The sequence below is a fragment of the Salvelinus sp. IW2-2015 genome, linkage group LG4q.1:29 (genome assembly GCF_002910315.2).
Source record: "Salvelinus sp. IW2-2015 linkage group LG4q.1:29, ASM291031v2, whole genome shotgun sequence".
Lineage (NCBI taxonomy): Eukaryota > Metazoa > Chordata > Actinopteri > Salmoniformes > Salmonidae > Salvelinus > Salvelinus sp. IW2-2015.
Window position 1 is genome coordinate 66,570,701 of NC_036842.1, and position 72,089 is coordinate 66,642,789.

General features: G+C 39.4%; 1 long non-coding RNA gene and 1 pseudogene across 1 annotated transcript; one reads left to right on the forward strand and one right to left on the reverse strand.

Annotated features, from left to right (window-relative positions):
- Nucleotides 1-32,480: 32,480 nt before the first annotated feature.
- LOC111962400 (COUP transcription factor 2-like) lies at nt 32,481-39,938 on the reverse strand (annotated as a pseudogene).
- Nucleotides 39,939-41,487: 1,549 nt separating this feature from the next.
- Nucleotides 41,488-47,375, forward strand: LOC139027577 (uncharacterized). The gene is made up of 2 exons (XR_011479702.1): nt 41,488-41,797; nt 47,108-47,375. It is a non-coding gene; the product is annotated as an uncharacterized lncRNA (long non-coding RNA).
- The last annotated feature ends 24,714 nt before the right edge of the window (nt 47,376-72,089 follow it).

The following is a 72,089-nucleotide window of genomic DNA, read 5'->3' on the forward strand; positions in this document are numbered from 1 at the left end:
CTGGGACAACAAATAAGACGGCCAATCCTAGCAGAGGATGTGAGGGGTGAAGGTTATATAAAATGAGAGATTAGCTGCTCATCACAATATTGGTGGGTTATAAACCGCCTGCAATGAAAGCAAATCCTGGCTCTGGGTCGATAAGGGTTTGACTGCATTTCGAATTAATTTTCCTCAGTTTAGAGAACCACTCCTATCTCACTATTGATCACACTGTTAATCCATAACCAAGCTCATCCCTTCCCCATGGAACAAGCAGGAAAATAAAATAGATCATTGGGTAGGAACTCTTGACTTTAAAAATAAGTGGGACAGAGTTAGGAGTGATTAGAGCTCATTGTTTAAGAATATACTCCCATACCATTGCTACTGTGAGTCAGTCAGTCATTTGCACATTTTGACCTTGATTTACCATGGCAGACCAGAAAATCCTGTGGATTTTCAGAGTAGGTTTGTTTGTGCTTGTTTGTGTAGTGGTATTCTATTCATCCACTTAAACATTTCAACTCTGTAACTGTATGAGTGCTTGGTGTTTTTATGTGTGTGAGTGCACCAACACACTATCACAGCTTATTGTGAAATAGACACCAATTACTTATTCGAAATTCGTGACAGGCACACGAAAAAGTCCACTTTTTCATGTGCGTTACACGATTTTCATCACAACACATTTTGTGTGTATCTGACGATTTTCTTTCTTCATAACACATTCCTGTACATTACAGAAATTCCAATTTGTTGTGGCTAACGTTAGCTAGGCTAGCTAGGTGGCTGACATTAGCTAGGCTAGGTGTTAAGGTGAGGGGTTAAGGTTAAGGTTTAGGGGTTAGAGTTAATGGTTAAGGTTAGGGTTAGGGTAGGGGTTAGCTAACATGCTAAATGGTTACAAAGTAGCTAAAAAGTAGTAAGTAGTTGAAAAGTTGCTAATTAGCTAAAATGCTAAAGTTGTCCGTGATGAGATTCAAACACACAACCTTTGGGTTGCTAGACGTTCATGTTATACACCCAACCATTTCCCCCAACCAACCTCCCTGCTATTATTTCTGTTTTAAGTGACCTGATTGTAATTCACTTTATATGAAAGTGTGTACTGCACACAAAAATATAATTCAGAATAATTTGTGATACTGGGTTGGAGTGCACGTGTGAGGTGAGAATCCATTGAACGGTATGATTTTCCCGAATGACAGCAACAGCTCCTCACCTCTCTCTGTCTTTTCTGTTTTTATTTTCCAACTGAGTCACCTCTGTGGATGAAATTTAGCCCTGACCTTTCACCTCTGGGGTTCAACATTTGTCTCCAGTCCAATGACCACAAACAACTCCTGGATTGCTGTAAATGTCAGTGCAGTGGTGTCTCCGCCCTCTCCCATATGAACCATAGGGCTGCGCTCAACCTGCACAAATGGAAGGCTTTCATGACACCCRTTTTTTCAGGACTGTCTGATTTCTTGTCAATTGTCCTGTTGCTCCTATTTAAAATACATTATTAAATCAAGCACTAACATAAGAAATTACAGCATTAGGTTTTCCATATATTTTTATTGAAGACATTTTAAATAGTGCTGGACTAACAACTTCTGGTTCAGAGATATTTTTCTTTACATTTACCAAAATTGGACCTAGTGAGTATCTCTCTCAACTCGAAGCATTTCCATCTCACATTATGTATGTCAGTGAGCTCCTGATGAATGTAGGAGTGATCCCTGAGAATTACCCATCTAAACAGTGCACCTGATAATGGTTTTAAAAGATGCATCTATTATGGGATAGTATTTCATTTTCAGAAGAAATTGGTCCTAATGAGGGTTGCTCTGCAAGCCCCCTTCTCCTCCCCTCTCCCTGTCCTCCCTGGGTCTCCCGGGGTTGCTGTCTCTGCGTTAAGACTCCATTGTTGCCTACTGGCGGATAATGTCCTTATTAATTGTACCTCTTTGTAAGGTGTCAGCTGCAGCCTCAGATTGAGATGGATGGTTCCTCTGGAGTCTGCTCCCTGGCACTCCACAGCCACCCTATCTTTAGACAGCGCACAGGTGCATGGTTTCTCAGCCAACGTTCCCACAGCACTCACATAATAAAAGTGTGACAAAAATATGGAAAATAAATGTTCATGCTAAATAGATAGAGAAAAGAACATACAAGTCATTTATAAGACTACATGCCTACATTTTAGACAATGTTCTGTGTCATCCAGCTACAGTTGATGAGTCAGACAATGAACTAGCTAGCACCACGAGTAGTTGTTAGTTATTTAACTATTATAGTGTTTAATAATAAATCTTTGGATTGCACAAATTGATGGATTGCACAAATTGTGTTCACTCTTTCTGTTGCCTTTTTCACACATGACAAAGGGTCAGTGACATTTCCGATACCAATAGAAGGCAAAGGAAAGAATGGATGGAGTATGAGGACTTGTATAGCAAATTTGTCCTTTATTACCAGGGCAAAAAAAGTATATATATTTACTTGTTGCTTTTAAGATGGTAGTAAAAACTGGTATTAATGAAATATATTTGTATTGATTATTTTAGTTTGTTGAGAAAATACCAGTTAATTAAGTGGGTTGAAGCCTCCGTGAGATCAGCGGCATTAACATCAAATCCTTTCCCCCTCATTAAAGGAAACAGAGTCAATTTAATTAATGCATATTAATCCCCGCCGATGCTCATTTTAGCGTTAAAAAAAACATAGCATGGCTGGTTGGACTTCAAAATCGTTCATTTCAAACATGCAAGTTTGAGCGTTGCCTGAATTTGTCGGCGCCACACACAGGGGCCTCAATGTGAAACATTTGGTCAGCCTTTTGGATGATCGTCTGCTGAGCTAATTAAACAGGGGGCTCAATCAGAGCTTCTACTCCTCAGACGTCACCAGTGATACAGGAAGCTAAGGGATTCTGATTCACCTGTGGAGGGCGAGTTAAGAGGAAGGGTGGGTGGCAAAATAACTCTCGCTGACGAAATGTGCCACACAATGTTGGTTAACACCTTCTATGTACGAAGGCAATGTTTATTTAACAATAAAGAAACTTTTTTATTTCATTCCATTGTCATCCAAGAGCTGAATCTCCTCTCTAGCTCAGTTTGCTCCTCAATTCATGCACCTTCGTTGGAAGTGAGTTAGCGGCAGTGATCTCTTCCTTATGAAGCCAATGTGAGCGTTATGAGCATTGTAATAGTAAAACATAGTGCCATCATTAAGGCTTCATTATAACTCACAGCTATCTTTCCTGACTACTCTTTCAAATGTATGATGTCAAACAGTTTGCCTTGTTAATCTTATTCTCTTGCTTGGAATGAGGTGTAAGGTTGTGTCAGGGCTATTCTGCTTGCCCTGGTCTGTGTTTCATGAATGGGACCCTTTTTGGATAGCCAAACCCAACACATTATTTTCTCTGGTGACATATGGAAGCAAACAGACCTTCTAGATGGCAAACAAGACCAGGGCTATCTTTAAAGAGCAGTGATATGCACGAACTAGGCTAAAGGGCAAATTTTGATACTCTCTTGTATCGTTATCTTGCTGATATCAAGTCTGTGAATGATCAACAAAACATTGACGTCAAGTGAAAATGAAAAGGTAGCTACCTAAAGCGTGCTTTGAAAGGATATCTGCCCTCACTGCCCTTTTCTTAATTCCTTTTCAGTTTATTTGATTATTAATTGTTGAAAGTAGTTAAAGCACTTGCTTGATTTGGAATTTTTAACAATGGATGAATGTGCACCTGATGAGGTAAAAAGAAATAACCACAATACTGAAATATTTTGCAACTTTGAAATAGTCATTGTACATCTCTACAAATACACACGCCTCCAACACAATCATCAAGTTTGCAGACGACACAACCATAGTAGGCCCGATCAATACGGAAGTGGTCAGATGACGCGGATACTAAACTACAGGACTATTTTGCTATCACAGACTGTAATATGTTCCGGGATTCATTCAATGCCATTGCAGAGTACACCACCTCATTCATCGGCTTCATCAATAAGTGCATCGATAACGTCGTCCACACAGTGACTGTACGTACATATCCCAACCAGAAGCCATGGATTACAGACAACATCCGCATCGAGCTAAAGGCTAGAGCTGCCGCTTTCAAGGAGCGGGAGACTAATCTGTACGCTTATAAGAAATCCCGCTATGGCCTCAGTCGAACCATCAAACAAGCAACGCGTCAATACAGGATTAAGATTGAATCGTACTACACCGGCTCTGACGCTCGTCGGATGTGGCAGGGCTTGAAAACAATTACGGATTACAAAGGGAAACCCAGACGCGAGCTCCTCAGTGACATGAGCCTACCAGACAAGCTTTATGCCTTGTTATGTTCGTTTCGAGGCAAGCAATACTGAAGCATGCACGAGAGCACCAGCTGTTCTGGATGACTGTGTGATAACGCTCTCGGTAGCCGATGTGAACAAAACCTTTAAACAGGTCAACATTCACAAAGCCGCTGGGCCAGACGGATTACCAAGACGTGTACTCAAAGCATGCGCGGACCAACTGTCAAGTGACTTCACTGACATGTTCAACCTCTCCCTGACTGAGTCTGTAATACCTACATGTTTCAAGCAGATCACCATAGTCCCTGTGGCCTAGGAAGCGAAGATAACCTGCCAAAATGATTACCACCCCGCGGCACTCACATTGGTAGCCATGAAGTGCTTTGAAAGGCTGGTCATGGCTCACATCAACAGCATCCTCCCGGACACCCTAGACCCTCTCCAATTCGCATACCGCCCCAACAAATTCACAGATGACGATCTCAATTGCACTCCACACTGCCCTTTCTCACCTGGACAAAAGGAACACCTATGTGAGAATGCTGTTCATTGACCACAGCTCAGCGTTCAACACCATAGTGCCCACGAAGCTCATCACTAAGCCAAAGACTCTGGGACTAAACACTTCCCTCTGCAACTGGATCCTGGACATCCTGACGGGCTGCCCCCAGGTGGTAAGAGTAGACAACAACACGTCTGCCACACTGATCCTCAACACTGGGGCCCCTCAGGAGTGTGTACTTTGTCCCCTCCTGTATTCCAGTTCACTCACTACTGCGTGGCCAAACACAACTCCAACACCATCATTTTAAGTTTGCTGACGACACAACAGTGGTAGGCCTGATCACTGACAACGATGAGACAGCCTATAGGGAGGAGGTCAGAGAACTGGCAGTGTGATGCCAGGACAACATCCTTTTTTAAATAACATTTTTAAATTTCACCTTTATTTAACCAGGTAGGCCAGTTGAGAACAAGTTCTCATGTACAACTGCGACCTGGCCAAGGGAAAGCAAAGCAGTGCGACACAAACAACACAGAGTTACACATGGGATAAACAAACGTACAGTCAACAACACAATATAAAAATCTATATACGGAGTGTGCAAATGTAGTAAGATTAGGTAGGTAAGGCAATAAATATGCAATAGTGGCAAAATAATTACAATTTAGCAATTAAACACTGGAATGATAGATGTGCAGAAGATGAATGTGTGAGTAGAGATACTGGGGTGCAAAGGAGCAACAACAAAAAATAACAATATGGGGATGAGGTAGTTGGGTGGGCTATTTACAGATGGGCTGTGTACAGGTGCATTGATCAGTAAGCTGCTCTGACAGTTGATGCTTAAAGGTAGTGAGGGAGATATAAGACTCCAGCTTCAGTGATTTTTGCAATTCGTCCCAGTCATTGGCAGCAGAGAACTGGAAGGAAAGGTGGCCAAGGGAGGAGTTGGCTTTGGGGATGACCAGTGAGATATACCTGCTGGAGCGCATACTACTGGTGGGTGCTGCTATGGTGACCAGTGAGCTGAGGTAAGACGGGGCTTTACGTAGCAAAGACTTATAGATGACCTGGAGCCAGGGGTTTGGCGACGAATATGAAGCGAGGGCCAGCCAACTTGAGCATACAGGTCACAGTGGTGAGTAGAATATGGGGCTTTGGTGACAAAACGGATGGCACTGTGATAGACTACATCCAATTTGCTGAGTAAAGTGTTGGAGGCTATTTTGTAAATTACATCGCCAAAGTCGAGGATCGGTAGGATGGTCAGTTTTACGAGGGTATGTTTACCGCTTGAGTGAAGGATGCTTTGTTGCGAAATAGGAAGCCGATTCTAGATCTAATTTGGGATTGGAGATGCTTAATGCGAGTCTGGAAGGAGAGTTTACAGTCTAACCAGTCACCTAGGTATTTGTAGTTGTCCACATATTCTAAGTCAGAACCGTTCAGAGTAGTGATGCTGGACGGGCGTGCAGGTGCGGGCAGCGATCGGTTGAAGAGCATGCATTTAGGTATACTTGCATTTAAGAGCAATTGGAGGCCACGGAAGGAGTGTTGTATGGCATTGAAGCTTGTCTGGAGGTTTGTTAACACGGTGTCCAAAGAAAGGCCAGAAGTATACAGCACCTCTCTCTCAATGTGAGCAAGACATAGGAGCTGATCGTGGACTACAGGAAAAGACGGGCGGAACAGGCCCCCATTAACATTGATAGAGCTGTAGTGGATCGGGTCGAGAGTTTCAAGTTCCTTGGTGTCCACATCACCAATGAACTATCATGGTCCAAACATACCAAGACAGTTGTGAAGAGGGCATGACAAAACCTTTTCCCCCTCAGGAGGCTGAAAAGATTGGCATGGGTCCCCAGATCCTCAAAAGGTTCTACAGCTGCACCATCGAGAGCATCCTGACTGGTTGCATTACCGCCTGGTATGGCAACTGCTCGGCATCTGACCGTAAGCCGCTACAGAGGGTGGTGCGAACGGCCCAGTACATCACTGGGGCCAAGCTTCCTGCCATCCAGGACCTATACAATAGGCGGTGTCAGAGGAAAGCCCATAAAATTGTCAGAGACTCCAGTCACCCAAGTTATAGACTGTTTTCTCTGCTACCGCACGGCAAGCGGTATCGGAGCACCAAGTTTAGGACCAAAGGCTCCTCAACAGCTTCTACCCCCAAGCCATAAGACTGCTGAACAATTAATAAAATTGCCACCGGACAATTTACATTGACACCCCCCCTCCCTCCAGTCACTTCACCCCCACCTACATGTACAAATAACTTCAACTAACCTGTACCCCCACACACTGACTCGGTACCGGTGCCCCCTGTATATAGCTTAGTTATTGTTATTCTTATTGTTTTACTTTTCATTATTACTTTTTATTTTAGTCTACTTGGTAAATATTTTCTTAACTCTTCTTGAACTGCACTGTTGGTTAAGGGCTTGTAAGTAAGCATTTCACGGTAAAAGTCAACACTTGTTGTGTTCGGTGCATGTGACAAATAAAGTTTGATTTGATTTAATTACCAACAATGACGAGACAGCCTACAGGGAGGAGGTGAGGGCCCTGGTGGAGTGGTGCCAGGAAAATAACCTCTTCAACAAAACAAAGGAGCTGATCGTGGACTTCAGGAGACAGCAGAGGGAGCACGCCCCTATCCACATTGATGGGACCGCAGTGGAGAAGGTGGAAAGCTTCAAGTTCCTCGCGGTACACATCCCTGTCACGATCGTCGTACGAGAGAGACCAAGGCGCAGCGTGGTATGCGTACATTCTCTTTAATGAATGAACACAGAACAAAACAACAAAATCAACGAACGAAACGTGAAGCTATACAAATAGTGCAAACAGGCAACTAAACATAGACAAGATCCCACAAACACAAAAGGGAAATGGCTACCTACAAATGATCCCCAATCAGAGACAACGATAAACATCTGCCTCTGATTGGGAACCATATCAGGCCACCATAGACATACAAATTCACCTAGATAACCCACCCAAGTCACCATCACGCCCCAACCAACACAGAGAAAAACAGCTTACTATGTTCAGGGCGTGACAATCACTGACGATCTGAAATGGTCCACCCACACAGACAGTGTGGTGAAGAAGTCACAACAGCGCCTCTTTAACCTCAGGAGGCTGAAGAAATTTGGCTTGGTCCCTAAGACCCTCACAAACTTTTACAGATGCACAATTGAGACCATCCTGTCGGGCTGTATCACCACCTGGTATGGCAAACTGCACCGCCCGCAACCGCAGGGCTCTCCAGAGGGTGGTGCGGTTTGCCCAACACATCACCGGGAGCACATTGCCTGCCCTCCAGGACATCTACAGCACCCGATGTCACAGAAAGGCCAAAAAGATCATCAAGAGCATCAACCACCCGAGCCACAGCATGTTCATCCCGCTATCATCCAGAAGGCGCGGTCAGTACAGGTGCATCAAAGCTGGGACCGAGAGACTGAAAAACAGCTTCTATCTCAAGGCCATCAGACTGTTAAATAGCCATCACTAGCCGGCTACCACCCGGTTACTCAACCCTGCACCTTAGAGGCTGCTGCCCTATATACATAGACATGGAAGCACTGGTCACTTTAACAATGGAACACTAGTCCCTTTAATAATCTTTACATAATGCTTTACTCGTTTCATATATACTGTATTCTATTCTACTGTATTTTAGTCAATGCAATTCCGACATTGCTCATTCTAATATTTATATATTTCTTAATTCCATTATTTTACTTTTAGATTTGTGCGTATTGTTGTAAATTGTCAGATATTACTGCACTGTTGGAGGAACAGTGCAACAAAAGCATTTCGCTACACCTGCAATAACATCTGCTAAATATGTGTATGTGACCAATACAATTTGATTTGATTTTGATTTGATACTGTTAGGATCCTGACTAAAAAACAAGAAGTCAGCCCACATCCTCGATATCCTCCCATAACTGCCGTAGCACCTGATGTAGCATTATGTAGCAAGGTGATGGAAAAGGTGTTTTACTAACTAACTAGTCATATTTTGATAGATTACTATTGACCAGTTGGTACTGAGAGATATTCATGAATATACCAATGCCTTTGAAGCCTGGATTGTGCAATTGTTGATGTCAGTCGGGGCTCGCTCTGGCAAAATGTATCCCAAATAAAACATATGTATTCTGCATCAAACAAAACATAAAATCATGCAACAACATCAGTGTTATTTCCCCTGTGAAAGACACATAGGTTTTATTGATCACATGTCTTACAATGTCTGCCACATACTCTCTCTTCTGGTGCTTTTATGTTTATTACTATGAAATAAATATAGGCCTACACAGGTGTGCCCCTCATCAGCAATTTTCCTCACTCCTGCACTTGGTACCTGGTCATTGCAAAAAGAAAAAGCATATTGCTCAAAGACATCTTTCTGCTATCATACCCATCAAAGATACTCAGTTTGATGCATATTCCATGAGTGAATTTATCAGTGTGTAATGCACTCTGCTTTTTAAGTGCTTTTGCTAGCATATTTGGTGGAATAAACATACATGGTGAACTGCACTGATAGGATGTAGAGAAGTGGAGGAGCCTTAGTGCAGGAAGAGGAAATCCCTCCCTTTAAGAAAGGCGCTGCACTTTTTGTGATGTGTCAATTGTTTTTTCCCTCTTGAAGTGTAGATGGAATGTTTGAATTCCAGTATTACTGTAGAGCCTGCTGAGTTAAATTATGGTCCATGGGCCATGAGGTGGGAGTAATCAATAAGAATACACAGGGCAGTGTGTAATGTGTCTGCTCCTAGCAGCAGGGACACTGTCCCCCCTGCTCTGTCCCCCAGCAGGTTAGATAAATATGATACTGAAACAGGGCACACTGGATTATATGATATCAATGCAGAATCAGGAAAGTGCTATTACACTCCCTTGCCTACTGTGAGCACTATTGACAAGGTTGGCTTTGAACATGATGATGGTGTATTAGACCCTGACTCTCTCTCTCTTGCTCTCTTTCTCTCTCTCTCTCTCTCGCTCTCTAATGTGATATGTGGGCAATGTGGGAACCATACTGAAGAAGTGAGTATAAAAACCGAGAACCAATAATGGAGAAACAGCTTTAGTAGGCATACAGTAGAAAATGACTATTTTCATATCAAAGTATACATGGATCAGGGTTTATAAACTTCAGAATGACAACTTTAGGATTTTTGATTGAACTTTAGGTACCTAAAATATTATCTGGGGAAGACATATATTCCCACTGTAGACCTATTGTTTTCACTTTGATAATTTGCTATAGGAATGATTGTGTTTAATTGAGATTTACAGATATTCTTACAAAATGTCACCACGGAAGATGAGCTTTTAACTGACAGGACTTTGTGATCAGCTATTTGGATTTCAAGAATGACATAGATTGTGCTCTGACACGTACATCTTGATAAATGGATGACCCAGTGAAAAGACTCAATTAGCCAGTTTACTGATCATGCTTGGCAACTTCCAAGCTGGCCATACAGTAACCTCATATCACTGAGCCACTCTCGTTATTGATTACCTCACTTTCTTAGCCACTGAAAGGGTTCAAACATGACATGTGTGAAGGGCTATTATCAGTGACCACTTCAGATAACCTGATACAACCCGATACAACCTTTTCAGGAGGTTGTAACCTCCATGCCCCCTCTGGCCATCATTATTTAACATCTCTCTCCCTCTCTCTCTCTCCTTCTCCCTCCCCACTCTCTCTGTCGTTGTCATTCCTGTCTTATTTAAGTGTAAATGAAATGCAGATCAGGCAGAAACTTCTTACCTTTGATGTTTGTGAGCTGCTCCACAGCTCTAACCTGTGTAGTCACCTACAGGTCTCTCTGGGGGCTTGTTGGACAGAAAGGAGTCTGACTAGATAGGGTTAGCAGTGTCTTGTTTGTGTAATGTTGGGACTTTAGATACAAATAACCCCTGAACCTCAGCTGCAGAGCTCAAACAGTGTTGCGGGTTGTGTGGACTGATGTAACAAAGCGCACTGGAGACCAGAGAAGGCCCTGATGGCCCGAGGCCTGCCATATCTACACTGTGTGACACCATCACATCACCTTGCCTTTATCACACTGCATGAGTATATTATCTTCTTTTTTTCTGTTTTCAAAGCTTGTTTCGCTTAATGGTGAAAGTGATTAATTTGTTATTTGATATTTTCAGTATATAGCACTATCATGTAATGGCTGTAAAATAATGTAAAAAACATGATTTATAAATTGTTATACTGCATATACCCCTTCTATTTATTTTAAGTTAAGAATGGCCTGTACAAAGTCTCTCAATGCAGGTATTAGTAAAAGTGAGTGAGTGGTATTTTCGCTCTTTCCACAAAAGATTAATCAGAACCCTATTTGCATAAGGTCAGAGCCTAGCTCCTGATGGAAGTTTTGCAGCATCCCTGTCTCTTAGCAACACTCTTGCTCTCTTGGTCTCTGTGTTAAATTGACTGGTCCATTGCTTTCTTCCTTTTCACCAAGAAGCTTACAATAAAATACCACCTCCGACCTGCGTCTATCACACAAAGCCACACCCCTCTCTTTTCCCAATACGCCAATATTCTATTATTCTATGATCTATACTCTAAGTAGTAAATGAGTGCCTTATCTGTTTGTGTTTACTTTAGTTTTAATTTAGAAAACGTGATACGTTTTCAGGAGGTAGTCCACGAGCATTAGCATTAACGTAAGGAAAATGAAGCTGCACAAATGTTGGCAAGATAAGAAGCAAATTGGAGGCCCCTGCTAAACAATAGGTCCAGTGGAGGGCTGATAATGTGGAAAGAGATGAAGGAAGAGAATGGGGGCCTGGGTCGCCCTCTCCATCCATTTAGTGGCGCTGGGGATACACTTAAAAAGGAGAGGGATTTGGTATGTTCAGAAAATGAGTTGCCCTGTCTGCCTCCATGTCTGGAATTGGTGACAGGATCCAGATGCTGGAAAGCGGTGTTAATAGAGGGTCAAATTTGGCACAATAGTATCCATCACTGCTTTCAGAGCTCCCTCTGTCATCCAAGCCATCTCTCCCTGCTCTATCCAGCAAAATTGTAGAGATGATTCAATTACTGTCTTTTTGGCAAGGCAGTCATACACAATAATTACTATTCCACTGGTGATCAAGAGGTTTTATCACCTTGACCACCTTAGTAGCCATCCTCTTTTAAATTGGATACATTGATTACTTTTCTAGAAAGGTAAACTGATATCAATCTGTTAATATATCTTAACATAATGAAATAGGTAAGATCATGATGCTTGTTGAAAATATCATCATCATACTGTATATAGTGTAGTACAGTAGTGTCTGCTGAATTAACATGAAACAACGTTTTGTCAGCCAGAGTATATTCATATGGAGTTGTTACAGGATCACACAATCATTAATTACACAGGCAAAGTACCATTACAGAGGCCTCTGAGGTTTATGTTTTACCAAACAGAGACGCACTCACGCTCTGGATGTAGATACAAGACCATGATAGGCTACTCCCATGATGACTACCTATTTATTGGAATTAAAACGTGACGTTATCAAAACAATCCTTTGAAATGCATGACATACAAGCTTTATTCTCACTCTAATAATACATTATAAAATGTAATTGAGTTATTTTATTGCAGTTATTGTAATTTTTTATTACAGTGATTCAGTTTATAGGAAAAATCTCCATAATATTATGTATCGTTCTTGTAGGCTATTGGTCACCACATGCTTTAATTTTCAGTCAATTGAAATTCATTTTACAGTAATATGTAGATTAATCAATCACAAAGTAAGAAAAACTACAAGCATCGAAACAAGCACAATGATGGAAATATCAAAATAATACGTAGCGCCCTGCCTGCTTCAAAAACGAAAGAATAACAACAGAAGGCATTATCAGTGGGCTATATCATACACGTTTCTGTCTATATGTCTTTATAACAGGGGTATTGCACAAAACTACCCAAAAGAAAATGCATCCCCATTTCACAACAAACATGAATAGAAAACGTATAGTAGATTGGCCTACTGGAAAGACAAATTAACAAAAGTGGTTAGAAATTAATCTAAAGCGTATGCTATCTTCCTGTGCTCTGTATTTGACATTATTGATCATTTCTAGATATGGCATGTAGCTTGCCATCGTTGTACAGCTGCAGGTATCTAAAAAGCATGTCTTTAACAAGCATAGCATTGAATGACTTTGACTATGTGTTAGTACCCATTCTATATATTTTCTCCAGTTGCTCTGTCTGTTGGATTTTTCTCCGAAAATTGTTACGCGGCACTCGTGCATGATGACCAACGATAACTAGGCTCGAATTTCCTTTCATCCTAGAAATTCCGACGACACCTAAATTTTAATCTCTGGGGATCTACATGCTATTCGTTGAAATAGCTAATCTTCTGTCATACACTATACCTTTGTATCTCAAATAAAGTTTACACTATCTAAGGTAGATATTACTATATTATTATTGTAATTATTATTGTTGTTGTTGTTATTATTGTTATTATTGAAATGAATTATTATTTTGTTGTTATTATTTAATAATGTATTCATGAATATGTGTTTGTTATAACCCAATGTGAATCTGTTTCAAACAATGGTTATGTTCTGCATAGTATAACCAACATAATATTCGAAAATGTGTGAACTACGCAGGGTTATAAGCATGAACTGTGTGTTTATTAACATTGTTGCGGGTTTATATGAAAGGCTGCGCAGTTGAGAGTAAAAAGAAAGCGAAGGTGTTCCACTCTCCGTCCCTTGTACTTAAAGGTGGTTAAAGGGTCCCCGAACATCTGTTACACACAGTATTACACCTGTGAAGTTTTCTACTGTGGAGACTGCAGGAGAGAAAGCACTCTTCTCTTGGCGGAAAGCAGCCTGAAGTCAGAACAGTGACCCCTTCAAATTTTAATTAACTGCAAGCAGATGCACCGGAGACAAAGGTTCAATAAAGGACAAATTGAGAATCATGAAGGAAAGGAGAGAGGGAGGTAAAGAGGTGGGAAAACATCGACTGAGTCACTCTGATCGGTTTGCCCTTTAAACAAAGACCAATGTCTTCATGAACCCCAAAATAGTGAAATTGGGCAACAACATTTTAAAAAAATTAATAAATCACTGCGTTGGACTATTATATTTAAAGAATAATGTAAATTTATTTATAATTGTATTCTCATCAACAGAGGCTTAGCTTAATTCTAGTAGTTAAGTAGGCCTAGAAAAATAACCCTGCATGTCAAGGCAAAAAGCCCAAACGCAATGTGGAATTATTCTAAATAGAGATGTGCTATAGCCTATGGTATTTAACACGAAATGGTCACACATTTTTCGGAAGTGGACTAGTAAACTATACCCATAGCGATCTTAGTGAATGTGCACCGTTTGGGATTTATCCCCAATTGCCTCATTGTTTGTGTAATACGTGTCGTGTACCATTGACACCACCCGTTTGGAGAGAATGGAGTTGTCAGGCGAGATCCACCTGCCTCAAGAAACAGGAAGCAGATGACCTGTCTAATTGGCTGTTACGTCGAGATAGACTGAGAAATTCTCACTACATCTGTGATGAAAAATGCATTAATGCATCCATCAACCTTTACAGTAAATACATATAGAAATGTGCAGGACAATATCACTATGTTTGTTACTGTGCTAATGATAATGAAAATAACGGAATAAAATCGATGCAGCATTAACCTTCATATTTGACAGACGTGTTTCCCTTATCGAAGGGCATCTAAAGGGTAGAAGGGGCCAAACAAAACGGCTAATTGGTGCTCGGTAATAGCGGATTAATTGACCCTCACATGATCCTTGGTCCCACTCGAAATAAACCAACACAACTGCCTTGGGTTAGAGACCTTTTGTATATCCTATCGATTTATGCGTCATAATCGCATGTGCATGTGAGCGAGCGAGGTGCAGATAGATGTGAGAGAGGACCTGCCATTTCTCTCCACCAGTTGGGCCTACAGGCATCATCATGACCACTCAACGAATAGGCCTCAATTCTAAAACATTCTATCGGGATATCTCGATATGGATCGATATCAGGAGCAAGCAAGTAGATGGCGTGTTGGCTCGGCTCGGGTTGAGTTTGTCAATGCGCTACTTGCGACGTTTATACCAATCTACCCCACTAGATAGTAATGATGGAAAACCCACCGTCTTAAAGCGCTGATTACATCAGAGAATCCCGTCTCTACCTGTCATGAAATCTCCAGTCCTCTTCGGTCTGCTTCCTAAATATCTAGGGCATTTCTATTCCACTTGTAATATCCCCGTGCACCCTGTGTCCCTCCTCAGACTGCCATAACCTGTAAAAAATTGATTTTTTTCTGCAAAGAGTTGAAAGTCCAAAGGGCATCAGATCTATTTCAAACTGTCAGAAGATGAGAACGCGGGACAACCTTTAGTCTGCCCTCGTCTCCGTTGACCCTTTCTTCCCCAGGCCATCAATTTGTCTTTCCATCTTTACTTTTATAATCTTTATAGGATTTATATGTTTTTTTTTTAAACGCCTGAGAGCTGTTTACGACCTGATACTATGCAAATGTATTATTCTATCTTCTGAAATCAAAATGTTGATGCCATTATATTAATGGAATCAGAGTAGGCTTAGTCTATAATGTGTGATGAATGTGTGTCTGTGTGTGCCAGTGTGTTTCTGGTTCATGGCTCTCCTCCTCTTGACATGCTATGGCCCCATCCCGCAGAGATGTGGAGTGCAAGTGCGGGAGACTCCTCCCTGCAAATCCGTGGAGATGATGTCATCAGCCAGTGCTAACAATCGTCTGTCTTTGATATACTTCATATTTTGAGAGGGAAAAAATTCTAAGACCCCCTTCGCTCTGAATTTCATTCTTTCTTTCTTTTCTATAATATAAAAATTGAGTCATAATGAATATACCTTTATTGCAGCTTGAAATGATTGTGATAGTTGTTGTTTTGTTTTAAAATGTAGGAAGCTCACTGAACATAAACAATGGTCCAGTGAGGAGGGAGGTGTCTAAAAGCTGGCACTAATGTTGTGCACCCCCTCACAGTGTTGAAAACATCCGCTCTATGAGGAGGGTTCCCACCCATACCCTGTGACCCCCGTGATTCCTCCTAGACAGTCAACCACTGAGACAGATTCTGTATCTCACACAACAATGCCCTGATGCTTTTCTGCCTTGTTCATGTACTGCCCTTTTAACAAACTTAGTGCATCTCTTCCTCTGGTTAAATCTGGGGCATAATGCCTCATGTGGAGAAGCCTCTCATGACCATGCCTGACTGTTTCTTCTTCTTTAGCAGCAGAGATTATATCAAACTGCCAACAGTGACACAATTCCCAAATGAATTGCTTTACAGTATAACATTTCATCTGAATCGGTCGCAATGTTAAACCCAAATATTGTCCATTGTTGGTAAAGAGGGTCAAGAAACTTGTGAGCGCTGTAGTTCAGGTTATATCCCCTAATCAAGTATTCATGAAGCAGCAATGGAAGCAAGGTATACGTTTACATTACATTGGTTTCTCAGCCTGCCTCAGTCCCCCTGTGTAATGTTCTGTTTCCCCCACTGGCAGACAGGCCATCACTCCTAGTGTGTACTTCCAGCAATGATATCAAAAAGGTTTTTTGGTCAAGCTAAAGAGAGGTCACTCTAATAATACCCAAGGTCAGTGGTGGGAGTCAGTGAGTCTCCCAGTCATTTTTCATTTGTTCACAGAGTTAATGACAGTTGCAGGGGGACGAGAACTTGGAGTCAGCGGCCATGTGATGTCACTAACACATGCCAGGGGATTAGAAGGGCAGGCAGGGGACAAGTACTGTGGATTATAAACAGTGGAAAGCTCTTTAGTTTCAGATGAGTTTGTTATGGCTGCATGGAAATGCATGAGTTACGCACAATATATACTTTTTTATTGTTAATGCAATCTATATATATATGCATATCATTCTCAAAAAGATTTTTGAGAAGACAACAACTATGCAGCTTGAATATAGTCTGGGGACTTATTTGCATGTAAATCAACTAGTTTCCCTTCCTCAATCTTATCCAAAAAACTTACATTACAACTAATACATTTCACATTATGTCTGACCAAAACATAATTAAATGCCCATTTAAAACCAAGCAGTGATTCAGGAATTGTACTACTTCCTCCCCCAATAGTAGTACATCTCTGCATTACCCTAGAAGGAATTAGTCCAATCCAATCACCTAAAGCGATCAGAAATGCAATTGTAACTCACTGTGCAGTCTGTAACATATGCATAGGGCTAACCTGGGCCACATTAACAGCTCGATGGATTGATTTCCTGCTGCAACGTGAAAGCAACATTTATATAAATGTATTTATATAAGTGTAGCTTTTGCTTGTGTATATTTAAGGCATTGCCATCTGACTTAAACAGTAATATGTCACACCTGCACACACGCTGACAACATCCCATCATGTTACACTTGCACAAAATGTTCCATAAGTCATGTTTACTCCATTCTGGAAGGTTCAAATGTTAGGACATTTATTGACCAGGTTACTGTGATCAATTCTGTTGATATACACTCAGTGTTACACAATATTAGGAACACCTGCTCTTTACATGACATAGACTGACCAGGTGAATCCAGGTGAAAGCTATGATCCCTTATTCATTTAATTTGTTAAATCCACTTCAATCAGTGAAGATGAAGGATTTTTAAGCCTTGAGACAAATGAGACATGGATTGTGCATGGGTGCCATTCAGAGGGTGAATGGGCAAGACAAAAGATTTAAGTGCCTTTGAACAGTGTATGGTAGTAGATGCCAGGTGCACCAGTTTGTGTCAAGAACTGCAACGCTGCTGGGTATTTTCATCAGTTTCCTGTGTGTATCAAGAATGGTGCACCACCCAAAGGACATCCAGCCAACTTGACACAACTGTAGGAAGCATTGGAGTCAACATGGGCCAGCATGTCAATAATAGGGAGGTGTTCTTAATGCTTTGTACACTTGGTGTATATCTTACACCAAGGGATAGAAGTGACCATGTGTGTTATTCTGTGTCTATGGTGCCCTGTAAAGTGATTCATATGGGAGGTGTCCTACAGTGAATTTTCAATTCCTTTGTACCTACCAGACACTAAACAATAGACTACTCTCAGATGTCCAAAACAGAGGGACCATTCATTCATTTTGCGTTCTGGTGTCTCGGTTTTTACATATAGCCCACACACAAGTTAATGAAAAGATCCCTAAAAGACATATCTCCTTCCTCTTCCAGCTTCCTGATACATTAACCTCACTGTTCAATGCCATACAKCATATTTCCCTTTATCACAAATGAGTCCCTGGTGTCTTTGACCTCATGCTGCACTTAGTCAAACTCGTTTGTTACCGCTGTGAAGAAAGTGTCAGCCTCATATTTAGGAACGTTTTGGGCTTTTCCACCAGCGCTACTGTACTCTTCTTACCTTTCCAGTTCACATCTGTTGAACAATTAGACTGGTAAGAGACATACATTTCTGACAAATTCCTTCTGCGGTATTATCCTCTCCATAACCCTTTGCCTTGATTACCAGCATGTAGATACAATAGATCCCCTCTTTGTGCACAAGGTCACAGAGTATAAATATGAATTGCATATTGCATTAATTCCAGATGAGTGAAGCTGTCAGACCAATAACAGTAGCTTTCAGTCCCACATTCTGCCACTTCTCCCCCATTTTTGGCCATGGGGTCATGTGTAAATTGAAAGTGACAGTTGAACCAATGTCCAACAGACTAATATTGTTAGAGTAAGCTACCAAGTCATGGCACAGATCAGAGCTACATAGCAGCAAGTATCTCCAAAAGGTGTTTCATAATTTTGTATTTTTGGAACCACCAAGAGTCCTAATGAAGAAATGAGTTACATCCTCTTTTTGTATATTCATTTTCATCTGGTCATTTTGATCTCGAAACAGGTAGACCGTCTCCTGAATCCTCCAGGAGATGCTAGGTGCCAGAAATATACACAATACATGTACAATAAAGGATTCAGAGCTGTCAGAGTCTTACTGAAAGATAAGGAATTCAAATAATATTTCAGAAACACACACTGAAAACTTTTCCCCAATTACTCTTCCTACTATCAACATCAAGGACAAAATAAAAGTTTTAGCCTGAGAGTATGAGAATGGAGGGTCACATTTCTCCTGATCATTCCCTTATCCCACAAAGGTAACATGCTTGAAGTTATAGATGAATGAAATCTCATGATATACCATACAATTATTTGAATGGAATTGTTCATATCATATTCCGCCTTTTCCATGGGTGATTTAATGAGCACATGATGCTGTCACATCAAAGAATTTCTCAACTTCTGTTTCTGCTCATAAATATTTTTCCCTGTCATTTTCTGTTTATTTTGTTTTCTGCTTTGCTCCAAACATTGTCAAAATGAAGCAGCTCTCCGTCATCTATTTGAATGGTAATAAATAAGGTCATTACTACCACTTTGTCCAGTCTTTGAAACAGCGGAAAAAGAAAGTGTTTTTGTCAGGTTTGAGAATAACTTCTAGTCCCTGCTCTAACTTCCTGCTGAGAACCCTTGAATATAATCATACAGCAGTGCAGAAACACATGAACATTGAAAGGCACTGATGGTTATAAATCTGATGGGATTAGCATATTTTGCCTCCCCCACAAGGAAGCAGGGGAGAGAAAACATGAACTACATATATGAAAAAATTGTGCCAGTCAGAGATTTAAAAGGAGATTTATTGAACGATTTTGAGAGAAGGGGATAAATGAGATAAATATTTTTTTTCTGCAATAACATTGTGAGTATTCTTGTCTTTGTCTTTCAGCTCGTGGGGTTGAAGCATTGTGTTCCAATTTCCATGTGTGAATATTACTGCTGAGTTGATCGATGAAAATAATGACAAATGTTCAGCAGATTGAAGAAATATGAAAAATCTGAGGATGCTATAATGTCAACCAGGCAGCATTACAAAAMAATTCTGATCAAAATATCAATATTAAGTCACATGCTATGACAAGGGTCAGGGTCCATGTCTCCATCTTTACATCTGGCATGATAGGTCCTGCCAAGAGACTCCTACTAGTGTAATGGGCCTCCGGGCCTGTCATCTTCTAATAGACCTGTCAACCAATGCCACTTCCTCTTGTTGGGGCATATTTGGTGTGTCGAGGGCGTATTATAGCCAGTATCATATAGGCCTATAAACTATTTGGAGAATGAAAAAAGGAACATCGCATTTCCTTTTTCAAACTGTTATTTGAATTGTAATAATATGATATTTATTCAACTCTTAACGATATGTAATCATGTAGACTACAACATTCATAAAACTTGAAATGCTTACAACAGTGTCATGTCGAGAGCATTGTATTGGGAATGTTTAGATATTGGACCTGTAACTGTCTAATCATTTCACTGCTAATTCAAGTATCATGGGGCGCTTTGACTAATCGTTTTTCCAAATATGTATTTATTTCTGTGACAACGCAATAGTTTGTCCCGTTATCATATGAAAACGCAATTTACAATTGGTAATTAATTTTAAGTAAAGAGGCGGCTGATTTTCCTCTGTTATCAATATGTTGAAATTAACTTTAGGCCTACCCGTTTTGGGAAACAGCGTTAATGTATCCCTTTGTTGTGAAATTACATAGGCTACTATCAAATGAATAGGTACTCAAAACAATTACAATCGGGAAACATTTGAGTTTTGAGATTGCTTCATGGCTGTATCTCCCAAAAGTTCACTAGAAGTGGTTACAGAACTGCGTATTGTTAATTTATCTTGTGGACGTGATTATACTGTTATTGTCGCATTATTACAATCTTTTGATATTTAACTTAATTTGAGTTAACTATTACAGGCATGCCCTGGTCTTAGAGGGGGAAAAATAACTCCAATGCGGACAATATAATACATTTACTTCGTTTTCGTTCTTCGAATTGTTTTCCAGATAATATGAATAAAAGTGATGAAAGACTAATGGCAACGCCAGAAGCTGGTCATAAATCAAAGAAAGAGGTGTACTAGTACCACTCGCGTCTACTAATCTCACTCAATTCTAACTGATGCTAAACTAAATTACAGGGTTCTGAAATTCCACTGATATGTCTTACGCCTTTTGGTTCCATTAAAACATTTTTGGAACATTGACCTATACAATATATTTCCTTACATATATAACTATTTATTAGTTAAAAATGCTGATTATGTACACAAAGATAGAACTATGAATTGGTTGGAAATGGGTTATTCAATTGGTTGATATTAACTGGAATGCAGAACATCTTTTGTGTACCAGAGTACTGCTAACTGATGTGTAATGTGCCATTCAAGTAGTAGGCCTATACAGTAGCCTGTTAATTACTGAGCCTCTTGTGGTCTTAGTTCTTGCTTGATGATCTTACTGCAAATCTATGCTTTTGAAAAATGTATCCACAATAATTCAGTTAATAAAGTATTGGTTTCGGTGTGAATCATTATTTAATTCTTAGGTACATACCTCTTAGGAGGTATGTAGAGCTGATTTTCTATAAACACTTTTTCACACATTAAACACTCATACAGACACAAAGAGACATCATTAGAGACAGTGTTGCTTTAATTGTGTGATCCATGTTTAAAAAGTAACAATGGTATCTTCTGTTCCACGCCTTCCTCTGAGGGATCAGGTAAAGGCTTGTCTCCTGTCTTCCCAAATCACTAGTCCCATGGCCATCCCAACATCACAATTCTCCAACCCCTGTTCTTTTTTGTGATTCCACTCATCTGAGCTTGAAATGCGAAGGCAGCAAAGCACTAAGCCTTCAAACGTGTGATTTTTTCAAAAGATTTCTGGAAGCAATCTCAGCCTGGCTGACCCCTGACTGCTGTAGATCTCTTTATTTCTCTCTCTGCCGGCACTTCATTTGGTAGAAAAGCTCTCAGATTCACACCTCTGGCAGACAGCACAAGTGTTTATTATGTGCATACACACAGAATACCCCATAGTGCACACCACACACAAAAAAAAAACATGCAGCATGCAATCTTTAAATCATATCTATACTATGCTGTTTCACGATTCAACTGTACTACCCACCATCTCCTTGGATGCTCTCTTTTCTGTTACTGTCCTGTCTTTTTCAAATGAATTCAACAATATTTCCATATAAACTGACTGTACGTGTATTCTGTGTGTGTCAAAGAAACTGCATGGAGACTCATACTTACTATTCTGTTCAGACACCTTTAAGTAGACCTCTGATGCCGGCAAGCCAGAAAGGGAAAGGAAATCTGTCCTCTCACTTTTTAGTGAACCATGAAGGAGAAAAGATGTAAGCATTGTTTTGCATTTTACACCCATATTTCTCATGTGAACTCCTGGGAAATAAAGAAAAAAACTCTGCATTTCCTCCTGGTGTTTTTTATTGAAAATCACATTGTTAATTTGTCAAAGATCTGAAAATCAAGCATCACTGTTCCTCCACCAGTTAGACATTTGTTTTTAATGGAACTGTCATTTTTCCTTTGACTCACAAAAATGCACACAGGAAAGTATTTTGGTTTTAGGCCAATTGAAATGTACATGCTCACACTTACACTCAGAAAATACTGAGAAAGACACAAACACATAAACACTAACACACAACTCATTAACAATGAGATACTTGTTAATTTGCAGTTTGCCTTGATTTTATTTGAATGTCACTTTTCCCTCCCTCATTCTAGTAGTGTACGTGCTGTTAGTCCCTCCAGCTCTTGAAATGAGACTGCAGGCTCTATCATTAGATCGGATGGCAAGTCTTTATACAAAGTGTTTTGCATAATTACATACCAAAGCCAGAATAGCCACCCTCAAATTTTATGGGTCACAAAGCATCAACAATTGCCACATTATTGTCCACCAAAGTCCAGCCTCACCAATGACAAGGAATAAAAAAAAAAATCTAAGTTTGGGAGATTGAATTTTCATTCCAATAAAAAGCAAAGAAGATTATTTCCAAACTGACAACTTGTTTACATATAGTTGTAGAGTTCAGAGGACTAGCTGAGACTTCAGGGGACACGATTAGAGGCTGCACACTCAGTCCTGCACATAATAAAGGAAGCATATAAAAGGCTAGATTTAAGTCCTCTTTGTCAGACCAGAGTCCAGTCTCTACCTTTGTGTCTAGGTAATTAAGATATTCTAGAATGGATAGAGGGCTTGTCTGGTAACTGAATCATATTATATTTTTACTGCATGTGATGATACACATTATATTTATGGTACCTCTAGACAATTTGTAAAACATAAACATGTCCAAAACTCCTATATATTGCATTGAAACCATTGTAATATCAATAATCTGGCATTATTAATATTATTATTATTCTAAAAACACATTTTCTCACTATGTATAGAAATTGCCATATATTTTGGAAATACATTTTTTCATCCATGAGTTCTAATTTAAATATTAAATTACATTTACAAAGTTTGAAATAGGTATCGTTGTTTATGCACATTAACTAAGCGTAAGTCGTTTTTATCATTTCAACTGCAACTTCTGTATCCCCATACTGTCGTCACTTTCCTTATTGAATTAACAATAATTTGTCTCAAGGCGAGTTCAATATTCAAATATTCAAAATTGCAGCAATGTTATAGAGATGTAGGTGACCGTTTCCTTTAATCAATTTTGACAGCTTTAAATTGGTGTACGTTTGGTCAAATAAAGTTCTTATCGACACACAGGGTAGAACAGGTTTTTATATGAAAACAATGCTCATCACATTTCCCTCTCAGCAAATGGACCTCTGGCTAAGAAATACAACTGCAGTGAAGTCTATTTGCTAGATTGTATGCATCTATATTTAAACCAAAGTTCTATAGTTTCCAGTCTTCTCCAAAAAATGATATTCGTTCGATTGAAGTCCTTCAACTCCTAGAAAAAATACTTTATAGTCTACATACAGAAAAACAAGCATGTGAAGAAAACCTATTGTTTTCGGATTTTAGATGCTATAAAATGTAATTCACTGTCACAGTTAGACAATGGGGCATAAATACATATAAATAAATATAGGCCAGTATATTATTATTATTATTTAAATAAAAAGAGAATCCCAATCTTAGAATACGAAGATAATAAGAAAGACAAAATTACAAAAGTTCGTGTGAATTTTTGTGTGATGCTCTTCAAACTACATGAACCTGAAGAGATCATGCAAACCATTCTATGGCAATAAGAAGAGAAACGGGCTGCTTTGAATCAACGATGCTGTTGCCTAATACTACGTGGAACTTTGAGGTACAGTATATAGTAAGATGTGTGTCTGTGCTGTGTGTGCGTGTATGTGGCACCGCCAGAGAAATCGTGATTGATTTACTTATTGGCATTTACTTTTTATTTCAAATACTAATATGGCTATGGAAACAATAAAGTATTACCTAGAAACAGGTTAGAATGAAACTTAAAAACGACTTAGGCCTATGCCACAATTTGAGCTGAATTGTCTTTCATTTTAATCACCAAATAAAATACTACATAACATATATTTTTGTAGGCTAATATTGGACCACCATACACACATTGTAGCCTATATAGAATATTTTAAATGAATAAAACATAACATTCTTATCCTTCTTGTTAGTAGTAGTAGGGTAGTATTACAAGACATTATTCAAAATGCTGTCCTGGACTCTTCTGCTCCATAGTCTCAAATGTGTTGCCTTCGACACGAAAAGCGTTCGACAGTCCTTATAATCTCTCTCAGGAGGAATGAGCAGACAGTATTTTGAATGTAGGCTACAGTGTATTATGTCAACAACATTTAATAAGTTATATTTTATGTCATATTAACCTTTACTTAGATATTTAATTAGTATACATTTAAATATAAACGCATAATGACTTTGATCATCTTAGAAACAAAGAATTGGATTGGGGTATGAAGTCCCCACCTACATGCATTGTGGTGGTTGGTGTGCAAAATAGCGCCATCTCGCTTTTGAAGTGAGAAATTCACTACAGTTTTGTGCTCAGTCTTTCATTGAAAACCCACCCCGTATGGTTTTAATATATACTCCATCTAAGGTTGGACAATAACCAACGCCAGTGATTGTATGTATTACAAATTTGATGATACATAGTTTGGTTGAAATATGTGTGTATTTGAAAGGATGGTCGTTTATATCAAGGACCTAAGATAATTCAAATAAATTATGTTTTCAACAAATGCAGCTCAAGTTGTGTTCTTTTCATCTGTATAAGTTTACCAATTTTATGTGTCATATATCTTAAAGCTGTAATTCAGATTTTTTTTCACTTTATTTGCTGTATTCCCCTGGTCATTAAATATTCAATGTCCAATGTACTGTAGGGCAATATACCTTCTTTACTACATTCAGAGGACATATAATTAAACATCTAGCCATTAGTTTACAAGCAGTTGCTTTCGACTTCACAGCTGTCGGTGTGTAACTTTTCCGCAGCACTTGATAAGATTGGGTGGTGGCTAGTGAAGGAGCCTACTATAATCATCAGCATAACCACCTCAACATGTAGGCCCATGGCAGGGAGGTTTGGGGGGAGAGTAGGGGGGCATCAGAGCGAACAACCATGTAAAGATGCTGAACATGTTGCTCGAGGGGCCTGCTAATGATTGCAGGATAAGAAAGGAGGAACCAACTGGGCTCAGACTTCAATTCAACATCTATTTTACATTTGGTTGAGTTGTCAACTAACTTGAAGTTAACGTGAAATTAATAAAACGTTCCACAATTTCATTGGAATTGGGTGAAAAAATAGAAAATGCCCTTATGTTGATGTCTTTTTGCAAATCAAATTCGTTTTACATGTTTATTCAACATCATCACATTGATTTTAGGGTTGAAATGACCTGGAAACAACGTTGATTTGACCAGTTTTTGCATCCCTCGCTATCATTAAAGCAAATGCCATTGCTGTCTGCTTACTCCTTCAAAGTAGGCCATCAAACTGTACAACTCTCTGATGTTCAGGTACACTGGGGATATTAGGTGTTGCTGTCGACATGGCTCTGCCCTCACGGAGCTGCCTCTTTGTTATCACAAAAGGGGATACAAGTCCTTCAGGGAATACTAGTTTTTTTTTACCACTACAACTTGACTACTATACCAACACCACCACCACCAATAACAGCCAAGTCATTATTATTATTACTAGTAGCAGTAGTAGTAGGAGGAGGAGGCTACGATAAAGGTACGTACAGTCAGGATGCTTACATTTCTCTAGGTTTTGCTTGAGTTTAACCCATTATATTTGGTTCCAAAGTTGTGAAACTGTCCTCCAAGTAAGTATTTAAATGTTCTACAGCAAAACTCGAATAGGCCCTCATTAATTTGTGATATCTTTTTTTTGTCTACGAGATGCCGGGCATTAAGTTGATTATAGCGTTTTTAATGTCCTTCTTACAGAATGAAACACATAGGCTACTCTATTTTAAGTTATGATAGGCCAATAAAGTAACTATTAAAACATGTAGTGATATAACGTGTAGACCTATAACCCTTCAAGCACCTTCCCCACCATATTTTCAAAATAATAATGTATTAATCAATTAACTTCTCTTACCATCAATAATATAGCTGCTATCAATGATATGTCATGACATGTCTTATCTAAAACTAAAATACCAATATAACATACCTAATATAACCTAAATACTATTATTTGCACCATGCCTGACTAGTGTGCAGTGGATATGAAGGAGCATTGCCAAGTGCGCGTTTGACATCTCATGGTCGCGCGAAAGGTGTTCTTCGACCTCCGGGTTGTGGTGCGTATCTCAAGGAGGGGCCTAAATCGGCTTTGAGAGAGAGATGGAAAAACAACAGTTCGATCACAAGCAGTTGGGGACAAAGCTATGTGTATGGGTGACGTCTCCATAAGAATACACGACGTTGAGCTGATCCGGTATAGGCCTACATGGCATTCCATCCGGTCTTTCTGAAAATAGGCTATTGAATAAGCGACAAGTGTTGAATTAGGCCTAGTTGATAACTTTTTATATGGACTAATGAGCAGCAGTGAGCTAAATTAGCTAATTTTGTGAGGTATATCACGACCATTAGCTTATGCCACTTGTTAGTTACATTATCATCAGCCTATTATTATCCTTATCATCATTGTTAGCGCGTCAGGTTTCTTAAATCATGTCGCAATGAAATGTATTGAATTTCATGCTGTGTGTATTTTAACTTGCCTCTATTAGCAAGAGAACTTCATGTGCCTTTTCCCCAAAATCCAACAGACCCAGACACAGTTCAAGGTCATTTGCAATTTCTAGCCATTACAACAAAGCAACAGTGCTCAGCACGCCTTTAGAAAATAGCGAACTCGCCTTACTTCAAGGCCTATATAAAAAGGGTAGTTGTAGATAGAGACATGATGTCCAAAGCGTAATAAAATCGTGATATTACATATTAGCTTGATGTAGCCTAATATAATTTTTTCCCAAACGTATTCTCTCCCTCATTTCTCTCTCTCTCCCTCTGTCCCTCGCGCTCTCTCTCGCGCGCGTGCGAGAGCACACACACACACACACACACACACACACAGTCAGCTGGTAGTTCAACCTTGCATTACTTTAATGACTTCAATTTTAACGGCTTAATAAAAAGTCCAGTACACTGAACAATAATCACGAATAATAACAACAACAAAAACACACCCAAGACAAATAAAAAAAATCCAATCCAATTTTAGACTGGACCTTATAAGAGTGGATGGTTATTTATTATTCTCCAAATGTTTCGGGAGTCTATATGCGCGCAACACGAAGTAATATGCTACACATCCAGACATTCTTGTTGCTATGCTTAATTACACATGCCACGTGTTGTAATTCAGTGTATTAGCCTACAACATTTAAGCTATAACTTCGAATGTGATACATAGTGAGTATTAGTTTAATTAAGTATGTTACCTATATCAAACGTTTTTATAAACTAATACATATCAATACATTATCAATAAATAATCCATAAAATATCCATACACTTCTATTGTAAGACAATAAAAAAAGGTGAGCTAGTTTGAGGATGCTGTAGCTTATATGCTACATTTCGAACACCATAGATGTGACCTTTTGTATTCTCTTTTTGTATGTTGATAAAATCGTCTCGGTCTGTTAACTTCATCTTACCACATGCCATTCCTCAGTGTAATCAGTGAGGCTCCAAGTCCCATCACTCCCCATTGGCTCCGCGCTAATTATACTTCATACTCAAATACTTTAGGAATGGTACATGCTTCTCTCTCTCCATAAAACATTAAGGAAGTGCGTTTTCCGTCTTCTTGAAATAACAACATTCTGTGCTTACTTGTCCAGTTGTTTTCCGGTTTCCCGCACCCGCTCTTGTTCCRACATTTGTTTGTTAGTCCTCTATTATATCAGTATAACGGCAAATAATGTTCTTGTGTTCAGTGTTCCATGTACAATAGCAAAGTTTCCCAGACCATGACCAAGAGCTTGTGCGTTGTCAGCACAAGCGCCTCAAATAAAATCTTTAAAACACTCAAATATAGGCTATACAAAAAACACACTCTCACACTCCTACCTCAACTGCAGTTGTCGTTCTTTTCCCTCAATTCTATAATCACAAAGCCTTGTGTCCCTTTGTAAGTCGGTGCAGTTTTTTCGAGATGAACTTTGCCATTTTGGTGTCGACTGGCCCCTTTTTTGCATTTGCTCTGAGAACTCACTTTTAGTGCGGGGAAGAGGATTTCGTGCAGAAGTGAGTGTATAAAAAGTTCAGAGAAGCAAGTTTACAATATTACTAACGGGACTGATTTGCAACATAGCCTGCAACTATGTAATGTACCCTAATGTTAGTACTGTATCAACGTCGTTGGAGGACACGCTACATCGTCATTCAGCTATCAAGTGTAAGTTAGGCACGTGTCACTACACAGCTTACATTGGCAGTTAAAACTGGAGAATATGCCAGTGATTGTCAGGTAGACCTATAAGGTGCTGCACAGAGCTCGACGTACGTGTAAAATAAATGCGAAGAAATTAACCCATTCGTTAAACGTGTTGGGTGTCAACATTGTGAGAGTGAGAAAGTGTGAGAGAGATCTTATACATCAAGTCTGATAGCGTTAGAACAATAAACGCACTAGATGTTCAATGTTATTTAAAGTTGTTCATTGCAATCGAGGGGATGGTATAAAGCGAAGCCTCTCATCAGCCTCGTTGGTCTCCCCCTTTGTGTTAAAGTTGTCTCGAGGTCTCTGGAGGGCCTGGAAGTGACAGTTCTGTGAATAGCGGGTAGATGGCACAATTTTCTAACATTTAGAGCGAGAACGCAGGAAGCCGGGAGCACCAAGTCGATTTAAAAGCACTTTATTGAAAATAACAAAGATAGCTGAGAGGCAGTCGTAATACACAATTCTCTATGCAAGATTTTAGAGAATAAGCCTAATTATGGCTTTATTTACGACAAAACTTAGTGCATGTTTAAAGCGGAGTTGTTTTGGAACAAATGTTATTTAGAAAAGAGCATAGGCATATACGTAATTGTAATCTCAATAGGCACAGGTCTGAAGATAAGACTATAACAATAATAATAACAATAATAATAATATTAGTCTAATACTTTCCATGTCTAACTGTATTAAAGTTTATTTGACATTTATTATATTAGCATAGGCCTACTATCAACAGGATGGTGACAGGTTTACCGAGGTTTGTATGTTCACCGCTTGAATGGAGACGATTTCAAATTTCTTTGGGCCGCACAGGCTCTGAATGACTGGGGATCAGTCCTAGGCTCAAATTCTGGATGGACAATAGCCCATCAAATGGCCAGAGGAGCAGTATAGTAAATGTCACAGTACTTACAGAAATGTAACAAACATTTTAGATGGACCGATTTGTCATCAAGGCCTATCTCTGAGCCTGATTCATAATCAAGTCAGTGGCAGATATAGGCTAAGTTACACGCTCTCTCTCTGGGGGTCAAAATAGTGGGTTGCCGGTCGTGCCGGGCCATCACATTATGTATAGGCTACTTTATCAAATTACCTGCAATCTAAAGAAAAGTCCAAACAAACAACAGAATAAAAGAGTGGGACGGGCATGATTATGAAATCATCAGCTAACTGTTGTCTCGCTCTTTCACATTTTGTCCAGGAGCGTTTTGGAACTGGACGGTTGCTTTGTAGATTTGGACTAAGGTTTATGAGCAGCACCTTGATAACACCGTGATAGTGATAATAATAGTACGAAACACAGTTAAGTCTATAAATCATGCTGTAATTTGACTTTAAGCGCGGTCATCATTGGGTACTTTGCCTTGACGTAGGCCTAATGTTCCCACGTTTTTCATCACAAACATGACATTTTTACATATAAACGATACACATGCACACGCCTTGCTCGCACGCAAGCACACAAGTACGCACAGCACGCACACATGCAAATACATAACTAGGCCTACACACAGCCTATGCAAACAGAGAAACATATAACATACAAACATACACATATGCTACATGAATAGACTACAGACATACATATACTGAAGAAGAAAAAAAACGTTAGGAATCTCACAATCAATGAGATTACAAAGCAGTGTTGGTTGTTCGTTTGCAGAGCTCATGCAGTGTTTGCAGTGCTCGTGCAGGACACAGGCATATCACAGGCATATTGACTGACTTTCAGGAGACTGTTGTAGGCTTGGCCTACGTGGAGCCCACCGGAGTTGGATGTTGACCTGACGCCAGCCTCTGTTCAAGACCTTTGTTCAGCCCAATAACTATATATACTTATTTTTTTTGTTTTAAAGCGTCTTTGAGGATACATGTATAATGAAAGCGCTATATGAAATAAATATATCATTATTAAATCCAAAATGATTTTTTTTTTTCACGAGGAAATAAATAAAAGTGACATTGTACTGAGGGAGACCTCATTAGTTCGTTGTCCAACGCTAATAAATGAACAGAAGTGCAAATGATAGAGTTCAGCCTCAACACACGCTCTGTCAACTAAAATCAGTCCCGTGAAGCCGTGATCCGAATGACTTCAAATGTATTCCTACCGGGCTATCATCGTAAAGCAATTCATTAAAAATCCAAAGAAAATAAGACAATTAATATTGCCCTTTTCATAAGATTTCTGAGTTGTAGGCCTAATGACTTTAGTACTATTACATGTAGGCCTAAGATATTTAGTGACATAAAACGTGCAAGTATATACAGTATATTCCCTGTACTGTATCTTGGCCTATGGTCCCAGATCTCAAAAGGTTGCAAAGATACATTGACAGGTGGAATGTCTGCATCAAAAACATTTAAAACATTTCGTATAAGGCCAATCATAAACAACCCTTTCATTGTAGTCACAATTTAGTAACACTAACAGGGGCACACGCAAACTGCATGGAATTACAGCATAATTAGATTTAGTTCACGTTCACCATTAATTAGACAGAAGCATGGTGGGATGGCTTTCCAATCGGAGAAATAGAAACGTCGTCAGAAATTAGATTTATTTACACAAATAAATCCTTTCACTGTGTTGCACAGTATGGTTCAGGCTACACTTTTATATCCTTTACCTGGTGCTGCATATTTATTGTAGTAGTAATCTGTAGGCTAGTAGTAGTAGTGGTGGTAGTAGTAGGTCTAGTGGTAGTAGTACTACAACTAATAATAATCTCAAATGTAGTATTAATACAATAAAGCATCAAATATAATTTACCTATAGGCCATTTTTCTTGGATAATATGAAATAGCCTATTGTTTAGTATTTTTTCTTACAGAAATCGTACACAGAATAGGTCTATTGAACTTAACACTTATATATTTGAAGGTGCTGCGCATTATCAAAGTAATGAAATAATCATCAGACTTTTGTCAAATTCTATCATGAAGACAACAATTCATAATTCACGATTCTGCAAGATACTCAGTGCTGGTTAGGCCTACTAATCATGGAAGATATAGTTGAATAACTCCGATAGTTTTATTGAGGCTCTGGGTCTCGATGAAGGGGGTCTATTTCTTAAGCAATGTGGTTTCTATTATGGAAAACTGCTTTGCTCCGGGGAGCCGTAGCATGCGTTGGATTGCAAGACGCCATATTGACTCAACTAATAGGACATCGAGTTAAAGTGCGCTTTAAGGCTGGGGGATCGCACGCTTGATCTCGCTTTACACACAACACAAATGTCAACTAATACGCAACTAGAGAGGTAGAGGTGGTACTTAGTGTAGTAAAATCAAGCAAACGATAGCCTATGTATTGTCTGCTGCTTCCGGTGAAAACATAGGGTAGCCTATAAATATAGTATTTCGGACATATTTTTAACGTCCACTGTAGCATTTTATTTATGAACTCAAGTCAGACATGCCAGTACCTACAGGGTTGCTTTATTCGTCGAGGTGTTATAAGTTCACTAAAGGAATTTGATATAATGTGCTAAAGCACCAAGGCTATGTACAAATATAAATGAAACCTACATACGAACAGCCCTCTCCTCTGCAATGGTACACATAGGCCAAGTTCACTTCAATTCGTGAGGCCATACTCAAAAGTTTCCCTCTCACTCTCTGTCTCGCTCTCTCTCGCTCTCTTTCTCTCTCTCTCACGCACACACGATTTTGACGGATTAGTAATAAGAAAACATGGAAATACGTATTTTTTTCAAATTCATAAATTATAATTTAATACCAAGAACAAATTTACAGCAGAATGCTTGTTTACAATAAGCTAACACAAACAAACAAGAATTGTGTTCAACTATAAACTTCCACACACACTCACATATATCACTTGCAATTAATAATCATAATAATCATAATCATTAAAAAAAAGTATCTATACGTTATCAATACCCTGCAGTCATATATTTTTATATATTTATATAAAAACGTGGGTCAGTTTAAACTGTTCATAATTACAATCATGTATCATTCTCTGGTCCATATGTGGCATGGAAACAGCCAAAGAGCACTGTTCAATCAACTACACAATATGATCCCTTTTTATCCAACCACAACATGGTGTCTCTCGTGTGTTGAAGAAAAGCCCCAAAAACAAGGACACATTTTTTTCAACACACTCTTCACACTCTCTCTCCTCTCACCCTACTCTCTCTCCTCTCTCTCTCTCTCTCTCTCTCACACACACACACACAACCACACACACACACACACACCCACACACACACACCACACACACACACACACACACACACACACACACACAACCACACACACACACACACAACACACACACACACACAACACACAAGGCATTTGTCACAGACCAAAGGAGCAGAACACTAAGTCAAAATAGCTTTCCAGACCAGCTCACCCTGTTTGTCTTAGCCTATTGTTGAACATTTTTGTTCTTTTTTAAATACAAGGGCTAGTGTACTGAATGCACAGATTATATCTATACAGTCAAAAACATTTACATTTATATATATCAAAGGTAAAATAGGTTAGCGACCTGTGGCCATGCATTCACAGTCTAAATACATGAAAAAGAAACATTTTTGTCTTAATATGTATATACATTACAAACATAATTTTCAGTGATACTAGCTAAGTCTGCCACTGAATTGAAGACGTTGTATTACCGAAAAAATAGCAAACACAGTTTTTTCTAATCACATATCTTTGTATAAAGGAAAATTCATTGAAATGAATTGACCTATATTTAAACAACTACTGCCTCTAATTAACGTTTTTCAAGTGAAATACACAAGCATAAGACTGAAGTTTCAAATCTAATAGTGTTCCCAAAATTGTATACTGAAACAACGTTTTGATTAGAAATTACTTCGCGCTTTTCAGGCACTTAATGCTTGCAGTGTATAGAGGGTGACATTTCAGGGATGTCATAATAATACTGCTATTAAACACTATTCCAGCTGTACTTAAAGGTATATGACCCTTGACCTTTCCCATTTCAAAATAAGGTATTGTATGGCTAGATGTTTTCATTGATGTTTAGGCCTAACTTGCAAGACACAATGTTATATGCATTACCTGCCTAAATGAACATAATAATACATTTGCATCTACATTTACAAGCCACAATCACCCTTCAATAGCTAGGCTTCATACATTTTTTGAACTGTCTTAAATTGATGCAAAAGATTTCGAACTGGGTGCATGTGGGGATGCACAAAGTTGAAATGGGTTCATAAAGCATAGCCTACATACTGGTAACCGATATCACACACTGTTCAGCATAGCTGTTTCCTTGAATCTTCTATGAAACGTTAAGAGCAGATGTGGTTCGACTGGCTCAACTAAGCAGTGACAAACAGGGCAACCCTGGAACATAACGTCTTACTCAATTGGAAAGAGCATGATTTAGCTGGGTCAGAAAGTTGAACCTGAACTCCGAAAAAACACCCTTGTCCAGTTTATTGTGTGTCATTTTAAGAGTAAGTGCGTTTGCAGCATTAAGCATGTAGTTATAAGCATTTTCCTATATTGCTGTGGATTTAGTTTTAATTCTTGAAGAACATTTTACATTACTTAACTGTTTCAAAAGAAGTCATGGTTTTTAGAAAATAACACCACTTGTACTACAGAACCACATAGGCCCGGTTTGGAACCAGAAAGGAGGAACAAAAGAAAAGTACAAAAAACAGCTAGATACATGGACACAGGACAAGTAATTTGGAAAAAGAAAACGTACTTTTTTTTTTTTTCTCCTAAGTTTTTCCAAATGTTCATTTTAAATGCACTTTATAGTTTCCATTTTCCTTTTGGGATTACCAAAATCCTTTTCCTTATTTTTTTCGTTTTCTTTTTTCTTAAAAATGGATAAGAAGCAAGTTGTTCCGAATGACACTGGGAGCTTTTATCTGCATTTTGAAAGTTCGCTGAATGTCTCAATTTTAAAATCACAGTCATTTACAACAATGTCTTTCTTTGTGAAAGCAAGCTCTTGTAACAGCCGTTTTCCTTCAACAAAAGAAGCTAACCATTGTAGTCTTACCCCCTTTGTTCATTCCTTCTGCTTACTGAATTGACATGTAGGGCCAGTTAAAACTGCTCCCCGAAAGCAACATATCCCTGATGAGGGTTTCAATTGGGGTTTTCCTACCAATCGGACGAAAAACAATTGCTCTATGACCGATGAAGAGCACTGTGCGCAGCGAAGGCAAGCGAAGTAACAACTTCCCAAATCGTGTAGGCTGGTTGGGATACTGGCTCGAACATATTCCTCCAGGGCGCACTGTGACTTCTCTGCAAACTTTCCACATGGGCCACATCTGAGAGGCCACAAGCATCTGGAAAAAAAAGCAAAATAACTACAAATACATCACACATTTATGACAGAACACTAATAGAAATGCTAAAGACCCCTCTCGTTGGCTATACAGTATATACGTGACAGGTGCGCTTAAAAATGTTTAGTAATTTAGGCTGTTTTGTAAATTTCAAGAAAACATCCCCTTTTTTCGGTGTTAAATTTGGTCGCTGAGGTGTGTTACTAGCCTATAACATAACCAATTTTATGTTGATTAAACAATAAAAACCAATCGAACTGCATGTGATTACCATAATCAAACAGACAGTTCTGGCCACTAATATCGCCATCATTATCGTATTCAGTAGGCCTACATTGTTTTATTGTTAAAGAAGACACCATCTGTTTGGAACATAGGCTATATTTTGTTGAATTTACATTACATGTACCACAGTTTCTTGAGAAACTGTCTCATAATCAATAGCCTATATCTGTGATTATTAATGTCACTGTAGCGCGGTGTATAAGAACAGGCAAAGTAATTATTTGTTGCCTATATTTGGAAACTGTAGCTATTGTTTAAAATAAACTGGACAGGCACTGAACTTAATTACAAATGCTTACATTTAAATAGGAGTTTGGGTTAACACAAACACACACACACACACACACACACACACACACACACACACCACACACACACACACACACAACACACACACACACACACACCACACAACACACACACACACACCCACACACACACACACACACACACACACACACACACACACACCACACACACACACACACACACAAACGCACGAATGCACGCAGAGAGGGAAAGAGAGTTGTGACATGGTGACCCCTGTATTGCGTTTTGATTTGGCTTGAAGAAGGGCTTGAAACCGAAGCTACCCCTAACATGGATAGTACTAACCAAGTCACCGTAATAACCAAGAAAAATGGCGGTCAGTGATATGTAGCAGTGCAAACTCTAAATATTCATTGAATACATTGAAAACATTTACTACACGCAATATAATTAACATATATTGTTTAAACCGCCCAGGTATTTTTGTAGAATAGGCAAGGCCTAAGCCAATAGCCTAGTTTGTAAAATGTTGGCTATATAAAATAATACAATGTTGTAGGCCTATTGTAAAAACAACTGACCAATTAGATTAGTCATTGCCTAATTCTGCATAGGTCTGTATTTTCACAGACCTATGTAATGTAATCATATAGCAGGGAAGTCTAGGTCATGACCCAGTTCTGGAACAAGTCAAAAAATGCATTGGATCCCTAGATCTCCCTAACAGAACAGAGGGGATTTGAAAAGTATTTTCCCACAATAACTGAAATGTCCGTCATGTGATCAGGCTAAATGTGGTAGAACGGCAAATAGTTGTTATTATATTAATCAAACCGTCAATAAGATAAACGATTCCGTACAATTTCTGTCCCTCCCTGGCGTGAATAGCTTACGTTGTATGCTGTATGCCAGGGTTTAACAAATGGAGCATTAGGCCCGTCTTTCCTTTGCTATACCCCTCCCCCTTAGAGCGTGACATCATTAATATCTGTCAATGCATTATAAATACAAACAAGTGATTCCACATAGGCAATACAATATATCTTAAAGGTAAGTAAATTATTCTCAAAATATAATTTTCAATAAAATATCGACAGTTTGTGATGGCATGTCTTTACTGAAATACTAGTTTAGTGACTTTTATGATGTGGGTCAAAGTTATCTTTCAGAGCAGCCTATTTTGTTGACAGCGTGTACTCAGAATGTACATTTCATCAAGTGTGTGGCTATGCCTGACCAATCAGTAAAGGCAAATGATTGGCCATTTTATGACTAATGCCCAACAGTGCATTGATATAGGCCTACAGGCGGTTAGTTGATAGCTTATATGCTTTTTTTCCTCTATGGGATTTTAGGACAGGCCAGGCATTTGCAAACTTTGCTCTGTTTATATATTTCATTGCATGCCTAGCCTATATTGTTTTCAAACCGGGAAAGTTCAAGCACAGTGACCTAAACACATTCTCATACTGCATAACTGGAAATGTAATATTCTGATGCAATTTTGAGTTTACCTGATGTGAAGAGCACAATTGCCTTTAAGCAGCTGTATTCAGCAGAGTCAACGTGCAAAGCTTTCAGCTTTTCCACTTGTTCTTGGAAGATCCTAATGTGGTCCATAAATGCAACCACTCTGTCCGCAGACATGGGAGAGGCATGTAGGCCAGCCGCCGCCAGAAGTGGAGCCACATGGAGAGGCATGGAGCACTGTGCGGCGTTGAGCACAAATAACTCACTCCAGGTCAACCGCAGAAGAGCCACCTGGTCAGTAATCTGAAGGTCTGGAAAGAAGGGGATATTCCTGGCCCACTCCACGGCGCTGAACAGCATCCTGGCCGCCAGTTCACATATGTTCTCGATGCCCATGATGTTGTTGGGTTGCATGCATTGACTGCCATACCGGGACGTTGGGTAGGGCTCCGCTCTRAGCAGTAGAGAGATATATCCGGATAAGTAGGAATGGCAGTGGAGTGGGTCCCCATTTGTCAAGGCGAACTGACCATGGTGTGGCTGTGTGGGTGGCATCCGTCCCCGTTGCACCGCTGCAGTAAAAAGAGAAACTGCAGATATTGATGCCTGAATTCTACACATCAAGAGACATGTAACCCTTCTGACAGGACGCTATGACAAATGTTGTTACACTATAGCAGTTCGAGGAATACACATGCTGAATACGAGTTTAGACATTGCTTTTGCTATTCAATTGCTATGATGAAATCTATGGATCCAACATTGTAAACAAAAACAATAAGCCTACATAGGTTACATAAATTATAGCCTAATAAGATGTAGGCTATGCAAACAATGACTTTCAATTACTGTAGAGATCGATACAAGCATATTGCCCGGAAAAGTCATGATGCTCTATGGAACATTTTATAAGTACAAATCTGTATTTAACATTCTAATTTTGTTGTTGGACTACAACAACATGAGCTAACTGAATAGAAGCACAAAGGCAAGGCAGTTACTGCATGTTGTAACCCTTAACCTACTTAGCAATCTATTCGGCTAATTTTATATTGACTACTATTTTCGACTGATCATTGAATAGAACAATTCTAAAGATACACATTTGCCATTTTCTATATACAGCTCCGTTTTTTGGTCGAGATTAACACGACACATAGTGTGGGATCTAAACACGCTGTCTATTCACTCCACACTCGCCATAACAGCGCTGTAGCCTCTATGTGCTTGTATTCAAATACAGACGCATATCCATTTTGTCTCTTCCAAGGTTCAGCTCTAATAATCTACATCCAAACTCGTATGACTATTGTTTCTGAAGGCCACATTATTAATAGGGAGCTTAAGAAATATAACTCTTTAATCGAACGCGAAAAGGGAGGTTTGTTATGCTCGGTCTAGAGCACTAAATGCTCTATTGCGTGCTTCGGCCGCACAACCCTGGGAAGAAGAGTCGGGGAGAGAATATGGGAGACGGCCACAGATACAATTATTAATTAAGATAATACATTCATCGCACGACATACAGGACAAATACATCAATAAGAAAATAAAAATTCCAATACCTTCCCGTCTCATGCCAACTTTCAGGCATTTTTTGAGGCGGCAGTACTGACACTGATTGCGATGGTGCTGGTCAATGGGACAATTCCTGTTGGCACGGCATGTGTAACTGAGGTTCCTTCGTACGCTCCGTTTGAAGAAGCTTTTGCACCCCTCGCAAGTAAACTGGCCATAGTGTTTACCACTAGATTTATCCCCGCAAACCACGCATTCTATGTGCTGTGGCTGCTGTTTCTCCGACTGCGTCGTCTGGTTTGTCGGCGTAGACTGTACAGTGTTGTTCGGGGGTCCTTGGACTGGTGTCTGAGGGGTCGGAGGGGCGACCTGAGAGCCTGACAGATTCAACTGAGGGGTCGGAAGGGATAGTCCTCCTTGAGATTGCGAAGAAAGGGTACCTTGGGTCTCAGCCACATCGTCCTGGGAGCCTCTCCACACTACCATTGCCATATCTATCAGTCAACGTAAGGAAACTTTTTGTCTGCCGTTTTTGGTTTCGCCGTGCTTGTTCTCTCAAAAGAATGCAGCACGCTGTAATCAAAATGAATAGTCAAATAAATAAATAAATGACAAAAGCCTACGGATGTCGATTGTCCGTTGAATCTGGCGAAAATGTCAAATTGTATTGCTGTTATAGACGATGCTAAGCACACGTTTTAAAACTGATGTGATGGCGAGCTGATTCGCAGCATTGCGCTTAGAGGCCAAGTCCAGGGGCGCTTGCAGTCAGCCATTCAGGAGACTCGAAATGGAGAAAAAAAAGAGCAAATGATTGCAATAATGAAATGAGGTAGCCTATTCAAGAAACGAAGCAGTAAGTTGAACGTATAGGCGACGTGACAGCAGCATAAAACACACAATTGATGTAGGCTACACACTAGCAGCAGAGCGCTATCAAGTTCCAGCTCAAGTCATGAAGAAAATCATCAACTGGTAAAAAAAATATTGCTGCTTCTCCCTTTTCTTGTGAGGTGGTGCGAGCAGCAGCGCGCAGCTGAAGCCAATGCTATGAAGTCAACTCTCCGACAAGCAAGTGATAATAAAACAAAAAGATCACAACTTATAGAACCTCCTTCATGCACGGAAAAATAATTTGAAAAAGAACAGAGAATCAAAGTGATCAAATATGTTAAAAAGGGTGAGGTTAGGAAGTGATTGCGAATTGTAGGAGCTGGGCTAGCAGAATGCTTTCTCTCTGATCAGCTCACTGAGCTCTCTATATAGTGAACTTTGACACGACTGCTGCAACTTAGCACACGTTACCATGGAGATGGGCTGCCATATAAGGAAAGTGACTGTGTTTGACTGGTCAGAGCTCACGGACCTCCCCCTGAACCCCATTGGCTAGTCGGCACTTGTGCTACTTGGTGCCTTGCCAAAGCAAGGATAGGTGTCGAGAAGATGCTTGGTCCTAAAAGGAGACCMGTTAAAGGAGAGGACAATGCTTCCAATTCACCGATTTTCATGAAATACACATATAAAGTTCTAAATGTTCAATGATTACATTCACTGACCACGTACTGTTTCTTGGTATGTGAGTAGTATAAGTGAGTGGGTTGCCTAATAAATGTTTGCCTGAAATGTAATAGTCTGAGAGATGTGAGGATGGTATTTTTGCGTCTGATATATGTCTGATATCGCCTCTGATATAGCCTATGTCTGATATATATCAGACACCAAAATACCATCCTGACCTCTCTCAGGTGTAGCCTATATATTGCGTCTGATAAAGGCTTTAATGAGATGCAGTAGCATATAGTGCTCCTGCATTTAACTCAAACTTCTGTATCTAGCCTACCATTACATTAGAAATAGCCGAATGCAATAGAAGTAGCCTATCAGAAGTTAAAATGAACCATTATTATAGGTTATGGCTTTGTACAAAATAAATTATGAACAATTACGGCATACAATTGAATGCAGGATATGCATCTGTAAGTGAAAATGATTGTTAAACCTTATTGAAAATTGAAAGTCCTCTCGTTGCAACACATTTGTCTATATGCTACATAGGCTTTCTAAATCTATCGTGTGTTGTATGAAAGGTGTTATACAAATAAAGTTAGGACTATTATTAGTATTGTATTAGGCTGATTCAGGCATATTATCAGACAACTTAGCCTATGTTCAATCACAGTGTTGGGATGGTCAATTTTCTTACAATATAATCTTATTTCCGAACAGGCTACATCACGGTTTCTTTCAGTCAACTTAGGCAAATGCCTATTAGTAGACTATTTCTGACTGACAAGATGGTTGTTGATACTTCTGGTTATGATGATTATGAATACGTGTAGGCTTCACATTTGCAAATATATGATAAAATTGCTTTTCATAGAGTTACAGTAAAGGAAATCCAAGCACGAGGGATTTTAATCATTGATATATAAAATATAACATAGGCTATCCTATATGAGCGTTGAGACCTCTCTCTTAATTTAGAAAATCCCGAACTATGATGAGCTATTGTTTAACTTATTGGTTCATGATTCTAGGCTATAACAACATTCATGGACTGTATTGAAAATTGTTAAACTATATCATGATAGTATAGGTCTTAATTAAATGTTTCTGCCCCAAAAATAAAAACTCAAGGCACTTTAATTATAGGTATATCCTAATCTACAATTTGTACATAATATCACAAATGCCTGAGTGAATGGTGTTTCATTTGAAGACAAAGCATATCTATGAAGTATATAGCCTAAAGTGGCCCCTATGTGCTCCTATAAGTTTCTAGTCTGAGCATTTTTAGCTGGTACTTTCAAAATCACCAGGGTCTGTCAAAGTTGGGTCCTGTGAAAAATGTACACAGCTAAATGGAGCATATGCTGTCAATACAGCAGGCAGGATCTATTACAGTATCTGAGTGCCCCCTAGCGTATGTATCGTTTCTGCCTCAAATCAAGATTCAATTCGGAGGAGCCTTCCGACATGGAAACTGCCTGGGTCTCTCGTCTCTCACAGTGACCAAAGTAGCGTGCGCCCATTTCTAACTGATTCATGTTTAAGAAAATGTCTTCTTATTGACTTGGACTCATCGAGGTATGCGTGTTGGTCACCGTTTCGCCTTTTCATAAACATAGCCTGAGCTCCGTAGGCTCCGTAGGCACAGGTATGTTTTGAATTTACATTGATTGATATAGGCTGATAATTGGTCTTGAGCGTAACACTTTCATTCTAAAGCAAACTGCATGGCCTAAATAATATCACTGTCTGCAATTTATTGTATTATTTTATTGTGGATTCTACTTGACCACTCCATTGGTGAGTATGAACATTTTGGCATATTTGTTTCATTAATGAAATGTTTGAATGTGAAAACATGCTTGGCATTAGGCAATTGTCTCGGTCGTAAATAAAACGACTATCAAAATGGATACATCAAAAAGCTGTTTAGTCATAAAACACATTTTGAGCATAAAACATCACAAAAACCTCATGAACCTTACCAGGCGCAGGCATAAAGATACAATAACGCATACCATGCTAATTATTGTCTAATTAAATGTTAATTGGAATACATATTGAGCAGAAACACATTATGTATACGCCTAAAGGCACCTATATGTGTTTAAAAATATATATTGTGAGATTATTGTAGACAATAATGTATAGGCTATTCTCACAAACGTACCAAATGCATAGGTCGATTCGTCCGCAGCGTGATGCATCTTCTGTCTTATCAGAATACACTAGTCTTCTCTTTCTTTTCGATATAATGTCGAGAATAGACGGGAAAGGTGTCCTTTCCACCAGATGGAATGAATCACAAACATACTTGAGTTTATTTGAAGAACAATAAGCAAAAAACGTAAGACTGACAAAGGATTAATCACAGTCACTACATTTTTAAACTTATGTGCTGAACTTAAACCTTGTAATGTAAATGGTCTTGTCTTCATAACATAAGTAGCGGTTGTTATGGCTGTCTTTAAAAATGACAAAAGTAAAACAGCAAGAAAATGCTCCTGTGCGTCTTTCCTTTCTGTCCTACTGTAGGCTAGGCTATGGGTTAAAACGCGCCTGTATGCCGCTGCTTTTTGTGGGCTGGATGGGAGGGGTGAAGTCAGACACCTGTCTGTTTGTATTGAAACTAGGGATGCTTTTATACATTATCGCTTAATTTATGTTAGAATCATGAATCAATTTGACAACAATATATTATGAATCGATGAGCTGACAGAAGTGGATAACCAAAACTTGTAAAATGTGATATAGCAAAATGGCAATTAAACACATATGTTGAAAGCTAAATTAATTAATTAAATGAAACATAAATAAATATCAGTTTTAGATGGCAGATGCGGTGACACAAAAACTATTATTATTAGGCTATAATTATTATTACAGCAATGATACCGGTAACAATTGCAATTATTGGTAGACCAATTATTGCTGTTTTAATATTATGACTATTACTATTTTGTTGTTGCGGCTGACAAAACACTAACTGTTGATATTGAACAGGGGAAGGAGAGGATTGCTTTCAAATAGGCGCATTTCAATTGACAGATATAGCTTCTCTGATAGTAGGTTCTCGTCCTCATATGTCTACAAATGTACTTCCATTAACACACAGAGAGAAAGACAGGGAGGGGAGGGGGAGAAAAGGGGGAAAGAGTGTGATGTGACATGACCTCTACAGACAGAGAGAGAGAGAGCGAAAGAGAGAGAGACTAGATGGTTGAAGATATGCAGTTTTTGATCCTAAAACGGTGAAGTTTACGTTTTCATATGGCCTTATTTGCCCTTCACGCGTTCATATATAAACCGTTACTTTTGTAGATCAGCCGGGATAGGCCTATAGGCTCATGTCTGGACAACGAAAGTTGTAAAGAAATACAACTAGTGGGCCAACATTCTATGTGGTGTTTTGTGAGTTGAAAAGTAGGCTACTAAAATCTTTGTCCTATGCTTTTTCACATTCTCTGGTTAAATGTAGGCCCTATGTCTGTGAAGAATCAATGATAGAGTTACAAAAAGCATTTTCTTTCTCTGTGCTGGTGCACTTCTTGGGTAAAATGCTCTCCTCAAGACAGAATCTCAAGCATAGGGGCACAGGAAGCCACTATACGCAATAGCGCACCTACATCGATTAGGACGAGACTCGAGGATGACGCTGACTCGCCACACTAAATAGTTACTGATCACACACAAATTGCAGGATCTTTAACGATTTGTCATGCTCATAGTACGGAAAAGCGGTAAATCACTTTATTATTGTTTGTAAAACAATGCGCGCACAGATGAGCGCAGTTCGATAGAGAGTGAATGGCCGAGTCAGTGGTTGAGATTCATGGTCGTCCTTTGAAAAAGCTTTCACTCGTGTTACAGGTTAAACTAACATATTAAACAACAGTACACCTTTTGTTCACTAAAACCATGTGTAGTCAATGAATTGACGGACATTTTGAAAAATGTGTCGCCTACAACCCTACTTGTTGACGGAGCTGCACTCAAACACAAAAGTATATGCATTACCTCCTAACTTAACTATATTTTATAGAAAAGGGGAATCTATTCTGAATAATAATGTAGGCTTTAAGGAGTCGGCAATACTGGAATAGTGGGATCAGGCAGGGGCAGGTTAGCCTCCGTGCATTGGGGAGAGGCGGCAAGACAAGGATGAAAGTTCACTTTAATCTTATCTTTGCCTTCAGCAAGTCCTTCAGAGGGATACTGACCTGAAGGTCTCTGAGATCCCAGCCTGATTAACCCCTCCAGACCCGACTGGGTGCAAAGGTTAACCAGGCTAATCAAGTTGAAGAGGCTGATTGAATTAGATGACAAGGAGTCAAGGGGGAAACAACTGTCCTTCCCCAAAAAAGTCAGAGGCCAACCACTGGCAACACTTTAGTCTGTGTGAATCTCACTCTATAATTTATAGGCCTATCAGCAATCCATAAAGTTGAATAAACAAATGTCCAGTTGAATCTCCACAATAATTATGCTAGTGGTGAAGTATTTACTTGGAAGTTATTAATTAAAATGTATGCATAGTCATAGCTCTGTATTACAGAAACAAGTAATATTTTTTCATAGATAGTGGAGTTCCTTATGTTCTCTTCACCTAATTTCTGAGCATACTATCTCCTAGAGTAACTTTTTATTTAACTACGCAAGTCAATTATGAACAAATTCGTATTTACAATGTACTACCTACACCATCCAAATTGTACACCGCCCTATGGGACACCCAATCACAGCCAGTTGTGATACAGCCTGGATTTGAACCAGGGTATCTGTTGTGATGCCTCTAGCACTGAGATGCAGTGCTTTAGACCGCTGCACCACTCGGGAGCCCTGTGTTCTAATGTAATTTGTCCTGGGATCTTGTATTTTTCCCTCGGCCCTCATTTCCCTCCAACAGAATTGACATTGATTCAATGGCTCTCTTCAGTGAAGCAGTTTGACAGGTGGACAGACAGCCCTCACAAATGAGCTCTAATAATCTGTGACAGGATAGGAGCTCTAGTGGCCCTGCCCTTTATTGGTCTTTCTTCTTGAGTGACATGTCAACAGTCCTTAAAAACAAACATGTACATTTCTCAACTTTCTCTTAAAAACATAGTCATGCAGTCTCACATATGATTCTAATCCCACTATGATAACGTTTATAATGGACCATTCAAGTGGGGACGTTATGTCAAATTCATGCTTCTCAGACTCATTTTCAGAATATTAACTTTGTAGATAAATTAGTACATGAAAACATGAAACATGAAGTCCTGACGCTTTTGCTATACGTAGAGTGCAGCATGAGAGCACATTGTTCTGTGAAGAACGGCTCTGCCTCCGTCTCCATAATTCCCAAAGCAGCAGAGTTGTCTTAATGCTGAAGGTAATGTTGTTGAACAAATTACAACATATTTGGGCATCAAGCCAGACTTCTTTGCGGATAAAAACATGATTTTATTTAATTTGGTTGTAACTGTATTATAGGCTTTTGAATAGTTACAAAGATTAGAGGAATTACTTTCAGGGATTCTTAGTGTGACTTTTACATATATACTGTAGAACTTGATGCTACTGTAGTACTTTAAGGTAAACTTAGTCAATAGTATCAAACTATTATAATCTATACAAATAAGGTTGCAGTGTCTCATAATGCTATGCTACTTCAATTATTTATTGAAATGTTGCACTTATTTATTATGCATATTTGAGATACACAATCTACTTGCAGTGTCATTATATTTGTCCGGGTTTCTACCATTTGTAAATGTTTTTCTACATTAAGCATGATTACAAATTATCATTTTGATTACATTGATTATGAATATGTGTACTTTGTTAAGGCATCTTGTGTGCATAGCAATGTCATATATACACCAACATCTTAAACATGACTGATCTCATGAATTTAGCATTAAAGCAGTGTTTACTGCAGTTCATAAATAGTTTGTTCTTGAATATTCATTGTTTAATAGTCAGCAGATTATTTGTCCATCTTTAATAAAACAAATCAGATTAAAGTAAAACTTCTGTTGCTTTTAGGTGAAAGAGGAGATTGTGGGTTAAACACATGCCAAAATGGCAAAGAACTGGGCAAAATGACAGGTAAACAACATAGCAGGCTACATGGGCCCCTTGAAAGACAGCATTCGTCGACGTTGTAAGAAATCAGAACACGTAGTGGTTTAACATTACATTTGAGGAATGGTTAAATCTCATTTGGGGTAAGGGAGTGTAATTGAAAATAAAAATACAGTTGCAGTATATGTTATAATGAATGTGCAAAATGTCAACCACTTTAGTGTGTTAACCATCAGCAGCACACACACACAGTTTCCTCTTCGTATGTGATGTTTTGTAAAACACATTCTTATTCAATGAACAAGTACTGTATATCACTAATGATTGACTCTGAAGTCATAAATTATAGTGTTTAAAGGCCTGCTCAATAAGCTGTGTGTGTAGAGTACAGTGTATGGGGGGGCGGGGGGGGGGCGTTCTGGGTGTTTATGGAGTTCATTCAGCAGTGTAGACTACTCTCTTTGCTCTCTGTGTCTGTTTGCCCTGCGGGCCAATCTAAGAAGGCAGCAGTTTCAAGATAGCTCACAGTGTTCGATTTGCCAATGATGGATTACCGTGTCAATTTAAACAGCAATGGATTCATTTGTTTCAATGATCTCTCTTTAGGTGGATTGCAAGGGTGCTTTCTCTCCCATCCACTACATTTCCTATAAATGTTGGCTATAGTTGAAATCATGATGATTATGATGTATATAGCCAGGAAAAGAGTTAACCTGTTCAAGTGTTGTTATGGTCTTTGGAAGCCAACAACCAGCTATGCTCTTTGTCCATGCTACGACCATGTTGCTATTACTATGTAATAATAATATCTGAATGTTTCATTCTCTGACCAAATGTAAGCATCACAGTTTTTGTTTCACCCAATGTACCCCCCCCCCCCCACCAGGCGTTAAAGGCTTCCAGCACTGCTGCACCATACAGTGGTGACCTCCAGTTGACAGATCTGCTCCTGGCTTTCCTGAGTGTCAGACTGCTGAGACATGGTAGGGATGTGGCCACCTATTGAAATGCGATGGTGAAGATTAAAAGGATTTGTCAGTGTTGGGAAAAGTGTGCTTTGGTGTACATTCACTTTATGCCAAAAGAGATTGATTACAGTCATTTTTTTTATTTGAAGGCCCAATGTGGCCATTGACTAAACTATTGACTAAACTTTTGACTAAACTAAACAAAATTCTGAAAATCATGTTAATTGATGAACGTCACTGAATGATTCTACATGACCTGGTGTAAATAGTGTACACTTGATGACCTTTTGCAAAACTATATCACAGATAATAGATTATGATGTAAAGATTTGTAAAAGCATTATAAATTGCTTTATTGCAGATCTTATGTTTCCATGTTTTAACAGAATGTATAGATTTACACCAATACTAATGAATAATAATATCTTTAAATTGTAAATCACAAATTTAAGACATTAATAAAATCTACAAAGCAACTTACTTCAGCTGTATTTGTCTCGTAATGTTGAATTGATTCACAATTATTCTCATTCTCATGTCTGTCGTGAAGGCCAGATGAAATTGGCGACATTAACAAACAATGAAAAATGGCTTATTTTGTTATGACTTGCACAATTTATGTTTATCTTTAACATGAAACAATAGTGTAAAAATTCTTTAAAAAATGGTTTGTACAAGCTTTCAATATATATTTATTACACAGCTGAAACTGAAATTTTTATAGCATACATTGCAAGGTTCTATTTGGAAGCAAATGTGAGCACATACAAAATATACAATGTTTTCCAAGCATTACCCCTCTCTCGCTGCCTTCACCGTCTGAGTCTGGACTTAATCATGGGCCATTGGACTAAACTCAAGTTATTAGGAAATATAAATATTTTCTGAAGTAATCAAAGAGTGAGGGAAGGAAAGAGATTGATTTGGCTTGTGGATTGTACTCTAATTGGAAGCATGTTGTTTTCTATTGAGGACCGCTTGGAGACATGGACTGAGGTTTGATTCGTCCTGTCCCTGGACAGTCTTTCAGCAGGTTGTAATTGTATATACCTGTCTGCCTTTTACCCTTTTCCTACCAAAATTCCACTCTAGTGAGTTATACCTAGTTTGATAGATTTGACCTTTCATAATCCTCTTAAGGATCGGACCCTTTTTTTCAATTTTCGCCTAAAAGTACATACCCAAACCTAACTGCCTGTAGCTCAGGCCCTGAAGCAAGGATATGCATTGTCTTGGTACCATTTGAAAATAAACACTTGGAGGTTTGTGGAAATGTGAAAGGAATGTAGGAGAATATAACACATTAGATCTGGTAAAAGATAATACAAAGAAAAAAACAAAAGTTTTTTTGTATTTTTTTGTACCATGTATTTTTTTGTACCGTATTATTCCAGCCCAGTCCCAATTTAGATAGTGGCCACTAGATGGCAGCAGTGTATGTGCAAAGTTTTGGACTGATCCAATGAACCATTGCATTTCTGTTCAAAATTTTGTGTCAGGACTGCCCAAATGTGCCTAATTTGTTTATTAATAACTTTTCATGTTCAAAACTGTGCACTCTCCTCAAACAATATCATGGTATTCTTTCACTGTAATAGCTACTGTAAATTGGACAGTGCAGTTAGATTAACAAGAATTTAAGCTTTCTGCCAATGTCAGATATGTCTTTGTCCTGGGAAATGTTCTTGTTACTTACAACCTCATGCTAATCGCATTAGGCCATGTTAGCTCAACCATCCCGCAAGGTCTAAGTTTTAAACTGTAGACTTCTTTCCAGAATCTGAAAATATTATAACAATACATTATTGTATCAATGGGCTTTTGAGGTAACTGGTCTTGCATGTAAATAAATCTAACATTTCAGTCATGACACTATAAAATGCTCCCTTTCACCTTTTGACACTTTCCTTACAGAAGAAGACCATCTTGCTGACTCACGATCCACCTCATCACAGAGGTCCCCCTTTGGCCTTCAGCTCATCAATTCAATTAATATGTTCATTTCAATAAAGCCAAAATGGAAAATTATCCATTTAAAAGTAAGGCACTTTCCATTGAAACAAGGGAAACCCCACTTTTTGTGGTTGAGCCATGAATCATCATACTGCATGTGTGGCGATTGCATTTAGAGAGTGATCAGAGACAGTACCAAAGACTGGAAACATCCCATACTCGGCACTATATTTAATGAGTGCTGAGTTGCAGTATTTACAACAGTGTCAAAAAGGCTCAGCTATGTTCAGGAAGCATGTGAAGTGTCTMCAATGAAAAAACATTGTCAAACAAGATTTGGGAACAATTACATAGACAGGTAGTGTAATGTTTATATGATCCCTCCAAACCAGAGCAGCTGCAGTAACCAGACCAGCAACATGACCATGCCCCACGTGACTATGTCTTTCATCTATTTGAGAGGCCAGTAGTTTGTTTATCTTACATCAGTTCTCACAATTGATCATGCCTACACTGTAAAACATTTCAACAATTGTATTTACATTGTGGCCAAACGTCTTGAACTTCAGATGAACAATTTGACATTGCTTGTTGTTGACTAGGGTAATCACTAGCTACCATGCCAGCAGCTTTGGCTATTATGTTTCATTGCTATTTTAGAAGTAACCACTGTAAGTTTCTCATTGCTGGCTATTTGAACTAACATTAAGGGTAGTTTGAGACATCCAACCTTTATGGGTGTGATGTGATATACTAAATACATTGGACATAAATGTGTATCATTTTGTATCCGGGACAAAACATTATTGTGACGGTATCAGCTATGTATGCCGGAGAACTTTCCGCAACACAGTTGTTGGCAAAAATGTGGGTTTAACACGTCATAAATATCACCTATAACAGTTGAAATAGCAGAAATGTGGACAAAACTAGGATGAAGTTGAATATCTAAATAAATTACTGTACCAGGCATTGGATAGGTAATATTTTGCAAGTAACTAAAGGTATGTAAAGGTAAAGCTACAAAATAACAATATTTTAAACTGTCTAGCTAGCCATGAAACTCCCACACATCTTGTTCTAAATGGCAGCTCTATCAAGATAATCATCTGAATGAAACTGTTACACCACAACCTATCAGGCTTGTAATTATTCATTGAGACCCTTCAGGCTAAACCAAAGTAGTGAATGACCAGGAAGTCACCTTATTGTCTATACAACTCATCATATCAGGTCATGTACTGGCTAATGCCTCAGGTCATATGCTTTTCTTGTTGTAACATTTGTTAACGTTAGCACCGCTGAACACATGAGTAGCAGCAGATTGCATAGCTTTTGTCCAAGCCATTTCCTTATTGTGCAAGACATAATCCTGTATTCAATTTATGTCTGAGGAGGCTTTTTAAAACATATTTTCACAAGATCAGTAGACTGTTCAAGAGTGTTAACTAATACCACCACTTGGCCCTCTATGGTCTAGACTTTCCTTCACGGATGAAACATTAGCAGAGCTGACTGCTGAGAAGGGTGTGGCTGTGGCTATATCCCTGGGAGAAGGGCACAGCTCCTGACAGAAAGGTAATGCTGTTGATACCCTCATGTCTAGGTCTCAGCACTACCAGACCATGGACCTCTTGCTCCCCATTTATCCCTCTGTCAATTTGCAGATCATGCAAAATCAAACACAAACTGCTGTGAGAAATGTCTCAATATATTTAATCCCTGACTGAAATTACAAGTCAGGTTGGTTTCTCTCATGAAATCTTACTCTACATAATGAACACAGTGGAAGTCAGCATTCTCACCATAGGTAAACATCCCCCCAATGACCTTATTATACATTTTGACTTTGTCAGCTTCCTTTTTTAATGAACTTAGTGTCAATGACTAATGTAAACTAAGGGCATGAATAGGAATATCAACAGTACACAAATAGGATTCATTACAGGATTTGGGTCACACTGCTCATAGACTTAGGGCTCTATTCAATCCGCATCGCAGAAGTTCAGCTTTACAGCGTCAATTCAATTTAAAGGCAATGTTCCCGCCTCAGCGGAGACTGCATTCACTGTAAACACTGCATCAATCAGAAATTACCTTTACATTTCTATTGCGGAATCTGTAGCGCTTCAGCTTTACATATTCAATAGAGCCCTTAGGCTGTTACTTGTTCAAAATGTACAAATCAGGTCACGCTTGAAAAATGTCTTTAAACAAAGAGAAATGCTGAACTTTGTCAAGCACCATGTGTAGGCTACAATACCCATTCTTACATAGCAGTTGTATTCTGCAATTGCGTAAATTATGTTGACCTGTAAATGAAAAAACTTTGTACAGAATTCTTGTGCAATGAGTCACCTTCTCTCATGTAATTGTTTCCATATTAGACCCCACTCACCCCTTCTTGCAAACACATCCCTCCCAAAGGAATACTTGTGTTGTGATTTGTTTACAATCACTCTGTCCAATTCCACCTGCTGACAAGAGGTACCTCAGGGTACAGTGTTGTTACCCTTACTATTTGCTTATCCACAGCATAACTCAGACACATTCTGGATATGAACAAATATCAGGTGTTTTCCTTATATACAGCTAGAGTTACAGACTGATCACTAGAAATAGACAGCGATTTCAGATTCTGAAAATGTCCCGAGAACAATTATATATGCCTTCCTCTGTGCTCACCAAAAAAATGAAAAACGATTGCCCAGCACTAGAAATTAACTCTCGATGCTCAGAGCTGGAGCTCAATTGCAGTTCACACAGATAACCACAAAACACAGATGGCGATTTCCGGAAGTTTAAAAAAAGTTCAGAGAATACGGATTATACCTGATGGTAATAGCGCATCATTTTAAATGATTTGGTTTTAAGCCTCCCCAAACCATAGCCCTGACCTTAACCACTCGGTATTAATACCTAAACTTAACCATTTGAGTTGTTTCTGTTTCAACCCTGTAACCACGCAGAATTAATGCGTCAAAAATAGATGTTGTTCATACATATTACGTTGAATTTCAAAGGGAAACTATGAGATCTTGTTGAGAGTTAGGTCTATATCTGGAGGAGATCATCTTATTTGTGGTTTCACTGAGTCATTCCTCTTTGTTGTAATGGCTAAGGTTTTGGATTGACAATCTCAGAGACCCAGGTTCAAGTCCCAGTAGGGCTACCACTGAATTAGCTATAATGTTGTCAGAAGTGGGTTGGCACTGCTGGGAGACCCATTGGTACGGGAGCAAGAAACTTGTGCAAATTAACACCTACCGACTTTGTTAATTGTTGTACAAGATCTACCAACTTCGTCGGTTGTTGTACAATACAACACCTACCAACTTCGCCAATTGTTGTTTGACAATATTTTCCACATAATTGTAGAAACCACTCAGCACCTAGGAACAGGACAGCTATTATAATAAAACTGTTATGTTTTGTTTGTGAGTCCTGTAACAAAAAATTATTCCAGGCCTCAGCATTACTTACACAAGGCTGTTAAAAAGGTCTTTGTCACTTTGGCACACTGCACCTACACAGTATTTGCCAGCAGCACCACCATCATCATAGGATCTACTTTCTTTCTTTCTGTTTCTTCAAGTTTGCATTGTGCATTGACTGTGCTGGTCATGAGCTTGTGTCAGCCAATGCAGGACAAAGCCCCCATAAACTATAACACCACTTCCTGTACGGCTAAAGGTGAAATAGTAGCATAAACTATCAGACACTTCATTATAATATCGGTTTACATATCCAGGACACTAAAAAGTAGGGGCCATTTCATCAAGCTAATTGCCTGTTGGTAAGAGGGAGCAAACTTTTCCACCATCAGTCTATTATGGAGCCTGTTTCTTAATCACAAATAGAGCCTTTGTATCCCAGAGGAACTTGCATTCTAATGTATAATTGAACCAAAGACCAAAGCTATCAATCTTTCACAGACACTTTAGTTATTTTTTTCCTCCTTGGTGTAATTGTGGTGACATACAGTAACAACAAACAACACTGTGAAAAGGCTGCTTCCACAGATCTGTGGAAAGGATGGTATTCCTTGTTTATTATGTACAGTGCTTGCATTGTAGAGTGGAACCAGATACCCTATCAATAATAAAGATCAAGGTGTCCAGACCTCTATATGACCAACTTTAAACTTTAAAAGGACAGGAACTTTGGCCTTTGGAATCCAAGAGCAGCAATCACTCATCTAAGGATCTCTAAAGGAGAGAGAATGTTCTCTGTTGCATGGTCAATATTAAGTAATGGCGCTGTAATACATGTGGTACCCCAAAAAAGAAAAAATATGTGATCGGGATTTTGGAGAAGCTTTACTATTCTGGTGTGCAGACCAGTGTCTGATGACATGAAAATGGCTGAGTTGACAACGTAGACCAACAAGACCTGTAACTGCCCCCAGGGATTATTAAAGTCTCCATCAGGGTGCAGGAGGGCCTTGGTCACATTCCTCACTGCAGTGTCACCGCCCCTGCACAACGCCTATGGTCCCCTTGATGCCTTTAATGATGAGTCTTGTCGTTAATGAGTTAATGCAAAAACTCTCAATGTCATCGGTAAAGATAAGAGAGAAGAAAGCAGAGCATTGTACACATAATGACAGGCTCCCCGCCTGCCTCTGAGATGTCACGGGTCAGCCATGTTAAGAATGTGTGTGCCCAATCATCTAGTGATCTTTATCTAGCTAGCCTGCAGCTAAGCAAGACATGGGCCCAATCAGGGGTGCTGATGAATGAACAATGAGGCCCTTGAATTGTTCTGCCTGCCACATGACTGCTTCTATACTAACACATGATGACATTAACAATCAATATACCGATTACTGAACTTATGGAGGATCTCTTCAAGCCATCGTTTGTGCTACAAGTGTTTTGTACTCATGTACGTAATGCAGATATGCTCTATTTGACCTGATCCACATGATCTTTCCAGGATCCAAACAACGAGTAACCAAACTCTGTTTAATTTGCTGGTTGGCCACAGATATTGCTATACAGACTGCTGTTTGAAAATCATCTGGAAAAGCATGATTTTCACTACATAAGGCCATTGCAGAGCTCACTCTGTAGTTTATATTTCCTCTCTGGCCCTAACAGTTGTTTGTTTTTGTTTTGGAGGACCGAGGGAGCCTCTTTTTGGAGGACCGATGGAGTATCTTTGCAGGTGCAAATTCAAAGAAGTGCAACAGGTGAAAAGATTGGCATCGAGCAACGTTTATGTTCTGGTTTTGTATCAGTAGTGATTGTGTTTGTTGCGCAACCACAGGGGAAACTATAGAGTTCTCCTTAGATGGGTCCTGGTGAATGATGGTGTACAAAATGACAAATTAGGATCTTAGATGGCTTTTCGTGGCGTAATGAGATGGAATTTAAAAGGTTAAGGGGATGAATTTCAGCTGTCACAGACATCATAAAACCTGACAAATTGTATTATAACAGTCAGTGAAATCCACACTGCACTGCCGTTTTCTTCTCTTCAAGCACTCGCTGACATAGACTGTCTCAGATTCAGGTCTCCAACTCCAGCCAGGCTCAGACAAAGGGCCCCTGCCAGTCCAGTGGCATTTGTCTCGTTCAACATTATCTGAAATCAAATGCTCTATTCTACTCCCACGATTCCTCATGGAACGGTCAGCCCAGCCCTAATGTGGGAATGTCTGTAATCCTCACAAAAGGACACTGACATTTATACCCAGCAGAAATGAATTATAAAAGACAAGGCCAGGATTCCTCCAGCGGCTTTGTGCAGGGTACACAAGACTGAGGGCGGATAGATAATGACTCTTTATTGTAGGGTCACTACTGCAGGTACCTCTTGATGACAAAAAGGCAGATCCAGTCACATGGACAGCTGCGAGACAGGTGACCCAGCATGTTAACACAAATAGGGAATGAGTATTAAGGGAGAAATATATTCAATGAAGCCCGAGGGACTGATCCACAAGACCTGGTGCCATCAAGACGTTGCCAAGATAGACACATCGTAATCCTAGTGAGAGGGAATAGGCCTAATTGTTGCATTTGTCATAAGGAAAAGAAAGTGAATACATTACAACAAAAGGACCCCCCCAAAAAATCTGCCTTGGATATTCCATGTCATAGACTTCCTCTTGGCCATTGCCTACGGGCTCCTGAGTGGCGCAGTGGTCAAAGGCACTGCATCTCAGTGCTAGAGGCGTCATTACAGACCCTGGTTCGATTCAAGGCTGTATCACAACCGGTAGTGATTGGGAGTCCCATAGGGCGGCGCACAATTGGCTCAGCATCGTCTGGGTTAGGGTTTGGTTAGATTAAACAAAAAAATGATGTTGGTGTAAGTGTATTTCGTAGCACTAGAAATAGTTAGGATATTCAGACTGTTATCTAACACCTTGTCACAGGGCCAGCCGTTTACCCCATGAGATAATAGGCTTCAGTAAATCCTATAACATGAGATTAGGCCCTTTGACCTCACTGACGAGAAAATGACATTAGCTAATGTCTGAACACTACACAACCTCTGTGTGCACTCTGTGTGACATAGTGATGGACACAAGATGTCACTTTATAGGTGCACCTTCAGCATGCTTAAGTCTACTTCAGTATCTGATTAAGTTTTAAACTGTTAACATTCACCAATACACTGTGATCTAAAGGAAGCTCCCTTTTCATCCTGGATCTGTGTGGGAGTTATTCAGTGTCTTTCTGCTCAGAAAAAAGCACATTACCTGACAAGGCAAAACGACAAGGCAAAACAATTATGCCAAATGATTGTGCAACATGTACTAAGGAACCCCTTTCTCAGAGTACATAATGTGGGACAATGTTGCTGTTTTAAAAGTGTCAGTGTAACAGGCATTGGTGTGTTTAAGCTTTCACGGTTTGTTGTGTGGCATCAGGATAACTAGGTTGACTTAGCTTGTTGTCTTACAGGGTAATATCTTTGGCTAAGTGAAATTATCGTCGGTGTATGTGCCACCAGCGTGCCACACTCAAGCCAAGAGTGGTGTAAAATGTTACCCCTTTAAAATTGATAGTAGCCTAATACAAACCCATGCCAGGATTCATTAGATTTGGCTGACCATGATGCCATGCCAATCAGTGTGTTTCTTCTTATTTTGTTGTATTCAACTAACTATCTACTAGCCCTTACCATCACCCTAGTTTGTCAAATTGCTGTATATCAACATGGCTGTATATCAGTATAGCTATATATCAACATAGCTGTATATCAACATAGCTGTATATCATAATAGTTGTATATCAACATAGCTGTATATCAACATAGCTGTATATCAACATAGCTGTGTATCATAATTTCTGTTTATCAACATAGCTGTATATCAACATAGCTGTATATCAACAAAGCTGTATATCAACATAGCTGTGTATCATAATTGCTGTATATCAACATAGCTGTATATCAACGAAAGCTCGTATTCAAACATAGCTGTTATAACATAGCTGTATATCAACATAGCTGTATATCATAATTGCTGTATATCAACATAGCTGTTATCATATGCTGTATATCAAATAGCTGTATATCAACATAGTGTATATCAACATAGCTGTATATCATAATTGCTGTATATCAACATAGCTGTATATCAACATAGCTGTATATCATAATTGCTGTATATCAACATAGTTGCAAATGTTGTATCTATATACTATAAATAGGCGACAATTTGCATAAAGCAGGGTAAAATGCTATAGGTAAATATTTAATTGTAACATTCAATCTAATATTGTTTGTTGTGAGATATATTTAGAAGTAATTACAATTATAAGAGGCTTAAACTTTGAAAAGTGTTCTCACTCCACAATTAGAGAAAGACCATATAAGTTAAAAGGTAAACAAAGAGTGAAATTCCCTCAGCCATTGAACTCTGTGACCTGTGCTTTTTCCATGTGACCTCACCAATAAGAAATGCCTTTGGTAATTTGAATCAAATGGAGGTGTCAAATGGAGGTGTGCTCCCCTGGGCAGATGTATGTATTATTATTTTATTTTTTTACAAGAGTAGAAGAAGCTGATCGTTGCAGGTGCGAGGCTGACACAGGGGCTGGCTTTGCAGGCCTACACAGAGAGGATATCCATTGCCTGTGTTTAATAAGAGCCAGTGGGATGGGATGGGATTCATTGCTCTTTGATGGAAAAACTGTTATGAAGATGGACAGTCACTTTGCTCTCTAAGTGAAACCATCGTTTAGCCTCAATTCCCAGAGAAAAGGCCCATTTGTTATCCACAAGGAAGAGCAGAAGGAGTGGTGGTGCTGGGTGGGTACTGCATGCATTTTCCCAATTACATTGCTCAGGCATACAGTTTTGGTAGTAGAAAACGGACTTTCCCAAGCCAGTGTCCAGATAGGGCACACAGTTTAACTCCTTAGCATCATACAACTGGATATTGTGGTAAATATGCCCCCATATCTAAATAGAAAATCCTAGACATGTGGGTTTTGTATCCAAGATATCAATGGGCATATCATTATCTTTATACATAAACATAGAGGTGAATAGGACTGATGAAACATAGAAAGTTGGGACTGCACACCAAAGCTCATTCAAACGTTTGTCAGTTGCCTGATGATATGTGTCAATGTTGAGAAAGAGGAAGAAATCTAATTCCGTTGTCCAGTTTAGGTAGGGGTTCAATGGGTGCTTAAAGGGACAGTTCACTTTCCTTTCAAATTGTAGCTTATTTTCAACTTCCTAGGGTGTTGTTGTTTACGCCAAACCATTTTAGAAATTGTTTGGTTATTTAGGAACATCCAGAATAACCTGTCTATCTTTTTTGGAGAATATAGCAATGCTAGTGGAAACTGATTGTATCAGTTAGCAGTGCATTCAAAATCATGGGGGAAAGGATTGGGTTATGTCTCCCTCCATCCTCTGTGGAGGCATAAAGTACTCTCTATAAAAGAATACATTAATACTAATGTTAATTCCACCATCAACCTTTTAATTGACAATACAAACCGAGCTCTTATCTAATATACACTTATAGTCAAGTCGTTATCACCCACATGGCAGAGATTTAGATGTTTAGAGGCTGCATAACTAACTACAAAAGAATGAACCCGGCCAAAGCCACGACATGGTGAGGAAGGAAAGTGTATCTGTACTCCTAATTCCTAACCCAATCATCTCAGGAGATGGGAATTGCATTCTGACAAGACAGCCTGCTACATCCTTGCTCATGGAATTTGACAGGGATTCCAATAGGCTAAACTGGGGATTGTCAAGAAGGTTAATATAAGAAAAACCTCCTTAAAGTTCCAACATGTCGTGCCAATGAGAAGAATTGCTATTATAATGACTTTAACTAATAAAAATGCAAAAGGAATCAATTAGTGTAATTAAACCTTGTGTTGCTCAATATTTTTAAAGTGGAATGACCAGCTAGTAATCCCTATAATAGCATAATGCATACACACATCCACTTCACACGCAAGAACGCACATACACATGTTTAAATCCAATCGTTTTTTGTTTCACGACATCTTGACCGTTATGCTACTGTATTCTGTGACTGGATTTAAAACTATTACAACAAAGAAACTTGCAATTTCTTATTTTTGATATTAAAATATTTCTAAAATATTGTCATCGCAACTTTCTAACTAGGTGACATGCTAACTTTTGGGGATTGAAGCTAAAACAGCCATTCAGTAGACTACACGTTGTAGTGTCAAGGAATGAGCCTTGGCCAAAATAAAGATACTCTCTGCCATAAAAAAAGCTCATATCAAAACGCCTTGAAGGGATCACTTTCCTGTTTTGTTTTTCAATTCCTTTTTAACACAGCTTGATAAGCTCACTGTGAACTTATCTCATGGAGTATGGTATTAGAGTAAATGGAGCACTTCACACTTATTTTGCCCTGTCTCAGCTATCACTGTGTTGAATTTAATGATATCTCCAGCTTTGGATGACTGATACCAGCCTGAGCGGTCAGAGTGTTAGCACTCCCCCAATATCTATTACAATTAGTTTTTGATTAAGGGACCCAGCGCGTCTGTTTGAAGCCTTTAATGTTGTGTCAACTGGATGATGATAGAGAGAGCAGCATGGACACCTCCCAGTAACAAAGAGGCTGGTAAAATACTCCCAGTGAACCATTTTATCTTCTTAGTGGAAACCAGATGACCCTTGCTTTTTTCTCCTTTTTTAATGTTACACTATTTGCTGGGGTGATATATACTTGTACAACCCTCCCACTCGTGTAGTTTATGCCAGGCTTTTATTCCCTCACTCCTACAAAATAAGGTTTCCTCCACTTTTTGCCTATTGTCGGGTTTATGATACCAATCTAGGTCTTGGGGGGCTTAATAACAATGAAAACATCACATTTTTTGATTAACACAGACTTGAGTTACTAAGATTATGATCTTTTAGAATACCACAAAATGATTTGTGTGTCATCCTCTCTCAGCTTGACCCAGGTTTACCAAATTGGAAAGATATGCAGTGGTCACACAGGAATGTGACATTAGGTAAAGTCATATTCCACATAAATGTAGTGTGATGTCCGAGAGAATATACAGGAGTACTGCACTGGTTTAAGGAAAGTTGGATCCGATGTATTGATATGGTACTGTAATAAGGTATATTTTGTTGAAACTACATAAAAGCCATCTAGCCAACATTTGCAAAAGTGCAGTTATCTGAAATAAATCAACACCATTTCAACCAGTAGTATAACAGGTAATAATTGTTACTTACTTGGTGTTCTTGATAAAAAATAAAAAACTCTATAAAAAGATTTTATAGATTAGCTTCACGCCATTAATTTTGGACAAATTACACCACCCATACAGACACACTTTACAAGCACCAACCTGGCCTGACATCCACCTGGCCTGACATCAACCTGGCCTGACATCCACCTGGCCTGACATCAACCTGGCCTGACATTGAACAGACTATTGACAGAGAACTGGCAAACCTTCACACTTTCAACAGTAGCTGTATCTCCAATCCCGTCTGATGGAGAGTTGAAGTGCATGAAATTTAAAGCACTCTAAAACATTTCACAGTTTGTTTCCTAATTTTAGGGTAAGGAAAAAGGAAAAAACATGTACACAAATATGCAGGTTTTATGCATATATTCCTATGGTGTTTATGGATGATCAACTGTTGAAATGGTTCATACAGAAGAAGTAAGCTCTCCATGCCCTGACACATTACTCAAGTGTCAGAAGCATGGTGGCAAACAATGAGGAAACGCTTCACATTTCCACAAATCATCAACAGATTTTCATGAGGACAAAAAAGATGGTGAATTCCATTGATGCCTATGATTACCCTCATGTTTCTCCTGGACCCCCAAGGACTGACGAGTGTACACTGTGAAAGGACAGTACTTACAGCCTCGTCACTGAATCACTAGCCTTGAAGTAGCCTTCAATTTTCCTCTTTCGCTAGCTTGACGTTTCATTGAACAAGGTAACCACATTTTTATATTAAATTTAAAAAATGACCATGGACAAACAAAAGGGGACACTTTCTTTTATTTCATGGCACACAAAAATGTGTTTTTTTCAAGGACTTTAAATGTTGGGGTTCAAAACCCAATTTAAATGTTTTTATCAAGTATGTGTATCATGTCCTTTCCGCAATAAATAAATACAACTCTTGTATTGTATTAATTTACAACGCAGAAAAAGTGTGAATTGTTATCTTGCTGATGTTGAATACTTGTGCTGAGGACAGTCAGCTCACTGTTTTGTTTTCAAAAACATTCACACTCACAAAAGTGAGAAAACAAGAAAAAACTCTGGCATGCAGGCGGCTTGATAAGTTGCAGCTTGTGCAGTTTCGCTCAGTTTACTTTATCCCTGGGCTGGAAGTGACCTTGTGAACTTGAGAGTGCTTTTTGTCTTCATTTTTACCATGAACAGCTAACAACCCACCCACTATACAATACCTGCATAAGAGTTCTGATGGCTTTCAACAGGCATATTTTACTGCTGTCCCTGCGATCAAGTGTCTGTGTGGCTCCCCAATTTTCTAAAGTGCTCCAGAGGTACCCTCTAAAACTACTGCTTTCACACATCACAAGTCAAAGATCCCTGTCCTAAAACAATTCCATTCGCTCCTTAGCACCGGCATGAACCTGCTTTCGCCCAACATGCTTTTGTGCACACATGGCCTATAACCTAACCAACCTTGGCTTAATCATTACCTTGACCTGTTTATCTGGTTGTCATGCAGGTAACCATTAACAGGTGTTTACTTTCCGATGACCTCCGCAAATGTGCATGGAGCCTTTGCCCCATAAATGTCAACACTGTCAGAGGGGTTGGCCTGATTTTTTTGTTCTTTGCAACACAGCTGTGGTCTTGAAATATTCAGGCGTCAGCTAATTTGATCAAGTTAGAGATCCTGTTGCCCTGTCGGTTTTACAATCATACGGAAACAGGGTGAAACAATACCCATCATTTGCAATGAACTATCAAATAGAAGAATTTTAGCAAACACACCTGGTAACACTTTATTTAAATAGTCCATCAGTAACATTTCAACTAACTTCCTACTAACCTTAACCCTAGCCCTAACCTTAACCCTAACCCTTATCCTTACCCTAAACTTAACCCTTACCCCAACCTTAATCCTTATCCTAACCCTTATTCTAAACCTAGCCATAACTGTAACCTTAGCAAGCAGTTGCTTATCAACAGATAGTTTGTTGATAGTATGATTATCTGTAGAGCATCTACAGACGGACTATCCGGACTACTCAAATAAAGTGTGACACAAACACCTTTTTTGAATGATCAAGGATGTGCTTCATTCTGCTTGTAGGCATACCTGGCAGGTTACTAAAATGAAAATGCTTACTAACACTGTGTGACCTCTGAAAATAGTGATATGCATATTTATAAAGCATTTATGCAAATACCGGAAAATGTGTAAAGCGCCATGTTTTGAGACAGATGTGTCCCCCGCTCTGTATCAAGCTCATGAAGAATGATAAGTAATCTCTTGTCTTCCTCTGTGAAGCGGGTAATATATAGCTGTGAGGTGTCCTGACATAGATATATCTGTTGGTGTCCTAGAAAAGACAAGGAGACTCAATTAGAACACCTTTAAGAATGTCAACTCCCAGTGAGACGGCTGTGATAAATAACACCTGACCTCACACCAGGCGGTAGTTTCTCAGCAGCACCTTACAACAAGCATGGACTAAGAAATTAGAACTCAAGATGAAGCAGGAGGAGCTGTAGGAGAAAGGTGAGGGTCATAGTGCAATAGGACAGGGGACATCTGAAGATGAAATACAAGGATACAGGCAGACATGTCTAGCCATCGTTTGTACCATTGCTCTACTGAAGGCTGGAACACAGTGTTTTAGAAATATGAGACTTTTTCACAGGCGCTGGCCCTGCTGCTGTTCATACCCTGTTCTGACAAGAAAAATAAACCTGCATCCCTTCCCGCACATGCTCTGTTCGTCCACATGAGTCAGGGAGCAGCAGGTTGGGCTGCCAGGAGCTCCCACTGTGCTCTTCTGAAAGTAATCTCTGTTGGCAGAAAGCAAGTGTGGATATCAGGTCACTCTTACACAGCACACACTACAGTAAGTAGTAATGCACTCTGCAGTGCCTCTCAGTTCAGCAAAGTGAGTACTCATATTATTGATACTCTAAGTGTAGGGACCTTCCCCACATGGTTTTGACCAGACTGACCCTATCAGGGTTGACTGTGCCCCCCCAGAGTCACTGTCTGCTGTGACAGGGTTAGGGGAGGCACCAGGGCCAGGGTGAGTGTTTGTGGGGGGAGGTAGGGCAGACAGGGGCACGCGGGGGAGTCCCAGGGCTCATGGTAGACGCGCTGGCTGAGAGGAGGAAGGAATGAGCAACAGGCAGACACAAGGGCACAAGCAGTTGTGTGCAAGGATAGATGAGGAGATAAATCACTGCCTGTCTGGGCCCAAGGCATTTGCATTCCTGAAATGAAGCTCCAAGGAGGAACACTGCTGTACAGTCAGCTCTGACACCTCAAAGGAAAGAATTCCAGCCAAATGTAAACTATGCTGTAGAATCAAAGGAGGTTGTCTTAATTCAATTCTAGGGACAAGCTCAAGGCTGACCTTCCTCTAGCAGACTAAACTCCACTCCATGGTGAAGGAAGTTCCTAATGAACTTCACCAATGGCGTGGAGCCGAGACCAGGCTTTGTGGAATCCAGCTCCAACTACATCGATTTGCCCAAGGAAAAAAAAAAAATGGCCACCTTGTATCTATGTTTGTCCTCTGCAGTTGCGTGCCTTTCTTTGTTTGCTGAAATCCATACTTTTTCAATTTAACTTTAATCAAATACAACCACCGACTGTTGTTCATTGTTGTTTCTCTAAGATGACAACGCGGAGCAAATGGTTGTTGTATTTTATTAACGTTCATTGAAAAAGTTTGGATTTCAGCAAACAAAGAAAGGCACGCAACTACAGATGAGAAATATGGGTACAAGGTGGGCATTTCATAATTATATATATTTTAAAGTATTGACCTTGGGCAAATCAATGTAGTCGGAGCTAGACTCCACAAAGCCTTGTCTCGGCTCCACGCCGTTGGTGAAGTTCATCAGAAACTTCCTTCACCATGGAGTCCGCTAACCATGGAGTCCGCTGACCATGGAGTCCGCTAACCTTCCTCATGTGTTAGTGTGGTAAACCATACCTCTGTAAACAGAAGAGAGCTCTACCCAACATTCCGAAGCAGTGCTACCGCCCCCTATTGATTGATTGTTGATCATACAGTCACACGCGATCTTCATAAAATTGACTTAGCAAACAAGTAAAGTATCAAATTCTGGTTACAATTTTCTGTACTTGCTAATAAAAACATAAAAAGGTCTAAAGGATCTGTGTATTTCAAAACCTGAATCCCTGTGCCTGATAGGTCTCAAACTATTCAACATTTGGTCGGAAAAAAAATGCACATGGCTTATTTTAGGCAGCCTGTGGGATGTATGGAGTAAATGTCCTGGGATAGTTCAATGCCATATGGCAGGACAGGCTCTCCTTCTGGGAACTGAGCATTCCCTGTTAGAGGCCGATGTCCATGTCACAGGATGGAAAGCAGAAGAGAAGGAAGGCAAAGAAACACACATCAAATACAGACGAACATGTGACAAAACAATATGGAACCAAAATGAGATCTTACATATAAATATCTGAACTTGACATTTGTAGTGTTTACTTACAAATGATAGTGTAAAAGAGACCCAAGATGCCTTTTCTTGAACTACACACCAGCCCCGTGTACCTCATTATGATAAATGATTTACTAGATCTATAAGCTCTTCTCTTCCTGGATGAACACTTCACCCTTAACTTATGGGAGATTGGCTTTCTCACGAGCAGAGCAAGGGAGAGTCCCGGAGCCCTCATGGTGGGAGGTTCTGAGAGTGTGGGAGGGAACAGGGTGGGGAAACTGTCAACAGGAATTCCTTGTCTGGCAGCCCAAGAAGTGTTGAGTAACTAATGAGCATGTTTTACAAGTGAAATGTATCATGGTTGAAGAGACACAGCTGGATATGCATCCCACGCAATGACGGATCCAGCTAAAACATGTCATTGTCTTAAATGTAATCCCCCTGTATAAATGACCTGTTTTCCCTTAGCTCATTTGGGGGAGTTTGTGAGATGTACTACATAAAGTGTGTGTGGTGTGTGTGTGTCAGAGAGAGAGAAAGAGAGAGAGAGAGGGAGAGGGAGAGGGGGAGAGAGAATGAAAGGAAGAAAGAGAATGAGAGGGAGATAGAGAGAGAGAATGAGAGGGTGTGTGTGCAAGAGAGACAAGGGGAAACAGCTGGGTTTATCAAGCCGCAAGGGTGGTTGCGGTTGGGAGATGAGAGAGCTACTCTTTGTACTGTAGCTATAGTGGGCTGGGAGGACAGAACCTAGCGGGAAGACAGTCTCTGGGTTGCAAATCCTGAGAGAGAGAGAGTAGACAAGGGCTGGATCAGACACCACACATTATGAATGACTAATAATCAAAAAGAGTTACATAAATGTAATTTGAAAGACACAAAGCAGGATGCATTTTTGAAATGAGATGGACTGAATGGGATGGAGAACATTTCAAGGACGTCTTTGAAACAGAATATGTCACCTGTGGAAAGAAATTATGGAAAAAGTCAGAAAACGATTCATAAATTATCCCTCAGTTATAGTCTCCCCTACTTTGTTCTCATTTTTGCACAATTTATTGTGAAGAAATTGGTTCCCTTGAAATGAATCTCTCCCTGATATTAGGTTGGAACAGGAAGTAGTGAAAATGGGGGATATGGGCACATGTTCTCAACTAGTCCGACAATTATTTTACCTCAGATTTACTGTTGTTCTTAATTAAAGAGCCGTTTGGCAACAAACAATAACATGTGTAGAGATGCTGCGGTGGAGCCAAGTTGTTCATATTATAACTCCAGCACTCCTGGCCTGACCAGGGCTCATGCTGTTTTGTATTCTCCTCAACAGCGTATTCATAAGTCATTACACATGCCAAGTTTCTGTTTGCCGATAATGAGGTAGAAAAATCCCCCACCATCATACAAGGGCCATACTAGTTTTGCAGTGTTGAACTCTACTGTTTCTGCTACTCAGAGTTCTTTACCCAATATAATCCATCTAATGAGCCGTTACTCCAACTACCATTTATGGCCTCTCTGTATTCCAAGATGTGTATTCACATGTTGTCCAAAGTCATCATTAAAACATATTAAGATATTTTAATAAAGCATGAATTGGTATTTTCGGTCCATTCTTGAATAAACTATCGCAAACAAATTGTTTGTTGTTGAAAGAAGCATACACCAAGAACTTTGGTGGGGTAATCTTGTCAGACAAAGTGTTGGGTGCATCATTTGTCCAACAACATTACCCACAAGTTAATTTAGCAGTGTGCTCCCTCTATGTGTGGTTACACCACATGATTACATGATGACAGCCCATGTTTCAGGAAGTAATTAAGGTTTAGGGAATATCTGAGGCTACTCTAAACGGAAGTCACATATTTCAAATTGACCATCCAAGCTGTTTTAAGACACTTAAATGTGCGCAATTCGATACAGTGTTTGCAAACCGTTTACTTGTGACCTGTGCTCTCACATTCCTTAAGCCATCCACACGTCCAGGGGAATTGAAGTGCCTTTTAAGGCCCTGAGTATTGCCAGAGTCMTCCTTATATTACTGATGATATCTCTCCCAAGGAGTTCACTGACAAGAGCCCAAGGATCAGAAATGGCCATAAAGCAGATGGGAAATTACATCTTATCCAACATACGCTGTAATGGCCTGTCTGTTGATGGAGCAGGCTTGTGATGTCTTTAAACAGAGATTTAGCCTCCGAGCCCACCTCCCCAACCCTATAGGAAAATGGCTCTTGTCATGGAAGTCCATTGCATCACAAGTCAATCACTTCAGCTAGCTAGACTGGTGAGAGTACTGTAGGTGTCAAACAAGAATACCAGAGTGCACCGATTCTGAGAGAGAGAGAGAGAGAGAGAGAGAAGAGAGAGAGAAGAGAGAGAGAGAGAGAGAGAGAGAGAGAGAGAGAGAGAGAGAGAGAGAGAGAGAGAGAGAGAGAGAGAGAGAGAGAGAAGAGAGAGAAGAGAGAGAGAGAAGAGAGAGAGAGAGAGAGAGAGAGAGAGAGAGAGAGAGAGAGAGAGAGAGAGAGAGAGAGAGAGAGAGAGAGAGGGGAGCATTAATCCGTTAAGCCCTGCAGTGATGGCCCCTGACCGGGCCATATGAGATCCACTACCCTCCTCTACTAATCTGTTCCAAACAGTGAGTAACCCAGAAAGTGGCTCTTGCATTTAACAAACTGTCTACAGCAGGATTATCCCGTTTGTCGTAATGCAAAGTTCAGAAATCACACAGTAATCCCTGACTCTCGATGACACACGTGGTTCTATGCAGAAAAATTGTGTTTATCCACTCATCAGGGTCCTTCCCTGACCTTGGGTAGAGATGCTGATTAACTTTAACTCTCCACCTGCACAGAGACAACTGACTGAAAACCCCATACTTGGACTAGACCAATCTGATGGGATGGTTGTGGTACAAGCTAAAGATCATGATTGGAACTAGGCACCTCGCATCTCGCATCTGAGCCCTGTTGAGTGGAATATTTTGTGTTGGACAGAACGATTAAAGATCTGTGGTAAAAAAAGTGCATGTTTGTTTGGAGGGGGAATCATGGAATTAGATTCAAGTAAGGAGTTATATTATGTTAGTGTCATGTTTTTGTTTGCTAATGTTTGCTACCCCTAGCCTTAAAAACCTTAACCCAAACCTCAACCAGTTGCTAGCATGCCTAACCCTAACCCTTTGAGTTAACAGCTAGCATCAAGATGGGAAGCTGACTGGTCAGATAGCATGCTTCAAATGAGCTGAGGCAATTCTTGGCTTGTGACAGTGTAAACATTTTTAGAGACTACCTTCACGGGTGGCAGCACACATTTCATAACATTGCTACAAGATTGTATAAATGTCAGATTTTCAGTTGAAGTCAGAAGTTTACATACACTTAGGTTGGAGTCAATTAAACTCGTTTTTCAATCACTCCACAAATTTCTTGTTAACAAACTATAGTTTTGGCAAGTCGGTTAGGACATCTACTTTGTGCATGACACAAGTAATTTTTTCCAACAATTGTTTACAGACAGATTAWTTTACTTATAATTCACTGTATCACAATTCRAGWYGYTCAGAKGTTTACATACACTAAGTTGACTGTGCCTTTAAWCAGCTTGYAAAATTCCAGAAAATGATGTCATGGCTTTAGAAGCTTCTGATAGGCTAATTGACATAATTTGAGTCAATTGGAGGTGTACCTGTGGATGTATTTCAAGGCATACCTTCAAACTCAGTGCCTCTTTGCTTGACATCATGGGAAAATCAAAAGAAATCAGCCAAGACCTCAGAAAAAAATTGTAGACCTCCATAAGTCTAGTTCATCCTTGGGAGCAATTTCCAAATGCCTGAAGGTACCACGTTCATCTGTACAAACAATAGTACGCAAGTATAAACACCATGGGACCACGCAGCCGTCATACCGCTCAGGAAGGAGATGCGTTCTGTCTCCTAGAGATGAATGTACTTTGGTGCGAAAAGTGCAAATCAATCCCAGAACAACAGCAAAGGACCTTGTGAAGATGCTGGAGGAAACAGGTGCAAAAGTATCTATATCCACAGTAAAACGAGTCCTATATGGACATAACCTGAAAGGCCGCTCAACAAGGAAGAAGCCACTGCTCCAAAACCGCCATAAAAAAGCCAGACTACGGTTAGCAACTGCACATGGAGACAAAGATCGTACTTTTTGGAGAAATGTCCTCTGGTCTAATGAAACAAAAATGGAACTGTTTGGCCATAATGACCATCATTATGTTTGGAGGAAAAAAGGGGAGGCTTGCAAGCCGAAGAACACCATCCCAACTGTGAAGCATGGGGGTGGCAGCATCATGTTATGGGGGTGCTTTGCTGTAGGTGCACTTCACAAAATAGATGGCATCATGAGGACGGAAAATTATGTGGATATATTGAAGCAACATTTCAAGACAACATTCAGGAAGTTAAAAATTGGTTGCAAATGGGTCTTCCAAATGGACAATGACTCAAAGAATACTTACAAAGTTGTGTCAAAATGGCTTAAGGACAACAAAGTCAAGGTATTCGAGTGGCCATCACAAATCCCTGACCTTAATCCTATATAAAATTTGTGGGCAGAACCGAAAAAGCATGTGCGAGCAAGGAGGCCTACAAACCTGACTCAGTTACACCAGCTCTGTCAGGAGGAATGGGCCAAAATTCGCCCAACTTATTGTGGGAAGCTGGTGGAAGAATTCCAGAAACATTTGACCCAAGTTAAACAAGGTAATGCTACCAAATACTAATTGAGTGTATGTACACTTCTGACCCATGGGAATGTGATGAAAGAAATAATAGCTGAAGTAAATCATTCTCTCTACTATTATTCTGACATTTCACATTCTTAAAATAAATTGGTGATCCTAACTGACCTAAGACGGGGAATATTTACTAGGACTAAATGTCAGGAATTGTGAAAAACTYAGTTTAAAATTATTTGGCTGAGGTGTATGTAAACTTCCGACTTCAACTGTTTATGGGGCAGTTCTTTACAAGAGCAATTCACCAATTTACCAATGCATTTGTTTATAGCAATATGATTAATCACATTTCTAAATGTTCCAGTTGCCAGAATAAGAACATGTGTAGGTGAAGAAACATTCAGTTAGATTTTTAAGCTTTGTGATACCTGGGGAAGTCTGCTGTCATATAAATTATCAAGGTCAGACCTGTAAAGACTGAAGGGTTCTGTTGCGTTCAAAATGTTCCTTTACAAATGTGATAGTGCAGACCCAGTAAAAACCTTGAACGTTTTGAGGCCGCACTCTGCCACCGCCAAATTCAATGGTACTTATTAATATGCTTCTCAGAAAAAATTATAGAACCATTGAATTACACATTAATGTTCTATCCCATTTGTGGTAAGCTTTGCAAAAATTCTCAAATAGTGAAGAACGATATATTCAAGGATGTAAGGAGGTCTCTGTATACATGTGTGATTGGTTGGTAGGCCGTTTACCCATAGTTGATTGAGTATATTAACAAAAATAATAAAGAAAGTAAAGTTTGCACGTGAATTTCTTTATTTTAAATTGAACTTTACATTTTGTTGATTAAACACAACAACAACAAAAAGATTGTCAGCATTTGTTTTCTGAATACGTTGCATTGGTCTCACAATTGCTTTCCGCCGTTTAATTTCAGTGTGGAAGGCTAAGTGAGTGTGGAAAGGTCAGAATACAGTTATGCATCCTGCCAGGTGCCAAAGGCTTTTTCTGACATGTTTTTATCTGCCTTTGTTCAGATGTGGACCAGGAAATCAACAGGATTTTCACTCCATTTAACTATTCATGTCCAGTGTGACCAAAATCAGTATCCTTAACATTCACACCTGATTGCACATTCAAAGAAAAAAATACAAAAGAAAGTATCCTTAACGATTCAAACTGAAATAACTTAACATCGACCAGCCTCAGAATTCTCACTTCCTGTTTGGATTTTTTCTCAGGTTTTTGCCTGCCATATGAGTTCTGTTATACTCACATACATAATTCAAACAGTTTTAGAAACTTCAGAGTGTTTTCTATCCAATACTAATAAGAATATGCATATATTAGTAACTGGGACTGAGGAGCAGGCCGWTTACTCTGGGCACTTTTCATCCAAGCTACTCAATACTGCAACTGCAGCCATAAGAAGTTAAGAGGATGGAAAGGTCTTATGGATTGTTTTGCAAGCTAACAAAGTTTCCAGTTTACCATATAACCTTCAAAGACAGGCTTCTATGTCCAAGTACTGTATACTCCCTTAGCTTCCCTATTGAGGTACCCTACCCCCACCATGCAAACACACACACGCGCACGCACGCATGCACACACGCACGCACGCACACACACACACACACAGACACACACACACACAACAAAAAGTTTTATTCTGGTTGGCTAGGAACCAGACACAGCTGAAAGAAAAATCTCCCTGCTTTCCATCCTGATAGAGACCATTGAGTCAGAGACCCCACACAATGACTAATAGCAATGGGAATCAGCTGAAAATATGCGACATAATCACATTAGTGTCTTAAAGGACACAAAGCGCTTAGTCAACTTCCCTTGATCAAGGCACATCTGGAGGAGCGAGGGACTTGAAACATAGTCCTGGCTTTCTCCTACTGAAATTAAAACAAGCTGTTGTGCCATGCTTCCAGGCCGGAGCAGAACAAGAACTTTGACACAATAATGGATTGCTCCGGCAGCAGTGCAGTTAAATGTGGGGCTTGTGAAAAAGGATGGATCTTAAAAGGTTTGGGAATAACGCCCACAGCTTTCCCAGGGAGTTTGAACTCTGACCTGGAAGACAAAGCGTTTAAATCTAGATCTTTGTTATTCCCTCCAGATATAAGTGTACAACACATTGCAATACATTTTTGTTTGTCAATATGTACTACACTTTGTTATTCCAGTAAAGGAAAACACGTGACAATTTAAGGCCAGGCACCACACCCTAATAGGGATTGTTTTCCCTTAATCATATCGCCAGTTGAATGTAGATACAAATATAATACTTTTTTGTATTAGTTGTTTTCTGAAATATTGTATACAAATATAGAAATAAGGCTATATCGCTTTAAATATGCACATATTTGCAAATCCCACAAAGCCTATATAATTTTGTGAAAACACTCCAGGACTGGACTTACTCAGAGCAGACGGTGGATTAATATTTTTTTCATCTTTCTATCTGTCAAATATTAAAGACATACGTAAAATGCATTTTTGGCAAATTTTTAAAGTTTTGATGATGGCAGTATGATAAACMAAAGAAAATATTCATTTATCAAGATTTTTACATTTTTATGTTTACTTTTTGAAAATACTAATATTAATGGACCAAAATACCAACGAATCTCAAAATTGATAAGTAGATACAAAAATTTAATTTCAGTCTGTGGTGCCTGGTCTTAACTACAATGGTTGTGTTTTTAGGGATCAACAGTACTGTAATAGCATAATGCTGACACCTAACATTCATAAAACCCAAATTCCACGATAATAAAAAATAATGAGAAACTACACCACTATATTGAGTTGGATATTTCATGGAAAGGGGTTCTGCATAATTTCCAAAATAGCCCTGGAATTGCAAATACCAGGTTGCTAAAGGGTTTCCAACTCCACACTTTAGAGGTGACAGTCATTATAACTGCCTTCAGTTTCACTCAATTTGAGCTTTCTTTTTTTACTGTGAATGCCTGTTCATATTTTCCAGAGGACCTTCTACACACGTTCTAGCAGCTTTTTGTCTTTTTCCTGTCCAGGGAACAAAGCCCGGTTTCTGTTTCTGCTCTCAGCCTGCTGTGAG